This window comes from Schistocerca americana, chromosome 5, assembly GCF_021461395.2.
Source record: "Schistocerca americana isolate TAMUIC-IGC-003095 chromosome 5, iqSchAmer2.1, whole genome shotgun sequence".
Classification (NCBI taxonomy): domain Eukaryota; kingdom Metazoa; phylum Arthropoda; class Insecta; order Orthoptera; family Acrididae; genus Schistocerca; species Schistocerca americana.
The window spans coordinates 767516412-767588500 of NC_060123.1; the positions used below are offsets into that span (position 1 = coordinate 767516412).

General features: G+C 40.8%; 1 protein-coding gene across 1 annotated transcript; it reads left to right on the plus strand.

Annotated features, from left to right (window-relative positions):
- The first annotated feature begins 2516 nt into the window (after positions 1 to 2516).
- Positions 2517 to 44569, plus strand: LOC124615376 (molybdenum cofactor biosynthesis protein 1-like). Its single transcript, XM_047143202.1, has 4 exons — positions 2517 to 2726; positions 11928 to 12073; positions 22157 to 22242; positions 44514 to 44569. Exons 1-4 carry the CDS (start codon positions 2517 to 2519, stop codon positions 44567 to 44569), a joined length of 498 nt encoding a protein of 165 aa, XP_046999158.1.
- Positions 44570 to 72089: the final 27520 nt, after the last annotated feature.

Consider the following 72089-nt stretch of genomic DNA (forward strand, 5'->3'; position numbering starts at 1 on the left):
TGTGTGTGTTTTGTCCACTTTGGAAGAAGACTTTCTGATCGAAAGCTTACTTGTTTAGTAGTCTTTTTGTTGTGCTTGTCTGTGACCTAACATTTCCTGTATACAGTGAATAGCAATGTATCTTTTTTATAATATGGTCATTATTCCAGCCTAGATTTTCTATTGTTTGTTTCCTTTTAAGACCTTATAAAGACAGTTACTGACAATTTCTTTTTTTCTTGTTGGAGAAAAGTAAAACCATATGGGGGCCAGACGTAGATTGTAAATGAATATGGAATAGAGTATTTTTATTCTCCCTGTATGCAGTGTCAATAACGTCACCTCACACACTTCGTTTCTGGCAGCACCTCCTTCTCAACACATGACTGTCCCCCACCATCTCACCATAGTCTTCAAGTTATATCCTATAGCACTTCTGGGTGGACAAATAGATGAAGGATGTAGTTTAAAACAGTATAACTAAACTTAAAAGTCAAACTGCCATTTTATAGAGACTGCCATCATTATTTAAACATACTAAACAACATCAAAACAGTCAAAAGAAATTTTTTTTCAAAAGAGCAGAAAATTGTAGTGAAATTCATGAAAGGATTGTTTTAAATTGTTATATCTTAAATCAATAAGTATGTCAGCATTTCCCAGGATTTTCTGGCTTAATTAAGACTAGGTCATGCCACCACAGTGGTCAGACAGTGGACTTGCCTTCGAGAGAACAACGGACCCGAGACCCATCGGGCCACCAAAATTTGGGTTTCCCTTGATTTCCCTAATTGATTTAAGGCAAATGCTGGGATGGTTCCTTTGAAAAAGATGACATTCGGTTGAGGAAGCTAATTTCTGTGGCAGGTCTGATGACACAGTGCTGGTGGAAGCACGAGTATTTCAGAGCACACCAATCATTGCACATTGTTAAACATAGGGCTCTGCTGTAGACAACCCCTGTATGTTCCCATGTTGACAACACTGTTGAATTACAATTTCTGTGGCTCAGGAGCATTGAGATTGGGCAGTGAATCAATAGAAATGTGTCATCTGGTTGAATCATTCGTGTTTCGCATTACACCTGCTTGACGGTTTTGTGCACATACACTGTCAACAGAGTGAATTGGTGCTTGAAAGGTGCACTTTGCTACAGACTTAGGCCAGTGGGAGCAATATTATGCTATGGAGGACATTCACCTGGTCTTCTATGGGTCCTGTGGTAGTAACTGAAGGCTCCATAACAGCTTTGTTCTGTGTGAACATTATTGTGCACTGTCCGCACTCTGTCCCTAATGAAGGTGACATGTTTCAACAATATGACTTTCAGTGTCACGAGGCCAGAATCAAATTCACCCCTTCTGAATCTGATGGAATACATCTGCGATGATATCAGATACCAGTTCTGCACCCAGAAACCACTGATCTCCAATTTATGGGAATTACATGACCTGTGCTTAGACATGCGGTGCTGCATAATGCTGGGAACATACCTCACATAATGTTGGGAACATACCTGAAATTTATTGAACTTGTCCCACACAAAATCACTGCTGTATTGTGTTCCAACAGTGGACAAACACATTATCAAACAGGATGTCGTAGTGTTTTGTCTCATCAGTTTATATATTCAATGCTTGAATGAAAGGTGTGCTCTTTTCCTTTTTTCTGCCATTGCGTGTATGTGTAAAGCAGGATGTTCTACCATATGGGCTTGTTTATATGAAGGCTGTCAGTGTTACTACCTGCACAGATACTAAATGCTCCTTTTGTGAAGACCTTTTATCTTGAGAACACTTTTAACTTTGTTTCACAAATGGCAGCACAGTTTCAAGAAAGCTTCATAATTTAATGTAATAGTTAAAATAATACCTTCAGCAAAAGATGTGTGCGTTGGAGTGGGAAAAAGGATTGGAGACGTATGTAGTTTAATTTTCTTAAATTGTTAAGAAGGTTAACAGTTTGGCATGCTAAGATAAATTCCCACATTCTCTAAAAAGAGAGAAAAAGATTAATTTAACAGAATCAGTGAGGTATACAAATATAACAACAGACTTGTAGAACCATTATTTTGTAGGTTAGATTAGATTAGATTCAGCTTTTGTTCCAAGACCCAAAACATGAGATGATTCTCATGGGTGAGTAACATGCCAGAAAGTATAACATAAAAAAATATAAAACATTTGAATACCCTGATCATTTGTCAGGAGATTGTCAAACTAGGTGAATACAATACAAACTGTAACAGCTAATATTTTCAGAATTGATACGCTGTCAGACCGAAACATTGTTATGCACTATTCATAAATTTATCAAACAAAAAGTACATAATCTTGATTGTTATGACAAAGTGCTCTCAGAACTGAAATCTAACAGACATTCTTATTTAAGCTGGCCTAACAGCCACTGTTAAGATATTCATGTATAGAGTAGGATGAGTTGCCTATCAAAAAGTCTTTCAAACTCTGTTTAAACCATGCTTTATCTGATACCAAGTTTTTAATGGTGTCTTTCTTCCACAGATAATTTGTGTTGTAATGCAAGGTTTTAATGAAGATGAAGTGTGCAGTTTTGTGGAGTTAACAAAAGAGAAAAATGTTGATGTAAGATTTATCGAGTACATGCCTTTCAGCGGCAACAAATGGAATGATGGGAAGATGGTCTCCTTTAGTGAAATGCTCCAAATAATTAGAAAGCAGTGGCCTGATTTTGATCCTCTTCCCAATGGGCCCAATGATACCTCAAAGGTACGTGCAGTATTACATATGAACATACATTGAAAATAATTTAATGTTTATGACTTACTACCGATCACAAGAATACTTCACATCTGCTGGTGGTATGAGAGATGGACTGGTTTAGTTACATATTTCTCATCCCATTCAGTAAGTCTGTCCTGGCCTGGGTTTCTCTGCAGCTTCTTTGCAACTCTCCCCATTTCCTGAACCTTGACAATCCTTTTATTTCTTCCCTTTTCCTTCCCCTTCATTGTTTCTGCCAGAAGAAGAAGCCACTGACTCCAAAAGCTTGCACATTTCCATAACTTTAAGGGGAGTTAGAAGGGGAAAACATTCTTTTTCACTTTTTTGGGTTTTTATCTGATTATAAAATTTGCAATTCTCCAACTAAAATGATATGTATATTACTTATAAACTTGTGTGGGAAGTATTTTATTTTATTTTCTAAAATATAATCTACACCAGTTGAAAATGTTAAAATTTTTACATGCATTACGTCAAGACCTAATAAAATCGGTAATTTATTATATACAGGGTAGTCCATTGATTGTGACCGGGCCAAATATCTCACGAAATAAGTGTCAAACGAAAAAACTACAAAGAAAGAAATTTGTCTAGCTCGAAGGGGGAAACCAGCTGGCGCAATGGTTGGCCTGCTATAAGGCGCTGCCATAGCTCAAACTGATATCATCTGTGTTTTTTTAAATAGGAACCCCATTTTTTATTACATATTCGTGTAATACGTAAAGAAATATGAATGTTTTAGTTGGACCACTTTCTTCGCTTTGTGATAGATGTCGCTGTAATAGTCACAAACATATGTTTCATAATTTTAGACGAACAGTTGGTAACAGGTAGGTTTTTTAAATTAAAATACAGAATGTAGGTACATTTGAACATTTTATTTCGGTTGTTCCAATGTGATACATGTACCTTTGTGAACTTATCATTTCTGAGAATGCATGCTGTTATGGCGTGATTACCTGTGAATACCACATTAATGCAATAAATGCTCAAAATGATTTCTGTCAACCTCAATGCCTTTGGCAATACGTGTAATGACATTCCTCTCAACAGTGAGTAGCTTGCCTTCCGTAATGTTCGCACATGCATTGACAATGCACTGACGCATGTTGTCAGGCATTGTCGGTGGATCACGATATCAAATATCCTTCAACTTTCCCCACAGAAAGAAATCCGGGGATGTCAGATCCAGTGAACGTGCGGGCCATGGTATGGTGCTTTGACGACCAATCCACCTTTCATGAAATATGCTATTCAATACTGCTTCAACCGCACGCAAACTATGTGCCGGACATCCATCATGTTGGAAGTACATCGCCATTCTGTCATGCAGTGAAACATCTTGTAGTAACATTGGTAGAACGTTACGCAGAAAATCAGCATACATTGCACCACTTAGATTGCCATCGATAAAATGGGGGCCAATTATCCTTCCTCTCTTAATGCCACACCATACATTAACCTGCCAAGGTCGCTGCTGTTCCACTTGTCGCTGCCATCGTAGATTTTCTGTTGCCCAATAGTGCATATTATGGCGGTTTAGGTTACCGCTGTTGGTGAATGATGCTTCATCGCTAAATAGAACGCATGCAAAAAATCTCTCATCGTCCCGTAATTTCTCTTGTGCCCTGTGGCAGAACTGTACATGACGTTCAAAGTCATCATTATGCAATTCATAGTGCATAGAAATATGGTACGGGTGCAATCGATGTTGATGTAGCATTCTCAACACCAACATTTTTGAGATTCCCAATTCTCGCGCAATTTGTCTGCTACTGATGTGAGGATTAGCTGCCCCAGCAGCTAAGACATCTACTAGGGCATCATCATTTGTTGCAGGTTGTGGTTGGTGTTCCACATGTGGCTGGACACTTCCTGTTTCCTTAAATAATGTAACTATCCGGCGAATGGTTCGGACACTTCGATGATGTCGTCCAGGATACCGAGCAGCATACATAGCACACGCCCCTTGGGCATTTTGATCACAATAGCCATACATCAACATGATATCGACCTTTTCCGCAATTGGTAAACGGTCCATTTTAAAACGGGTAATGTATCATGAAGCAAATACCGTCCGCACTGGCGGAATGTTATGTGATACCACATACTTATATGTTTGTGACTATTACAGCAGCTGGCCGGAGTTGCCGAGCGGTGCTAGGTGCTACAGTCTGGAAACGTGCGACCGCTACGTTCGCAGGTTCGAATCCTGCCTCGGGCATGGATGTGTGTGATGTCCTTAGGTTAGTTAGGTTTAAGTAGTTCTAAGTTCTAGGGGACTGATGACCTCAGAAGTTAAGTCCCATAGTGCTCAGAGCCATTTGAACCATTTTTGACTATTACAGCCCCATCTATCACAAAGCGAAAAAAGTGGTCCAGCTAAAACATTCATATTTCTTTACGTACTACATGAGTATGTAATAAAAAATGGGGGTTCCTATTTTAAAAAAATGCAGTTGATATGAGTTTGACCTATGGCAGTGCCATCTAGCAGGCCAACCATAGCGCCATCTGGTTTCTCCCTTCAAGCTAGACGAATTTCATTCTTTGTAGTTTTTTCATTTGATGCTTATTTCGTGAGATATTTGGCCCGGTCACTATCAATGGACCACCCTGTAGAAAGCTGTGGATTACTGTGTTACAAATGTTAAATTATGTTTGTATTGGTAGCACTGTCAAAAATAGTATCGTATCTTTTCATAGTATAAACATGCTTTGTATATCGAAGTGCTAACGTTCTTCCGAGGAAAAGTGACGAATAGACTGGTAAATCTCTCAAAAAGTATGACTCCAAAATGAAGTGTTTTTAAGAAATGTGGGTTTCATGGTAATAAATTTTTGTATAAAGAGAAACTTTGCGTTCAGCATGTGGTGTGTGAAGTTACAGACAACGAAATACTGGCAAACTCATGAGTATCTAGCGAAACACCCATTAGTGCTTCGAAGATTAAAATGAAACATAGTGATAACACAGTTATCTCAAAACAAAACTCATGTAAACGGTAGGTTAGGTTATATTCTGATACTTTTACACAACCTAACAGGGGTGTTATGTGAATGTGCGTGCTGTATGTATGTGGAGGGCCAGTTAGTTTACATGAAGACATTGAGGTATCAAATGGACTAGCCAGGAAACGTATCATTAATTCTGCCAGTTGTAAATATACTCATTCATTTTGGAATTCTGATAAGTGTAAAGATAATTATTTTGAAATAAATGTTAGGTGGTTTTATGGATTGAGAGCTATTGGCAAAGGTTACACTGCAGCAGAAACAATGTGTGTCATGATGTATATGCCACGCCCACTTTGTAAAATGGACAAGTATGCAGGATTTATTGGAGCTGCTGTGAAATCTGCTGCATGTGAGTCAATTAAGTGTGCTGCAAATGAAGCTGCTGAAATAAACGATGGTATGATTGACATATCCGTAGCTTTTGGGGCACTTGGTAGAAGCGCAGCTGCATTTCTAAGAATTCTGTTGCTACAGTGACCAGTGTGGATACTGGAAAGCTAATAGATTTCCAGATTTTAACCAAACATTGTTATAAGTATAAAGCAGGGCATGAAGAAGGGCATATCTGTGACAGAAATTATGAAGGACAACTAGTCGTACGGAGGCCTGTGCAGCTGTTGAAATTTATAATCGATCTGTAAACTAAAGGCGAGTGTGTTACACTAAGTTCTTAGGTTATGCAGACTCAAATGCATATAACAGTGTAGTAGCCACTCAGCCTTATGGTGAGAAGCTTATCACAGAACTGGAATGTGTTGGTCATGTCCAGAAGAGGATGGGTACCAGATTGAGGAAGTTGAAACAAAGTTTGAGAGACAAGAAACTTTCAGGTGGTAAGACCATAAGAAGCAGGCTGACAGACAAAATGATTGATCAACTACAACAGTATTATGAGATTGCCATTAGAAATAATACTGAGGATTTGTTGAAATTGAAGCAGGCAGTACGGGCTACCTTCTTCCAGAGACTGTCAGCTGATGATAAACCAGTACACCATCTTTGCCCTCCTGGATCTGGTTCATGGTGCAATTACTGCAATGCCCAGTACTTAAACAGGTCATACAGCCATAAACATTCTATCCCAGCAGCAGTTGTGGATATCATAAAACCTGTTTACAGAGACCTGGCAATCTGGAATTATTGAAGAAGTGTCTGCATTGTCAGACTCAAAATCCCAATGAGTCGTTCAATAATCTTATAGTGTCAGTGTTGTCGTAACTGCCGTCTGCGTCATGTCTGCTGTGCAGCGAGCTACGCTAATTTAAGTATTAACTCTATTTTTCTTACTTGTCACTTCTTCTTCCATGTGTTTTTGCTTTTAGGAAGCTTTTTATTGTCGAGTGCTAGTAATAGTGTTCCATAGATTTTGTGTTTGTTTTGAATACAGTCAGAGAGAGTCCGTTTAGTAAGCCATAGTGCCAGTAGTGCTAGTGTTTGTTTTCAATACAGTCCAGAGACAGGTAGGGCTATTTTCATTGTTTTCTACAGGAAGTGTCTAGTAACCACAGTTTAGTCAACTATCAGCCACCTTTAGTGAATTAGCAGTCTAGTTATAAGTTGATTAACTCTCTACAGTAAATTGATTTCTTAGGATGGATAGGATGTGTGACTGCTGTGTATGGACACAGGTGGAGCTGGCCACTGTTCGCGAACAGCTGAACGTGTTGATGGCCGCGGTTACCCGTCTTCAGGCTGCTGCCTTGGAGTGTAGCGGCAGTGGGGAGTCTGGTGCTTTGCATGGTACACCCCAGGTGATACATGCTTCACCCACTGACCCTTCTGTCGACACATCTTTGCGGGTACCGGGCGCGGTTGGGCCACCCTCTTCCCAAGGGGAGTGGCGGGTTCAGCAGCATTCGCGGCGCACGAGGCGGAGGGTCAGTGTGGAGGCTGGCTGTGTGGCATCGCCCGTTCTGCCTGTGAGTGGACATGTGGCCACTCCTTCAGCAAGGTCTGAGCAGACACATGGGGGGAGGGGTTTATTAGTTATTGGGAGCTCCAACATTAGGCGGGTGATAGAGCACCTTAGGGAAATAGCGGAAAGGTCGGGGAAGAAGGACAGTGTTCACTCTGTCTGCTTGCCGGGGGTCTCATCCGAGATGTGGAGGAGGCCGTGCCGGCAGTGATAGAGAGCACTGGGTGCACCCGACTGCAAATTGTTGCTCATGTCGGCACCAATGACTCCTGCCGTCTGGGTTCAGAGGTCATCCTCAGTTCATACAGGCGGTTAGTGGAGTTGGTGAAGGCAGAAAGCCTCGCGGGGTGGAATCTGAGCTAGCTATTTGTAGTATCGTTCCGAGAACTGATAGTGGTCCTCTGGTTTGGAGCCGAGTGGAAGGCTTAAACCAGGGGCTCAGACGATTCTGCGGAGATCTGGGGTGCAAATTTCTCGACATCCGCTATCGGGTGGAGAAATGTAGGGTCCCCCTGAATAGGTCATGCGTGCACTACATGCAGGAAGTGGCTACAAGTGTAGCGGAGTATGTGTGGAGTGCACATGTGGGTTTTTTAGGTTAGAGAATTCCCTCCCTAGGCCCGACAAGACACCTCCTGAGATGCGGCAAGGTAGGAGTAGACAAAATGCAACAGGGAATAACAATATTAATGTGCTAATAGTAAACTGCAGGAGCGTCTATAGAAAGGTCCCAGAACTGCTCTCATTAATAAACGGTCACAATGCCCACATAGTACTAGGGACAGAAAGTTGGCTGAAACCCTATGTAAACAATAATAAATTCTAAACTCAGATTGGAATGTATACCGCAGAGACAGGCTGGAAAGTGAAGGGGGAGGCATGTTTAAAGTGATAAGAAGTGCAATAGTATCGAAGGAAGTTGACGGAGATCCGAAATGTGAAATAATTTAGGTGAAGGTCACGGTTAAACCAGGCTCAGACATAGTAATTGGATGTCTCTATAGGCCCCCTGGCTCAGCAGCTGTTGTAGCTGAGCACCTGAAGGATAATTTGGAAAATATTTCGATTAGATTTGCCCAACATGTTATAGTTCTGGGTGGAGATTTTAATTTGCCCGATATGGACTGGGAGACTCAAACTTTCATAATGGGTGGCAGGGACAAAGAATCCAGTGAAATTTTTTAAGAGCTTTATCTGAAAACTACCTTGAGCAGTTAAACAGAGAACTGATGCATGGCGATAACATATTAGTGACAAACAGACCCAAACTATTTGAAACGGTTAACGCAGAACAGGGAATCAGTGATCATAAAGCGGTTACTGCATCGATGATTTCAGCCATAAATAGAAATATTAAAAAAGGTACGAAAATCTTTCTGGTTAGCAAAAGTGACAAAAATCTGATTTCAGAGTACCTGATGGCTCAACACAAAAGTTTTGTTTTAAGTACAGATAGTGTTGAGGATCAGTGGACAAAGTTCAAAACCATCGTACAATATGCGTTAGATGAGTATGTGCCAATCAAGCTCATAAGAGATGGAAAAGAGCCAGCGTGGTACAACAACCGAGTTAGAAAACTGCTGAGGAAGCAAAGGGAACTTCACAGCAAACATAAACATAGCCAACACCTTGCAGACAAACAAAAATTACGCAAAGCGAAATGTAATGTGAGGAGGGCCATGCGAGAGGCGTTAAATGAATTCGAAAGTAAAGTTCTATGTACTGACTTGGCAGAAAATCCTAAGAAATTTTGCTCTTATGTCAAAGCGGTAGGTGGATCAAAACAAAATGTCCAGACACTCTGTGACCAAAAAGGTACTGAAACAGAGGATGGTTGACTAAAGCCGAAATACTAAATGTCTTTTTCCAAAGCTGTTTCACAGAGGAAGACTGCACTGTAGTTCCTTCTCTAGATTGTCGCACAGATGACAAAATGGTAGATATTGAAATTGAGGGATAGAGAAACAATTAAAATCACTCAAAAGAGGAAAGGCCGCTGGACCTGATGGGATACCAGTTCAGTTTTACACAGAGTATGTGAAGGAACTTGCCCCCCTTCTTGCAGTAATGTGCCGTAGGTCTCTACAAGAGTGTAGCGTTCCAAAGAATTGGAAAAGGGCACAGGTCATCCCCGTTTTCAAGAAGGGACGTCGAACAGATGTGCAGAACTGTAGACCTATATCTCTAACATCGATCAGTTGTAGAATTTTAGAACATGTATTATGTTTGAATATTATGACTTTTCTGTAAACTAGAAATCTACTCTGTAGGAATCAGCATGGGTTTCGAAAAAGACGATCGTGTGAAACCCAGCTCGCGCTATTCGTCCACGAGAATCAGAGGGCCATGGACACGGGTTCCCAGGTAGATGCTGTGTTTCTTGACTTCCACAAGGCGTTCGATACAGTTCTCCGCAATCGTTTAATGAACAAAATAAAAGCATATGGACTATCAGACCAATTATGTGATTGGATTGAAGAGTTGCTAGATAACAGAACGTAGCATGTCATTCTCAATGGAGAGAAGTCTTCCGAAGTAAGAGTGATTTCAGGTGTGCTGCAGGGGAGTGTCGTAGGACCGTTGCTATTCACAATATACATAAATGACCTTGTGAATGACATCGGAAGTTCACTGAGGCTTTTTGCGGATGATGCTGTGGTATATCGAGAGGTTGCAACAATGGAAAATGGTACTGAAATGCAGGATGATCTGCAGCGAATTGATGCATGGTTTAGGGAATGGCAATTGAATCTCAATGTAGACAAGTGTAATGTGCTGTGAATACATAGAAAGAAAGATCCCATATCATTTAGCTACAATATAGCAGGTCAGCAATTGGAAGCAGTTAATTCCATAAATTATCTGGGAGTATGCATTAGGAGTGATTTAAAATGGAATGATCATATAAAGTTGATCGTGGGTAAATCAGATGCCAGACTGAGATTCATTGGAAGAATCCTAAGGAAATGCAATCCGAAAACAAAGGAATTAGGTTACAGTACACTTGTTCGCCCACTGTTTGAATACTGCTCAGCAGTGTGGGATCCGTACCAGATAGGGTTGATAGAAGAGATAGAGAAGATCCAACAGAGAGCAGCATGCTTCGTTATAGGATCATTTAGTAATCGGGAAAGAGTTACAGAGGTGTTAGATAAACTCCAGTGGAAGACTCTGCAGGGGGGACGCTCAGTAGCTCGGTACGGGCTTTTGTTGAAGTTTCAAGAACATACTTTCACCGAGGAGTCAAGCAGTATATTGCTCCCTCCTACGTATATCTCGCAAAGAGACCATGAGGATAAAATGAGAGAGATTAGAGCCCGCACATAGGCATACCGACAATGCTTCTTTCCACGAACAATACGAGACTGGAATAGAAGGGAGAACCAATAGAGGTACTCAAGGTACCCTACACCATCAGGTGGCTTGAGGAGTATGGATGTAGATGTAGATGTAGACCAAAAAATGTTTTTCTTGTAATGAAGACACTAAAGTGGGGGTCAGTCATGCTGTTATTGCTTTTACTGATGGCAACATTGGTAGCGTGAAAGTGCTACAACATATGGGAATTAATTCTGGAGCAAACTGCATCAGAGAATTTGAATGGATGGACAAGGTTTGCACTGGTATAGCAGAGTATGCAGCACAGTTGGCCACTACAGAGTCCAGAAAGAAGAAATCAAGAAAAAACTTAAAAAAGATCAAGAGGATGATATACAGTATGGTGCAGGGTGCTTCTGAGTGACTAAAAATAAAATGTTAAGCATATATTGAGTTACAGTCTATTAAAACTTTAAAAACTCTTCCTGAAAATTTACATTTTGTCTTGCATTTTTCCCTAAATCTCAGTAACTAATTCGAATAGCGAATTCAAATTTTCAGTATGTATCCTGAGCCTTCTGAACTAAAAGAAGAACATAATGTTATGTATAAATAAAATTATTTAGAATAACATACAAAAAAGTACACAAAATTTTAACTGTGTAATTAAAAAATTGTATTTCCAAAAGCAGTGGCTGAAATGCAATTATTGTAAGACTCAGAACATATAGTTTAATGTCCTGTAAAAGTTTCTTGTCAATGGCTACAGTTGTTCCTGAAATACGGGGAAGTTAAGTCACTAAATTTAACATTGTCAGGATATGGCGTTCAAACTCCCCTTAATGCACATTTTCTCCTTCCTCCACTTGGTGAGCAACACATTTATAGTATTTTCACAACAGCAGTACCTATTTTCTTACAATTTCTTTTTGCAGGCATACCATGTGCCGGGCTTCAAGGGACATGTGGGATTTATTACCTCAATGAGTGAACACTTCTGTGGCACGTGCAACCGTTTACGGATAACAGCTGATGGCAATTTGAAGGTGTGTCTCTTTGGGAATTCAGAGATATCTCTCAGGTGAGTGATGAAACATAGAATAATCATGTCCAAGTGAAAATTCATGTGAGGAAACCATAAAATTACTAGAAGATTGACAGACTGATCAGTATTTTACCTCCAGGAGGTGAAATTCCAAAACTTCTTATAGACACATTTGTTCCTCTTGTCCTCACATTAGTCATGGAGTCCGAGTGACCTTTGAGACCTTCAGAAACTTATCCCTCTTTCCTCTCTCATTAAGGAACTGATAGTTCCAAATGCTGAGTATAGAATAATACTTTCAAACTGTTTGCCATGCACATTAGGTATGTGGTTGGTATATGGAAGAGATAAACTGCAGTTAAATCCAGCAGGTATGAAATGAGTAATCTTTTCTTGAAGTTTTCAGCTTGCACCCTCCTCCCTCCCAGACATACAAACCAGATACCTCTAGCTAAATAATTTGTGAGTATATATAATTTGCCTCTGTCAACATCATGTTACACTAACCTATTTGTGAGATTAAATTAAAGGAAAGTAATCAGAACTGGAAATTATGTAAAGACATTTTTAGTTATGTCCCTATGTTGTAATAAAGTTAACACAATATTTCTGTCCATGTGATGGTAACTATGATTCGTCAGCCACTGTTGCCGAGCGGTTCTAGGCGCTTCAGTCCAGAACTGCGCGACTGCTACGGTCGCAGGTTTGAATCCTGCCTTGGCTCAGATGTTAAGTCCTATAGTGCCCAGAGCCATTTGAACTGTGATTCATGATTATCAGAGTCTATATGTTCCAAATAAAAATTGGAACTTCATGTGTATAAATGTACAAATTATTAGACAATGGGACCAACAACTGACACTTTTAAATTGATGACTAGACTAAGAGATTAATAATAGGAAAAAAACTGCAAGATACTTGGCGATAAGTTTGCTTCAGGACAAGGTAAGGGGGGTGAGGGGTGGGAAGAATCAGCTCTCTCTTTGTGAGCATACCAGAAATCCTTTATCAACCGAAGGTAAAATAAGATATAAAAATACAGGGACAAACAATTAATTTAAGTATCTTAAAAACCAAATGACTAATAAAATTGGAAGCTAAGAAAAGTAAGTTCATAGTAAGTAGGGTGAAACACAAGGGGCTGCAACATATTGCCATTGTTGTTTGACTTGTCTATCAAAGAAAAAAGAAATGGATCAAAACAAAATAAAAGTGAGAATGGAAATGTATCAGAAGCAAATAGGAATAAGCAAGGAACATATTCTTTAATAAAAAAAAAAAATGACCTGTGAGGCAGATGTTCCTACAATTTTATGTTCATAGCACAGCAGTCTGTGAAAGCAAAATATTTATGACATTGAAAAAAGAAAATCAGTGGGTGAAAAGTGTGTGTAGGTGAATTGTGGTGAAAGACTGGATATTGGAACTTCTGTTAGGCTGCCCAGTATTAGTTAACTTGGTAGTAAAGGAGCAAGTTTGCAAGGGCAGATAACTGTTTGACTACGTAAAATAGAGTGGGAGTATGGAAAAGCTAGTCCAAGATAGGATGAAAAAGATAACAGCAACTTAAAAAATGAATTGATAAGTTACCATGAACCCCATTCCAATCTAGTGAATGCAGTGGTTGACAATATCTTGTGACATTCGCCTATAAGGCTCAAACAATAATTGCTAAATAAAAATACAAAATGTTGACAAGACTGTATCGAAGCTGTCACTCTCTTTTGAAACAAGGGTGTTTAAACCAACAAACACGCAGGAAAGCAGGGACAACTCGGACACTAGAGGAGGATAGGAAGTATCATTGAAGGAGTGAGCATAAACCGTGTGGAATATGTGTGGTACAAGTAAAAAAAAAAAAAAAAAAAAAAAAAAGAAGAAGAAGAAGAAGAAGAAGAAGAAGAAGAAGAAGAAGAAGAGGAAGTGGAAAAATCTTGATCTGGAAACAAGGGAATAAAAATTTGCCACGCGAAGAGACAATATGGTACTGTGCTGATGAGTGTGTACAAGTGGTGATATACAATATACATTGATAAAGGAACTCTGCATTGGGCCCAGAAGACCACGCAATGCCCTTCGAGAGATGTCCTCTACTATATACGCGTATCTATGGAGAGTTAGGGGGTCAGTATACAACTCTCCAGGCTGTTATCAACTTCCAGAAGTTGAAGACACTGCTTCTCACTTGAGTAGCTCCTCAGCTGGAACTACAAGCAGAGTGTACCCTATTCCAGTCCGTCCACCGAGCAGAATTTCCCGGCTCTACAAGGAATTGAACCTGATCCCTTTCTATGGCACCCCTGTGGCATACTGACTGCATAGCTGTGGCAAGAGTCATAATATACACTTGTGAACAATTGAGTTATAACTATTCTGTTTATTGGGGAGAGAGTATGTATATTGCACCGTGAGTGAAACAGTTTAGTGTATCGTAAATGGAATGTATTCAGACCTTGTACTTGTTGTGTGAGAGCGCGGTGTCTTAGACACTTGTAGTGTTTGTCTTAGCATGTACGGACCAGTGAGCCTTACTTTCTAGTATTTTTAATTATATATCATTACTGGTGCCTCTGGCACTTTTGTGCTGCAATAGCAATAGCTTGCAATAGCAAACATTGAGTGAACCATGGTTTTTGGATTAGAAGAAGAGGTCAACTGGGTTGACATTGGGAATAGAGTGATGGGAAGTGGACAATAAGCAGTTATATCGAAGGGTGCATTATTTGATATGTTAAGGTTAATTATAAAATGTGGATTGGAGAATTTTTCACGTTGAGCAGAAGTAAGTTTACAGGACCAGATGTCAAATTACACATGATCCGTGTGAATCCCTATAGTCAGCATGAACACTGGCACACAGAATAATATATAGGTAGCCTTGCTGTATATAAAAAATCAGATTTGTGCTGAACTGTCATGAACAAACTGTCACTTCTCTGGAATAAATAGACTCTGATTTGTTAATTACATCTGTGTAAATGAAAAATATAGGAAAACATACGAGGGTCGGTCAAAAAGTAATGCCTCCCATTTTTTTTCTACTTAAAGAAATTAAGTTAAGTGAAAAATTTGAATTTGGCGCCATTCCTCAAACCTTCTTCTGCAATCCACTGCAGTAGTAACTTTCTGTGTCAACAGGTGGCAGCACAGCAGAAGTTTGTAAGATGGCCGACATCGATGTTCGTTTGAGACAGCGTTGTGTGATTGAATTCTTGAATGCAGAAGGTGAAACGCCCATACGCATTCATGAAAGACTGAAGAAGGTGTATGGTGTTGTGACAGTGGATGTCAGCACTGTTAGACGATGGGTTCGTCGTTGTAAGGAAGCTGAAGGGCAAACACCGTTGACTGACGAAAAGCGGAGCGGCAGGCCGGTGAGTGCAGTGACTCCACACAACATTCAGCAAGTTGATGACATCATTCGTGGTGACCGTCGGGTGACTGCAGATGAAGTGTGTCGCATTATTTCTCTTAGTAAAGGCAGTGTGATCACGATTATTAAACAATTGGGGTACTCAAAAGTTTGTGCACGGTGGGTTCCAAGAATGTTAACCGATCAGAATAAAGAGGCAAGGAAAACAATAGCCTCCCAACACTTGCAGCGCTTCCGTTTGGAGGGAGATGAGTTTCTGAAAAAAATTGTGACCGGGGACGAAACATGGGTGCATTTTTTTGAGCCCGAATCAAAGAGGCAGTCAATGGAGTGGCGTCACACAAGCTCGCCGAGGAAGAAAAAATTCACAACTGTGCGATCGGCAGGGAAAGTTATGGCAACAGTTTTCTGGGATACAGAGGGTGTGATTCTGGTTGATTTTTTGGAGCAGGGATGCACAATAAATTCTGTTCAATACGTCACAACCCTCAACAAACTTAAAGCACGTCTTCAGCGAGTTCGCCCAACAAAATCAATGGCAGATGTTCTTCTTTTGCATGACAATGCAAGACCACACACCAGTCGTCACACCTCTGACGAGATTGTCAAAATTGGATGGGAAGTTTTGCCTCATCCCCCATACAGCCCTGACCTGGGACCATCAGACTTCCATCTGTTCGGGCCACTAAAAGAAGCTCATCGTGGGATTCATTTTGAAGATGAGGAGGCCGTCAAAACATCCGTGCGTCAATGGCTTAGGAAGCAGAGCTGTGATTTTTACCGTGCTGGGATACATGCCCTTGTTCAAAGATGGACCAAAACTGTAGAGATGGGCGGAGATTACATTGAAAAATGACAAAATGATCCTCAATGTTGTGGTTTTCAACCTATGTAATTGCATTTAAATTTCCTGACAATTAAACGTAGAAAAAAAAATAGGAGGCAGTACTTTTTGACTGACCCTCGTAGATTGCTGCTTACTGTAAAGGAGACATGTTACATTGTAGACAGGCACAATTAAAAAGGCACTTACACAAAGCTTTCGGTCACAGCCTTCATCAGCAAAAGAGATACAGAGAAACACACACATTCATACACACAGGCAAGCACATGTCACACACATATGACTGACAACTCCAGTAGCTTGCCCCTAGCTGCTGGACTTGGCAGTTTTTTTTTCTCTGTGTGTGTGTGCGTGCGTGCGCGCGTGGAGTGCTTGCTTGTGTGTTGTGCCTGTGTGCAACTTTGTTTTCTTTATGGTAAATAGTGATCTATCTTTCCCTGCACTGTTGATATTCCTACCTGGAATTTCCATTGTTTAATCAGTGTAAATAAGAAGGACACAGTTACATATATTCTGTCACTTGAAGACTAATACATGAAGTAAGTGGACATTATTTTTTATTGCAGAGGATCTTTGTCACCACTAATTATTAATTTTGTGTTCCAGTTAATTAGACATGGTTTCATCCTTTCGTGGATGTGCTCTTTTTGTTAAATCTTCCTGCAAAAGATCTGATTTACTTCAAATTAATAAACCTGAGTATTCTGAAAAAGGAGGTGCAGCTTACAGCTGCAGTGTGACAGTTGATCACAGGGTGATTTTATCACTGCCATATCGTGGGTAACCATGGCTCGAGACACTTATTCTATAAGGGTGTGTAGTCATTGGGCTTTCTTGTACCACAGTGTCAAAGGTGCACTGTGAGCAGATTTATTCAAGGAAAATACTACCACAATCAGCAGAGTGAACTGCTATGGGCAACAGGATATCATTGACAGGGGTTACCACTGACTAGCATGGCTTTAGCAGCGAACAGGTGGGCCACAATGTAGCAAATGACTCACCAACTCAGTGACAGTCAATAAACAGTAACCATTCATGCCACTGGGAACTGTCACCTCTTTGTGGGATACAAAGATGCAATCTGCACACTGCTCGTCACAGTTACAAAGATTAGCATTGGTTCGGAACAGCACCAGGGGATGCTCGAAGCATGCAGGAAGGTCGTCTGTCTGATGATTTGCGGTACATATTGCCAAGGTGGCAGGGTGCAAAATAAGGAGTGATCAAAAAACTTCCATTTGAAGGCTGCATAGTTCAGACCAGTATGCCACACACACACACACACACACACACACACACACACACACACACACACATATCCATCCGCACATATACCCTGCTTGTGTCTGTATATGTGCGGATGGATATATGTGTGTGTGTGTGTGTGTGTGTGTGCGAGTGTATACCTGTCCTTTTTCCCCCCTAAGGTAAGTCTTTCCACTCCCAGGGTTGGAATGACTCCTTACCCTCTCCCTTAAAACCCACATCCTTTCGTCTTTCCCTCTCCTTCCCTCTTTCCTGATGAAGCAACTGTGGGTTGCGAAAGCTTGAATTTTGTGTGTGTGTTTGTTTGTGTGTCTATCAACATACCAACGCTTTCGTTTGGTAAGTTACATCATCTTTGTTTTTAGATATATTTTTCCCATTTGGAATGTTTCCCTGTATTATATTATATATCAGTGCTTTCCTCTCCCACAACTATCCTGCAGACCTTGTCCACAAACAGATCTCCCAAACAATACATTCCTCCCCACCCAACAACAATGTTACTACCCCCAGACCACACAGAAGCATCCCCCTTGTCACAAAATATTATCCTGGCCTCGAATACATCAACTAATTACTCCGCCACGGATATGAGTTTCTCAAGTCAAGCCCTGAAGTGAGATCATCCCTTGACAATATTCTCCCCACACCACCCAGAGTTGCCTTTTGCCGACCCCCTAACCTCCGTAACATCCTTGTCAAACCCTACAATATTCCCAGACCACCTTCTCTACCCAGCGGTTCCTACCCCTGTAACCGACCCCGATGCAAAACCTGCCCCATGCATCCCCCCACAACCAACTACTCCAGCCCCGCTACTGGTATAACATACACAACTCAAGGCAGGGCCACATGTGAGACAGCACGTCATTTATCAGCTGACATGCCTGCACTGCACAGCCTTTTACATTGGTATGACGACAACTAAACTGGCTGAGCGCATGAATGGGCACAGACGAACTGTCCACCTAGGAGATGTCCAATACCCAGTAGCGGAGCATGCCCTCCAGCATAATTCTAGGGACCTAGGAACCTGCTACACCATATGTGCCATTTGGCTTCTCCCACCCAACACCAGTACCTCGGAACTGCAGAGATGGGAACTTGCACTCCAACACATCCTTTCATCCCGCCATCCCCCTGGACTGAACCTATGTTAACCAACCTCACTCCCATTTACTCTTTAGTCTTCTCCTCTTTCCCTTTCCTCTTTAGCCATTCACGCATCTTTTTATCCTACATAGTTGTGTTTATCTTTATACTATGTACCTCTTTACTTCTGTATTCATCCTCCTTGGTTTGAAGCTGGCACAGTAATTACAGTAGAATATCTTTGGCTTCCCTCTGACATCCATGCCTCCATCTTTGCTACCCTCCCTGTTTACCTTTTCCCTGTTGCTTCATAACCTGGGTTGTGAATAACTGAATCCACTTTCCCTTCTTCCCCTTTTTTCCCCTCTCTCCTCCCTGATGAAGGAACGAAGTTCCGAAAGCTAGGATACGTCAATTTTCTGTTCTGTTTTGTGTATCTATCGGCTGTACTGAGCTGAGGTAAGTACTCACCAGGCCCTCTATCTCTTTGTTAGTATTTGTTTCATATATATAAACACACACATACACACACATACTCACACACACACACACACACACACACACACACACACACACACACACACACACACAGGGTGATGCGTATTAACATTTAAAAACCTCCAAAGCACTGTAGATGACCCTGAGACAAGTAATTTAATACAAGACACAGTGGATCACAAATGTTGGATACGATACAAATGTTGGGAAATGTGTCAAAAGCGAATGACAAATGTCACCAGATGATGTACCTTGCCATGCTTGCAGTGGTTGAGCCTCTTGGTCTGTCACACTTGATCATCCCAACCCAAGTCAAGTATTCATATCGTTGTGGCTACGGATACATGTGTGCGACTTTAGTGATGGCGTTCAGGATTTGTGTCTTGCATCTGGCAGGCAGTATTTTTTCATTGTGTTAAACAATTATGTATTTATATTGAAGTTTATTATTTTATTTACCGGTCTTGCAGTTTCCTTGATTTCTTGCAAAGTACAGTACAATGAAAACCTACCATAAGTAGATGAGTGTAAACTTCAGAATAGCATCATCGCCATTAAATGACCTTTGTTTTCTTTACTAACTAATGTCTGTAAACAAAAAGAGAAGTGACAGAAGCAAAAAACACAAAATCAGAACTGCTTTTGCTTGATTACAGCAGGGACAGTAATTTTGTAACATCTACATTTACAACAGATCATATTTACAAAATGTTTTGAAATTTGCTCTGTTTTCTCAAATGAAAGTATTGCACTGCTCAATCATTCCTTTACACTCAACCCCGACTGCTGCACATGCTGTGGGGTATGTCATCTGGTTACGTCATATGTTCAGTGTTTCTCACCAATTTTTGGGGTATTTTGAAATTTACAAAAAAGCAAATGCAGAAAGTTATCACATTTTGCTGCACAATACCTGTGTCACAGAAAAATAATGTATACAAATCTTCTCAGATTGGCCACTGAATAACTTTGTGCAAGCCTCGCAATATTTCACCAACACAACTGTTCGTCATCTTCAGGTAGTGGTGGGTCCTGTCATCACTGCTGCAAGATGTGACTGGTGATATTCGCACAGCAGAATTGAAATTTGTCAGGCTAGAAGCAGGAGTACGAATGTGTGGACAGGCACTCCCAGTTGGATGGAAATGCCATTCATAGTAGCCTTCTGCTTATGTGTTGTGGGCAATGACTGCACTTCTGGACACTCGTGTGGTTAAAAGCTGAATTAACTCTCTGCAAGGTGCTGCATCAGGTCATACATCGAAGGATCTGGTTTCTACTGTTTTAATTTCATGGCAGTCAGTGCTGGATTCTGGGCAGTGCTTAGTCAAAATTCCATATTCCTGTTGGTAAGATTGCCCACCGTATGGCCTCTTGGGAAACGTGTGGTGCCCTGTATTCAGGCAGTGCTCTGCTACCACTAATTTACTGGGTGGCATTTTTGTCAGTGCTGTTGAACACAGTGTTCTTGCACAATGTGAGGTGTCTGCCCTATATAAGATTTCCCATAATGGCATCAGATCTTATATATGATCTATGTTTTCTAGGGTCAAGATTGTCTTTAACTTAACACAAACACTTCCTTAGTTTCGCTGGTAGACGAAAAACACACTTGATTCTGTTTCTCCTAGCGATTCTTTCTATTTTTGAAAACATGCCACTGAAATATGGTAAGAAAGCCATTTGCAGTGCTTGTCTAAGTATCTTCATTTACATCCCTACACTGAACTTGCTTTGCTCAGAACACATTGCAAATCTGTTTACAAGAATAAACGTTCTGCTGCAACACTGTTATTAGGTTTTACAGTTCACCAGGCAGACTGTTGGTATCTGAGATCACGTGTGCTCTATGTGCCAGGGAGTGTAAGACACTACCACATTGTGCAGGGTGATGGCAACTTTTGGACCGCAAATATAACTCTGCGTGTATCAGTTTGCAGTAGAGACTATGCCCCAGTGTTCTGTCAGCTTTTCTTCTAACTGTGACATCCAGGAATGGTAAGCTGCTATCTTTTTGTACTTCCACAGTGAACTGAATATTCAGATGGAGCGAGTGCAAATGCTGCAGGGACATAGGTAGTGTCTGTATTATGTGGGCCACACCACAAATGTCTCTTCAGCATTCTGCCAGAAGGAGGAATGTTGGATATTTACTAAGGGAAATAGAGGATCTCCCATGGGAACACTGTCCACTTGATTAAAGTAGTTGGTGTTACATAAGAAATAGGATGAGGTATGCACATGTTTAAACAGCACCACAATTTCTTTCTCAAACTTGATGTTAATAACCTCTAATGAGGGCTGCAGGGGCACTTTTGTAAGTAATGATATAACATTTGAGCTAACTAAAAGATCTGAAAGTTCTAGTTTAAGCATCTTCAGGTATTCTATGAAATCCTCTGAATTCTAAATATGATGGTCATAGTCATCCACATGATAAATTTCAAAGCTGTCATGTGGAAATTGCCAGTTGCATCTTGCAGCAGTGATGGTGGAAATCACCACCACCTGTAGATGCCAAAACGTTGTGTCACTTAAATATTGAGGGAGGGACTTGCATAATGTTATCTGGTGGGGAACCCAAAGTGTTTTTGCAACAGATCTATCAGGCAAGCATGAAAAGTCACATATACTCCAAGCAGTAAGTACCTGTCGTAAAATGATCACATTAGTGAGCTTGGCAATTAATTAAGAGTTTATCAATAAATTTGGCTTCATTTTGCAAGAAATTGTGCTGTGTTCCAGTACTCCCTCTTCAACAAAACTAATGTCAGTTTCTGCTCCACCTCTTCAGCCCAAGATCCTATGTACACTCTTGAGCATTTGTGTAAGATACCTGTTTATTTATAAAAATAAAAGTAACTTCTATCATGACTTTCCCATTCTTGTCCAGTGGGTTTGTTATCCTGCTGTTGCCTACTGCAGACTACAAGATTACTGTTGAAGATTTCTGCAAAGTTTTTCTTCCTTTTTAGTGTACCAACATTTCACTGTGTGGTAATTGCCTGGTACTGTTTAACGGGTGTTTTAACAGTTGTTTCAGAGATGCAATACGAAGCAAATTCAGTGAGGATGACTTGCTTGCCATGATTGGGGCAGCAGTGAGAAGAAGGAAGAAACAACATCGAGGTAAGATACATTACAGCAAATGTAACTCTATAGATAGAAAGAAAATTTCTGTTTAACAAGTCATAGCAAACATAAGAGCAAAATAGAACGAAAAACAACAGTGTTAGAACCTGTGTTTTTTGTGTAAACTTGGATTTAATTTTTATTTAGTATTCATTCTGATTAATGCCCATTGGTCAACAAGATATTTCAGCCCTAGAATTTGGTTCTGCAAGGTCCACCAGATAACCATATATGGCTGTTGTAACTCCTTTATTGGACTTCAGAAGTTTTCCAGCAACAAATCTTTTTTTTTTTCTTTCTTTCTTTCTTTTTTTTTTTTCTTTTTTTTAAAAAAAAGCTAAAATGCAGAAAACATCATAAAGCAAACACTCACAGAAAAGCATCAGTGTCCTTGAAACAATGGAAACTCCAGTAGGAATATCAACAATATTGGAAAAGGCAGATTACTACTTACTGGTGAAGGCTGTGGCTGAAAGCTTTATGTAAGTGTCTTTTAATTCTACCCATCTGCAGCCTAAGGTATCTTCTTTATGGTAAGTAACAGTCTGTCTTTTCCTTCATTATTCATTAGTGTTCCTTGTTTTTATTGCTGTTTAGCAAGCATCATGTGGTATATAAGGGATGCGAATAGCGTCAGATGAATCATCACTCTGGAGGATATGAAGGTGCTGCATATTGGTGTGAGACAGCATTATCTGATGAGAGTTTGAAAGAAACCTCATTGTGGATGTCCATTTGGTCGCCTGGTTAAACCTTGCAACATCTGTATTTTTGGAGTATTTGGATCTGACAGTGGCCTGATGTTGGAAAGTAAGGGCATACTCATCATCAATGTTCCAGTTGACTACATGAGACCACTACAAGGGAGCATCACTGTGTAGTGTACTGAGTACATTGTAACCTGTTCACATCTGTGACTGCCGTCTGAGAACAAGTACAGTAAACTCTCGTGCAGCTACACTTTTGGCTAGCTAGATTGACACTTGACAAGTTTCAGTTTGCGTGCACCTGGAGCCAAGCATTTGCTGGTGTTTTTTGGCAATCTACTGCTAATCAGTGCACTGGTGCGTGTCAAAAGTCCAAGTATCGTCAATTCGTGCGTGTGTTGGTTGAAGCTCTAGTGTGTTTCTTATTCGTATTGCATGGTTTCATGCCACTGCCATCTATTGGAACTCCTTGGTAGTACAGTACATACAGTATTGTTCTATGCAGCGCAACGTAGCCCTGTCAAAACCGACAATTAGAGTACGCCGCCTAACACTTTCCACTTGTTGTCGGTACATCAAAGCTGAGTGTGTAACAGTGAATGTACAACACCCTGTTGTGTTGCCACGTGGGCTTGGGTAGAACAGAGGAAATGGCATAGATGTATCGAATGCTTTCATTTGATGGCTGCCACAGCCTGGTTTCAAAAGTCAAAAGTTTGTCTAGTGCATCTCGAGTGTTGTCAAGTTGTGCATCTGTGTGTTTCTGATTTGAGGTTTCGTGCTCCCACTATGTGCCTTAAAGTGTCCAGAGATAAAAGGGGCCAAAAACCATAAAGGACTCAGTCGAGTGTCTGTAGAAAGAACACTGAACGTGACTACAGGCACGAAACATAAAATGAATGTGATCTTGTTGGAAAAAGAGCTTCACACTTTGCAGAGAATTGATGCTGGTGAGCCACCCACAAAAGTTGCTGCAGAGTAGGAGTACAATTACTGATCGGAAGACAAATTGATCAGAAATTTAAAAATTTTGTTCCATCCAAGCATTGGGCAGCGCAGTGAAATCTTGAAAAGCAATGAGAAAAGGTGCACATCCTCAGTTAGAAGAGGCATTATTTTTGTGGCACGAATAAATAAGAGCCAAAGGTGTGTCAGTTTCAGGTCCTCTACTTTGTCAAAATGAGCTGATTGAAGGAAAGAAGCAAGAATTGCTCGGAAGTAATGGCCAGCAGGATCGTTTCAAGAAGCAGCATGGCATTCATGAAATTGCCATCAGTGCCAAATCATTATCTGGGGATGAAGCTGCTACACTGATTTTAAGAAGAAACTGCACACAATCATTGACAAAGGAGGTTATACTGGCAATCAACTTTACAAATGTGATGAAACTGGGTTGAATTACAAAATGCTGCCAATGAAAACCCTTGCCTCTAAAGAAGAAGAAATGGCTTCAGGATACAAAAAAATCCAAGAAAGATTTACTGTCCTTGCTTGCAGTAATGCCACTGGCAATCATAAACTGTGTCTTACTTTAATTGGCAAATCCAAAACACCAAGAGCATTTAGACACCAACCAACCAGTTTGCCACTGAGGTACACGAGTCAGTCTTAAGGCATGTATGAACAGTGCCATCTTCAGAGAGTGGTTCCAGGCAGAGTTTGTTCCAACTGTAGTAAATTACATGGAAGGAAAAGGACTTCCTTGAAAAGTGCTACTTCTTGTGGACAATGCTCCTTCTCACCCAGGTGATCTGCAAGATGGGGATATCAAAGTTGTATTTCTCCCACAAAATGTCACATCTCTATGTCAACCAATGGACCAAGGTATTCTTGAGGCAATGGAAAAACATTACAGACGCAAGATGCTGGAATAATTAATAGGCGTGATTGATGCTGCAGATGATTTTGTGGAAGCTCTTAAAAAAATCGATGTTTTAAGTGTCATTCATTGATTGCTGAAGCTTGGAATCTAATTCCTCCAGTTCCTCTTGTTAGGTCTTGGAAAAAACTCTTAGATCGTAAGGCAACCTAAGTGGTGGGAAGGAGGAGGCAACACCGAAACTCAAGCTGACATAATTTTGGTGAATTTACTGGAGAAGCTGGTTGTAAAGACACACACTTCGAAGACATTGAAGAGTGGATAGAAAATGGCATTTTTTCATGTGACTGAGGATGAAATCGTCCAAATTGTGACCGATCATAAAGTGTCAGAAGACTATGTTTCTGATGATGAATCAGAGAAAAATATTCCTCACACATTCTGTTACGAAGTGATCCAAACTGCCCTGGAGTACATCAGCCAACAGGCGGAGACGATTTATCTTGAAATAGTTTGATTTCAACGTTGGAGATGTATTGTTGCAGCAATAGTTTCTCAAGCAAAAAAACAAAAAAAAAAAAGACGTTTGTGACTTCGTTACCAAAAAATAAACTCTAATGAAGCATCCTAGAACTTCTATGTCCATAACTTAAAAAGATTTTTTTTTTTTTTAATTTTCTTGAAAGTTTCTCTAGACAGACTTTTTGTTCCTTTGAGTAATCTCTAGATTTGTTTCATGATTTTGTTCAGTAGTTTATTTTTTACTCAAAAGAGTAGGTAATAAAATTAAAACTCCTGTTATTTCCTGCTGCCAAATAAGGGAGATTTTTTCTGTAAGAATGCAAAATAAACGAGCTTTGTTATACAGCACTTAAAAACTTTGAGTTTTCAATCATAGTTTGGTGCCTTTTTAACATGTCAACACAATTTTTTCAGTAAAAAAGTGCAGGGTTATTTGCAACCATATCAGTAACGTTTTACATACCCTACGCACGTTTTACGATCGTATTTCGCAATATTGATGCAATTTGGAGTGTTCACATGTGAAAACAGGGGGACTTTGATTTATCTGAAATTTTTGTTATCGGAACCGGCCACCGTCCCGATCATTTAGGATAAACAGGAGTTCACTGTAATAGACTCCTTGCAACATGCTGTGTCATACAGCTAGGAGCAGCCAGACTATGGAATTGCCGTCCTGCACATAGGCTGCCATTAACACCCAAGCAAATGACTGCATGTGAAGTGGTGCCATGATCGAGAAGTACGGACTGCTAATGAATGGTGTCACATTATGTTCACTAATGAGTCCCAGTCCTGCACTGCTCCAAATGACTATCGTGGAGAAGTTCGACAGTGACCCGGGGAGATGGGGAGAGGTCCCATTCTTCCACATTTTGGGGGGGGGGGGGGGTCACAAAGCAGTCCCATGGTGTGGGGAGCCATTGGGTATGACTTCAGGTCACGGCTTGTAATGGCCGAGGGAACTCTGATGGTACAGCAGTGGGTAATAGTATTGTGGTGCTATTTTTCAACAGGCCAGTGCTTGTCCACATGTAGTGTGTGTCTCTTTAAGTTGTCTGCGTGATGTTGATATACTCCTGTGGCCAGCAAAATCCCCATATCTGTCCCCGATAGAACATTATGGGACCAACATGGACGTCAACTCCATCCCACTGCCTGTATCCATGATTGCAATGTCCAGTTACAACAGTTGTGGATCACCTTTCTCAGGAGGGTATGCAGCAGCTTTACGACATCCTCCCGCACTGTCCAGGCCAGACAGGGTGCATTGCTGTGTTGATAAGTGGGCTCAAACTGATAAGTTCTGTGTAAATTTGACTCTGTTTTGTTATCACTGAAATAACATCACATACCCTCTAAATTAGCTATGTTTCAATTTGTTTTCTCCCCACCTTCTGAGTGTCTCACTTTTTTTCAAGCAGTGTAATTTAAGACAGACATAAGTATATGAAAATGGGATGGCATAACACATTGCTATTCAACTATGCCCCTAAGAAAATTTTAAGATAATGGAGAAGAGCAGGTGCACTATTACACTGACTAGAACGTAAACTTAAAGATAGAATTATATTGTGTAACCTATACCGATGATGTAATACTAATTGACAAAAACATCACTGATGTGCTAAAGCAAATTGAAATATTAAGGGAGCAATCTAGGAAAATTGGACTAATAATTTCACCTGGATAAAAAATTAATGGACGATACCAAAATGGCACTGGGTGAACTTATATAGGCAACAACATAGTATTCGGTGATAAAGAGTTTAAATAATTAGGTGAAAAAGACCACTGAACATCATAATGAAAAGAAGGCATAGAATCCAGACTTCAGAAAATACAAACTGTCTCTCAGTTAACTAAAAGTATTTTTCCTGGAACTCTAAAATCTAACATTGCACAACAGTGATCAAATTAGAATTTCTTTATGCATGAGAGAGACTCTTTGTCCAACACAAGACATGAAAACAGCAAACTGAATTAGAAGAATGTAAAATTGTAGTAAAAATCTTAGGTCCAAGAATAAAAGATGGAATACATCACACAGAACCCAGTGTGAAATCTCCAGGCAAATTCCTAAAAACTCTTGTTACAATGTGTCTCCAAAGAATCCAACTTGTGGGACATACAGAAAGAATGTATCCAAACAGGCAGCTCATTGGATTCCCACATACTTGAAAAATAAGATCCAACTGATGAAAACAAACAGGAAGAGACCTTACGAAATTGGAATCACCACATTTACAGTATTCTGATGTAGTGATGAGTCACACAGAGTGCAGTTTCACAGTAGCTTGATCGATGCTTGTACTTGTGTATGTAGTATATGCAAGTGTGTACAGCGTCTCTTCTGGTGTACTCACAATATGCTAATTTACGGCCGAGCAGTAAACCGGATCCCTACTCGGTTCCAGTGTGCTGTGCTAATTATTCTTCTTCACTATACATTTATGCTTGGAGCTGCAAGAGAGGCCATTTTCCAGATAGTGCCACAAAAACAACAAATTCTCAGATATCAGTTTAACTTAAACTCTTCAACATCATAGACAACATTTCACATTAATATGTTGCAGAACACTAGATTAGTGTTAAAATTGCCAGAGTAAACATTGTTCTCCATGTGACAGATTGTCACCCGATGTCCAAAATCGATAAATTTTATATCTCTGCACAGAGAAGCAGCTGGTTGCTCATTGTCATGTGTGGTGCTAATCAATGGGTCGAGCTCGTTGCTGGCACAGCACCACCACAGAGTAAGTGGCCCCTCATCCCAGCAGGTGGCGATGTTTTAACACCCGTATAGCTCCCCAGACTTACCACGTCTGTGGATAACTCCGTCTCTGCACAGAACTTCCCACATTTCCCACACAGTGGGCCCTCGTGTCTCTTACACACAATAAATCTTCAAACTTATTTCATTGGCTAAGTTAAATTTCGAGTGTGACGTGCTATTTCGTAAAAAATAGCAAACGGTAGACATGGATGTTATTGTGACACTTTCCTAAGGCAACATTTGTGTATTACACTTGTAGAAGTGCACTGCAACATAAAACAGTAGACCGTAAGTTCAAACAATGGAAACTACAGGTTGGAATATCAGCAGTGTAGGAAAAGATAGAGTGCTAATTACCATAAAGATGGCACGTTAAAATGCAGACAGGCACAGTTAAGACACTTACACATAAGCTTTTGGCCACAACCTTCATCAGAAAAAGAAATAGAAATACACACCATTCATTCACACAAGCAAGCACACCACACACACACATGACCACCAACTCAGACAGCTCAGGCCAGAATGCTAGCCTGTAAGTTTGCTACACAATAAAATAATTATTCTGAGCTACAAGAAAAATGGATTCAAAGAACTAAACTGCTTGAAGAAAAAAAAGGGAAGCTCCCTGAAGCAACGTAGTTTCACGAGTGTGCATACCAGTGGTAAATTATGAGAGTCGCAACTCTCTGAAATGGATAAAAAGGTCACCAGATTGCATTAGCTTTGTTTGTGTCTCGGATTGTTACCGTGAATGGTAGGAGCTATAAGAGATGTGAAGAGCGTAAGATGTTGAGTGATCCCTGTTAAGGACACAGATGCCCTGTACTTCTGTGAGTCAGCATTATCAGCACGTAACAAAATTTGAAGGGGCCTAATTGTGTGTCTCCATTTGCCAGGCTGATTGAATTATGCAGTATGCAGATTTGTGAGACATTCAGATGTGGTAGTGTCCCCATGTTGGACTGCTTGGGTACGTAAGGGCAGTTTGCTTGTCAGCAAGCTTCCGGTTGACCGTGTCTGACGAGCCCATGGGAGAATTGCTGCAAGTACGCCGAGCACATTGTAACCCTTTCACACCTGCACCTGTCATGTGATCAGCAGTGAGTCACATTCTACAAGACCCGCAATGACAGTTGTCAGTGAGTATGACAACGACATAGGGAGAGGGCGTTTGGGGCAGCATCGGATATGACTTCAGGTCACTCTGACAGCACAGCAGTATGTCATGGACATCCTACATCCTCATTTGCTACCTCCATGTCCAACAGAGTTACAAGAGACAGAGCAGTGAAAACATATCCAGTTGTTGACTCACAAAGCGGTTTTGAGCTGTGACGCATGTAGTCTTAAGTGAATCATTCATACAAAAAGAAAAGAAGAGGAAGCTAAAGTCAGAATGTGAAAAAATTGGAGAATGGAATAGTTATTTGAAGACTTCACACTTGAAACTCCCAGTTTTCCTATTGTGAAAGTGCCTTTGTGACCATATGCATTTCACTGATGATAAACTTTTTTTTCCCCCTGGGTCTTGGCTCCATATTTTTTCATCCGGTTGAGTCAGAATACTTGCATAGTATTTGTGAGGTATTGTTTCAGTCTTGCAAGCTAATCTAAAATACAATCCCTTTTGCATCCTAGAAAACAATGACCACTCTTTCTCTCCGATTAAGTCACCTTGGCTATTTTTGTGCAACTGCTGTTTCATTTCATCATCGGGAACAGATTGGTGCATAGAATCAGTTGTGTGTCAGATTGTCCCAAATTGTTTTTCATATTAGGTTGTAGTCAGGCTTCAACAGACATGCCACTCACTTTCTGGTATGGCCACGGCATCAACTGTTTTGCACATCTTTTTAATTACTGATCTTGCAATATCACACTGTGTTCTTTCTCAGCATTTTCATATTTGATTGTAATTCTAGGAAGTAGTTCATGAGTCATCTTACAGAGACATATGCCACATATGAATTCAGCCACCCATTCCTTAACTGTTGACTATGAAGGAACTCCCCCCATGAACCATGGACCTTACCGTTGGTGGGGAGGCTTGCGTGCCTCAGCGATAGAGATGGCCGTACCGTAGGTGCAACCACAACGGAGGGGTTTCTGTTGAGAGGCCAGATAAACATGTGGTTCCTGAAGAGGGGCAGCAGCCTTTTCAGTAGTTGCAGGGGCAACAGTCTGGATGATTGACTGATCTGGCCATGTAACATTAACCAAAACACCTTGCTGTGCTGGTACTGCGAACGGCTGAAAGCAAGGGGAAACTACAGCCATAATTTTTCCCGAGGACATGCAGCTCTTCAACTTGACTAGAAGAAGAGATCGGTTGGTAGGACATGTTTTGAGGCATCAAGGGATCACAAATTTAGCATTGGAGGGCAGCGTGGAGGGTAAAAATCGTAGAGGGAGACCAAGAGATGAATACACTAAGCAGATTCAGAAGGATGTAGGTTGCAGTAGGTACTGGGAGATGAAGAAGCTTGCACAGGATAGAGTAGCATGGAGAGCTGCATCAAACCAGTCTCAGGACTGAAGACCACAACAACAACAACAACATGAAGGAACTGACTCCTAATAAGTAAGATGATGCCTGTAGAAAAGTACAACAAAACAGTAATCTCGAAAAAGGACAGGATAGACAGTACATTCTGTAGGACATATTAAAAGTGATTGGTAAAAGAGACTTGGTGTGTTAAATGCAGCTTTTGTTTACATGATAACTGAATTGGATAGATAAACAACCTACTTGCTAAGTGGCGGCAGAACACACACATAAAAGAAGATTATAATTAGGCGAGCTTCAGAGCCAGTAGCTCATTCTTCAGGCAGAAGGGTTGAAGTGGAAGGAAGAGGGGTGAAGGATAGGTCTAGGAAAAAGGGTAGATTTTGAGAAAGTTACCCAGAACTGCAGATCAAGGGCTGACTTTCCAGATGGGATGTGATTCCACATCTACATACATACTCCACTAGCCACCATATGGTGCATGGCAGAAGGTACCCTGTCTCACTACAATAGTCTAAATAAAATTACTTGATAGTTGACATCAATCACTTGCTGCAACAATGTTGCCACATTGGCTACCAGCTACCGTTTGGTTACAGGTGACAACAAACAAGCAGCTCACTTCACAAATTATGTTAAATGTTTAACACAGAGCAATTTTTCTAGTGGCTGGTGCAAGGTATGTCAGAATTGTTGGATACTCTGTCGACTATTGATTTAAAGTGACCAGTGACTGAACTGGGGCAGACGACCCGTTTTGTATCCCTGACTGTAAACTTGTGTCCTAACCCAGCCGAGAAAATTGTGGTCAACAGTCTGCAGCAGTACTAATATCATGATCGCTTTGTTCATGGCAATTAAACCTAACCCTTAAGGGTAAACTCACGACAACAAAAACTCAATTTCAGGGCTGAAAGCAAATTGAAATTTCTCCATGTCATTTGTTACCTGTAACTATCCTTACACTAGCTGCACATGCTGCCATGTTAGAAACCAGTGAACAGTCCATGTGGGCACTTGGTCGTGGATTATAGATGACTGAGGCAGATTCCAAATGAAGAAATAATGACAGGAAGAAAAATTAGACCAAATAGAACAGTCAAAACAATGATGAAAAATGATGCAGCAAATTATTAAAAATAGAAAAAAATATATTTAAACCAATTAATTGAATGAAAATAATAATCACACTCTTTTGGTTAGATTTAAAAATAAAAATTTTGCTACATTGATGAGATTCAAACCTACAACATGCTACATATTAGATTAATCTGCCAACCATTGTGCTATGCCACAGCACTGCATGAAGTATTTATATATGTGAATGTAGTGACCCAGTTGCAACTATGAATTGCAACCTTAAAAATTTCAGTTTCACGCAGTGTAGTGAAAAGCTTATCTAATGTAAGATGATCTCTGTGAATATGATAACTATATGTATGATACAGAATCACACCTTGTGCTGAGTTATTCAGTAGTGTTTGGTTAGTGCTATGAATGAAATGTGTGTCTTTCATTAGCATTGTTAATGTGTGTTGTTTTTGGTGTAGCTATCGCGTGTCATGAAATACATAATAAAAGTGTCGGGCTCGTAATTCGGGATACAAATACATCAAGAAAGAATGCTGAACCAGGAATTGGAAGTGACTGGCCAATTTTGGTGGAGTTTGGCAACAGCAGACAGTTCAAGTGTGACGCTGACTACTCTTATTGGCGTTTGAAGTGCCAACTATCAAGTAATTTTATTTCAACTGTAGTCAGTTCCTTTCCCGTTCCATCTGCCAATTGAGTGAGGAAAAAGTGAATGTCTATATGCCTCTCTATGAGTCCTAATTTGTTGTCTCTTATCTTTGTGGTCCTTACGCATAATGTATGTTGGTGCAAGCAGAATTGTTCTGCAGTCAGCACAGTGTTCCTCAAAATCCCTCCAGGGATTCCCATTTGAGTTCCAGAAACATCTCCATAATACTTGTATGTTGTTGTTTCAACCTACTGTTAACAAATCTAGTATCCTGCCTCTGAATTACCTCAATGTCTGCTTTAATTCGACCCCTTGCGGATACCAGACACTCAAACTGTACTCAAGAAGAGATCACACTAGCATCCTATATGTGATGTCCATCACAGCTGAGCCACACTGTAGTAAAATCCACCCAACAAACAAAAGATGATTATTCGCCTTCCCTACCATGACCCTCACACGTTTGTTCCATTTCATATCACATTGCAATGTTACGTCCAGATATTGAAACAATGTGACTTCTTCATTCATGACACTACTAATGCTGGATTCTGGCATTATGGATTTGTTTTTCCAACTCCTCTGCAGTAACTTATATTTTTCTACATTTAGGGTTAGCTGTCATTTATCACACCAACTGGGAACTTAGTCCAGGTCATCTTTTATCCTCCTAAATCACTCAACGATGACACCTTCCATACACCACAATATCATCAGCAAACAACCACAGATTACTGTCCACTTTGTCCATCAAATCAGTTATGCACATAGAAAATATGAGTAATAGTGCTCCTATCACACATCCCTGGAACGATCCTAATGATACCCCAGTCACTGATGGACACTCACCGTCGGGATAATGTAGTGGGTTCTATTACTTCAGAAGTCTTTGAGCCACTCACATGTCTGGGAATGTATTCCATGTGCTTGTACCTTTGTTAAAAGTCTGCATTGAGTCATTATGTCAAATGCTTCTCGGAAATCAAGAAATATGGAATCTGGGTTTGTGAATTTTGTGATGGCAAAGTTAGAGGAGCAATGCATCTGCATTAAATTTTGTGTGAAACTCAAGAAAACCTTTACAGAGACACACCAAATGATGCTGGGAGCCTATAGCGATGAGTACTTAAGCCATACTCGGTGTTACATATTATTCACACGTTTTAAAAATGGCTTTACAAAAGTCAAACATGATCCTTGTTCAGGACGCTCTTAGATGTCCACTGATGATGCTTGTGTCAGGAACGTCAACGAAATTGTGTGTGCCAGTCGAAGATTCACTGTCCGAGAGATTGTAGAAGAATGTAACATTTCAATTGGATCATATTATGAAATGACACAGCATCTTGGAATGCATTGTGTTGCCGTCAAGTTCATTCCACGCTCATGAGTCAAGACCAAAAAAACTTTTTGGATCTTACAAATGAGACTGAGATGTTCCTTGTGAGAATAGTATGACCCCTGCAGACTTCTTTTTATTTCCAAAGGTGAAAAGGATGAAGTTTTGCAATGGTAGATGAGATAAAAGAAAATTCGCAGACGGCACTTTATGCGACCCAGCAAGATGTGTGTCAAGACTGCTCCTGGAAGTGGAAATGATATTGGGAGCAGTGTATCAATTTTGGAGTAGAGTATTTTGAAGGAGACAATCCATAGTAACTAAAAGATAAGCATAGAAAATTTTGTGGACAAAGTTCTGGAATTTTTTGAACAGACATTGTATGACAAAAGGGCATGCTGAGTTGCCCATGAGTGATGCTTTGTACTGATTTGTGGACATAAACTTATTGGTCTCTATGAAACTGATTAGATTCAAACCCAGAATATGTTCAAGAATTCTGCAGCAAACTGATGTTACGGGTATTGGTCTGTAATTTCGCGGGTCTGTTCTTTCGCCCTTCGTATATACAGGAGACGCCTCTGTATTTTTTCCCCAGTTGCTTAGGTCTTTCTGCTGGGTGAGAGATTCACAATAAATACAAGCTAAGTAAGGGTCTAGTGCCATATAGCACTCTTTGTAAAACCAAATTGAGATTCCATCTGCAACTGGTGACTTATTTGTTTTTAATTATTTCAGGTGTCAGGGATGCTTACGAGGGTGGTTTGAAAAGTTCTTGAAACAGAATAGAAAAAAAGTACTTATGTCACTGAAACTTTTTTGTTTTTCAATGTACCCTGCTTGTAGATTAATTCACTTGGTCCAACAGTGTTCCAATACCTTGATCCCATCTCGACAATGATTTTCCTCCAGGCCTACAAAATAGTTGTCAACTCAGGCTATCAATTCTTAATTTAAGTGAATCTTCATCCACAAAGAAAAATTTTCAGTTTAGGGAAGAGGCACGTGTGGCAACAATTCATACCTTAGTTTGTGTAATTTTACCATGGCGATGGCACATGCGTGCGAGCGTGCATTGGCTTGATGCTAGATGACTTTCTTCCTTATTAAACCTGGCCTTTTTCTCATATCTTTTGTTGCAATTTGTCCAGAAGGTTAGCATAGTATTCTCCAGTAATTGTTTGCCCAGTGGGGAGATAAAGTACAAACAGAATCCCCTTCTCATCCCAGAACCCTGATGCCATGATCTTCCCCGCTGAAGGAATTTGGTGGCGCATCCCAGACCACTGACGCCATGTCCTTCCCCGCTGAAGGAGTTTGGCGGCGAAGATTCAGCATGTTTCCAATGCTTTGATTGTTGCTTTGTCTCTGGGGTATAGTAGTAAACCAAAGTTTCCTCGTGGTCACAAACCAGCACAAAAGTTCTTGTTTGTTTCTCCTAAAACAGGCCAAACATTGTTGTGATATGTCCATTCTCATGTGTTTTTGACCCAGCATCAAGAGTCGCGGCACCCATCTTGTGAATACCTTTCAGATGACATCTGGCAAGCGTGAGCAATTTCATGCACTCTAAATTGGTGATCCTCCTTGATCATTATGCGCACTTTTGCGATGATTTCTAGAGTAGTGACACATCTTGGCTGACCTATTCATGGATGATCATCATCTAAGCCCTCCTGACCAAATTTAAATTCATTTATCCACTTGGCAACAGTTGAAGACAAAGGAGCAGAGCCCCTGGTGTATTCTGGAAATCGGCATGAATGTCCTTCGCTTTCATACCTATCTTTATGAAGTACTTCATCACTGCTTGAATCTCTACCCGTCCCCCCCCCCCCCCCCCCCCCCCCCCCCCCCCCCCCCGTCTTTGCAGATCACTACACAGGAACAACAACAGAGCCGTGTCACTGCCACAGCTCTCTTCCAAGAGCACTGACATGGCACATGTTTACAGGTGATTGTTGTTAGGTGTCTTTGTGCTATTGTCAAATGACGGTATGTTTATATGATTCTCTTGCATGAATGATTTCTTAAATGCAAAATTTAAAACATTTATCTCCTACTGCCACACCAGACTGGTCAAGTGACTTGATGGAATTCTTTGACTCACTTAGTGATTTTACATAGGACAATAAATTCCCCTGCTTCTCAGCCAGATCTTTTGCTGAGGTATGACAGTGGTAGTAACCTTTCCTTGTTGCCATTTGGCATTCTCTTTTGAACCAAGAGTGCAGTAGCTTTTCCTTCCTCAGTATTTTCCAAATTTCATTGTTAAACCGCAGTGGCTCTTTTGCATCCTTAATTCGTTTACTAGGTACAGACTTGTTGAGAGTGCAATTCACGATCTGTTTAAGCTTTGACCATAATCTCTCTACGTCCATCTTAATGGAACTAAGTGATGTCAGTTCTGTCTAAGTAAGATGCTAACATCTGCTTATCTGCTCTTTCTGGCATGAACATTTTCCTAGCCTTCTTGACTGATTTATTAATTTTTGTAACCTTAGTTGTTATTATGTTATCATGATTATTAATCCCCATCTCTATGCTGAAGTCATTGATGATATCTGGCCTGTTTGTAACTACAAGGTCTAAGATATTTCCATTGCATGTGGCATGGCAAACTAGGTGCTCAAGACAATTTTCGAAAACCACATTCAAAAGTGCTTCACAAGATTGACTGCACCCCCTGCAATGAAGCCATAGGCTACCATCTATACTCAGTAGGCTAAATTCACCTCCAACTAGTATTGCATGATCTAGGTATTTATGTGCTACTGTCTGTAGACTTTCTGTGAATGGCTCCAAAACTGTCATAGCAGAACTGGGTGGCTGATTATCCATTAATTAACGTGATTTCACCTAGACTTGTTATACGCAACCAGATAACTTCACTGTCACAATCAGCTTTGACCTCAATAGAGACAATGGACACTCCCTCTCCTACAGTGTCTAACCTGCCTTTCTGATATATATTCCATTAATCACTAAATATGTCAGAGCTTTCTGCTCTCGGTTTCAGCCATCTCTCAGTCTCTGAGAATAATTTGAGTGCGATACTTTCCTGGATGGCAGTAAATTCGGAAACTGTGTTACAAGTACATTGACAACTGATAAAATTTTGACAATCTACACTGGAGTGAATTCAAAAGATAAACCTCAACCAACATTGAATGTATCTTGGTGATAAAGAGCCCAAATAAATAAATTGATGATTTTATTCCATTTCATCTGATTGAATGAAACACACACAGCATAACTACTCAGAAAACAACTATAGTGCTGATTACATTTACTATCATACATGTAGCACTCTGAGAACATTTCACCTTGTCATAGTAGTCCTGTGTTTTGGAACTAGGCAGTGCTTCATTTCACAAAGCGAAAGGAATAGCTTGTGTAAAAAACAAAAGAAGGGGAAATAGTGGTTGCTGGTGTTTTTAACACTATCATTCAATTTAGTTCCTATTGTGAACTTTGCAGCTAGGATATGTAAATGCTCTGAGACTGCTATTGATAATATCTTTATGAACAAATCTAGGGGAAAAACATCATATCACAAAACCAATAGTAAATGGACTATCTGATCACGACGTGCAGCATCTTGTGTTAAATGTTGAAACTTGTCAGGATAAAAAAATATTAAATCTGAGTACAGGAGGATAATAAATAAGCCAGAAATTGAGGAATTCAGGAAATTGCTCAAAGACATGAACTGGAGAGATGTTTACCTGACTCAAATGGAAAATGCAAAGCATTTATTAATAAAGTTACCTCCTCTTTTGAAAATTGTTTTCCCCTAAAGGTAACTCAGATCACACAGAAGTCAAAAGATAAACCATGGATTATACAAGGAATAAAGATATCATGTGGGGCAAAAAGGAGACTGTATCTACTATCTAGGAATGTTTCTGATATTAGAATTGTAATGCATTACAAAGAATACTGCAAAATATTGAATCAAGTAATCCAGAAATCGAAGTAGCTTTATTAAGAGAAAATGATAATTGTATCGGGCAACAAAATAAGAACTGTTTCAGATATAGTGAAGACAGAGAGAAGTGGGGCCAAAAAGGAAGTGGAACAGATAGCTCTAAAAGTAAATGAGACTTTGGTAACAAGTGCATGTAGTGTTGTAAATCTCTTAAGCAAGACTTAATTTTTGTTACTGACGGCTCGGGGTTATCAGGTTCGGTGAATGGTGCAATGGAGTATCTGGGACCAGTCTTTGAAGAACATCGTGTAGAACCTATTCGAGGAACTTTGAATTCCAACCATTGCTTCTCAGTATACTTACTCCTTAATGAAATTTGTTGCAAGTTATATATCTATATTTCCAACAAGTAGCTCAATACATATTATCAATACTAGGAATAAGAAAAATCTACATAAAGACCTAACATCACTTATGTTGGTCCAAAAGGGGGTCCAATATTCAGGAACACACATTTTCAATAAATTACCAGCAACCATTAAAAACTTGGTTTCAGATAAAGCACAGTTTAAACAGAGTTTGAATGACTTTTTGATAGGCAATGCCTTCTACTCTATAGATGAATATCCTAACAGAGACTGTTAGGCCAGCTTAAGTAAAAATATGTTAGATATAAGTTTTGACAGCACTTGGTTGCAACAGTCAAAATTAGGTATTTTGTGTATGATAAATTTATTAATAGTGCATAACAATGTTTCATTCTGACAGCGTATTAAGTCTGTAAATATTAGCTTTTCCAGTTTATTGTATTGTATTCACCTATTTTGACAATCTCATGACAAATGATCAGGGTAGTATTCATTATATTAAAATGTTTTGTGTTATACATTCTGACATGTTCCACACCCTCGAGAATCATCTCATTTTTTCGGTGTATGTAATGAAAACTGAATCAAATCAAATCCAATCACCATCTCTCATCATGTAATAACTTCACTTCTTCTTCTTCCCTTGTCGTCTCCTGTTTTTCCAGTACTCGTCCATCTCCTCCTCATGTTTTTCCCCCTTTATTCTATTCGTGTTGTTCTCAATCCCCTATTTCTTCTGCATTGAAAGCCTTTTATTTTTATTTACTTATTTTTTTTATTGAGGTGAGTCTCTACGGACTGCGTGGTAACAACCGACTTCACTCTAGTGTCCAGGTCTTGTTCTTGCTCCAGCTTTGACTTCCTGCCGGTATCTTCTGAGCCCCTGCAAGAAGTGCCTTTTTATGCTCTTCAGATAATGGTCCTCACTGTCTTTCGGATGTTGATGCCATGTTAAAACCTTGGTAGTTGGTCACCAATCTTCTAAATTTGTTCCTTTCAGGAATTTCTCTCTGAGATACCAATCTGCTTAAGATCTTTTTCACATTCTTTGAACCATCTCGGCCTCGTTTTCTTAGATAGGATGAAACTCCGTATTCTTTTTGTTAGTCAATCACCGTCCATTTTCATGAGATGACCATAAAATAACAATCATTTCTTTGTAATGGATGCTGTGATAGGTTCTGTCTCACTGCACGTGTCCTCATTTGCTCTCATTCGTCATTGTCCATCGACCCATCTATTACCTTAGGATTTTCCTTAATATCCTACACTCACGCTTTTCCAGCCACTCAGCTTGACCTTGTCTATTCGTGGTCAAAGTTTTGGATGCTTATAAGCCCTCAGGTTGTACAACTGTATTATAATGTTGGAACTTGGCCCATATACTCATAGACTTTTTGTTATAAGTATTCTTTGTCAGTTGGTATGCTTGGTCTAACTTCCTCATCCCGACAATTGCTTCTTCTTTTAATCCATTCTCCTGGTGGATGACTTCACCGAGATACCTGAAATTCTTAACTCATCCGATTTTTTCCCAGGTTGGTTATCTTCCATTCAGGTCCGTCACAGATGTTCGTCATATATTTTGTCTTTTGAATAGAGATCTGGAGTCTAACTTTTTTCATCAATTTCTGACAGCCTATTTATCTTGTTGATTGCTGACTCTATGTTGTTAGCAAAAATGGCCAGGTCAGCCGCAAAATCTAAGCAGTCAATGCACACCCCTTTGTTCTTAGGACCAAGTCTGAACCACTCTTCATTTGTTTCTTCTTGGGCTAATAACTTTCTCCACTCTCGAATGACATTTTCCAAGACACAATTGAAAAGGAGAGGGATAGTCCATCTCCTCGTCTTATGTCCGTTCTGATTGTAAAGGGTTCAGATACCTCACCCATAAGTTTAATTTTCGACACTGTGTTAGCAAGAGTTTGTTTGATCAGCTTTCTTGATGTATTATCCACCCCAAACTTTTCCAAAATATTCATTAATGCATGTCAGTCGATGGAGTCATATACTTTCTGAAAATCAACAAACATGACCACATAGTTATTTCTTCCAATTCTTTTTTGTACCTCATGATGTTCTTCAGGTTAAAGATCTGTTCTGCGCAAGAATCACCCTTTTGGAAACCAGCTTGATAGTCCCCAATCAGTTGGTTACAATGATCTTCTATTCTATTCTGTATCACTTTCGAGAGAATCTTATATGGAACAGATACTAAAGAGGTACCCCTATAGTTATTGACATTCTATTTATCACCTTTTTTGTGTAGACGATGGATTAAAGCTGACTGCCATTCAGTTGGTATCATCCTAGCTCTCCAGATCTCCTCAAAAAGTTGGACTAGTATATCTAGAGTTTCATTATTTGGCAGCTTCAGTAGTTCCACCACTATTGAATCCTCTCCAGCTGCCTTATTATTCTTAAAGTTGTTGATGATCTCTTTGGTCTCCTCTTTACTAGATGGAGATGAGGGGTAGTTTGTGGATTGGGGCACATACAGGGAATCTTTCTTTCGGTTCATCACAATTAAGTAGGTTTTCAAAGTAACGAGACATTATCTTGCAGTTTTTTTGTTGGTCAGGCCGAGTGTGGTGTGTGTACTGTAAGACCTTCAGTGCACACACCATCAGATTATTTGACTTGTTGCTCTAACAAAGTAAGCGAGTGTCAGCAATATGTCTCGTGGTCTTATCATGGCGTATTTATCTTCTGCCATTAGGTCAGACGATAGAAATGCCACTTGCACGCTGAGAGTAGCAGATTGACGGTGACCAACTTTAAACAGAACTTGATTAATTTTCACATACATTTATTAAAATAATAACAAATAGAAAAATTACTTAACTTGGTTCTGGATGCTATTTACAATTGACAATCTGATGTTCCTTTGGTATTGATACATTAATCTTATTCTCACATATATCTCGGGTACTTGACGAAAGTGTCTATACATTTATCTTCATGGCAATGTACAGGAATATGGTAATCTTATTAGGCGCAGACTGAATCTTGACTATGGACTGGTACAGACAATTGTAGAACTCGTACAGACTGGTACAGACTATGCAGACTGGTACAGACTAATGCAGACTGGTGCAGACAAATGCAGACTGACTGGTTGAAGGTCTTTACACTCGCTATAATACCTCGCACGTTCATGTATCACTGCGCGAGTGTGATGCGCGAGGAGAAAGTGTTCTATCTTAGCAGCAATCTCATTGGCTGTGTTACATATTAATACGCGGATCGGCGGAAGCAGAATTTGGTCCGTCTCTGTGGCAGCGCCATCTCGTAGTGCAGAGATGGACGAGTGCTGCGCCTGCGCTGTTGTGCTTAGCGGGGCTCACTCTAGTGGGAAATTTGTGTATGCGCTGAATATGCGGAACTATGTACACAACACTGAGCTTTCCATTTTCGTCTCTAAAACAAAAACTAGGGGCTTGGTATCCTTTCAAATTCGATTTGAACGTCTGATAGAAGTCTCTGACATTGTTTATCTGGAAACGCTGATCGATCTGTTATAACTGCTGTTTCTCATGCAACTGCTTAGCCCTTCGTAGAGTTCTGGCTGCATATTTTCGAACTTCATGGAATACATCAAAATCATCAGGTCTCCTGGTAGAGTTCCACTTTTTCCATGCACTTGCTGTTTGGCCCACCACCTCACCACAAACCTCATTCCACCATGTATGATTCCTCTTTTTAGCTGTCAGGATTTTAGTATTAGCTGCTTGTTGGATCATGGAGTCAATGTCTGCCCATTTATGGGATTCAACTGTCAGTTACTGGTGGCATTGTTCCAATATGTTTTGATTGATTTTGAGCTTCGCAATATCATATTTATGAATTTTATTTCCGGTTTTCACGGTCTTATTGAGAGGGATGAAATTAATTTTGATCTTGGAGAGGTGATGATCCTTTTAAATTCAGTATTTTATCTGTAAAAAGGTTTCTTTCTATTATTTCTGATTGTTTGATGTTGTTTCTTTCTTATTTCTGTAATCCATGCTATCATTGATTCCTTCTTCCAGAACTACTCATTCAGTAGAGGTCTCTAAAAAAGATTAATCTTCTTTTAGCCATTACTTCTGATATTTTCTCAAAATTTTTGTAGATCTCCTCATTACTTCTCATTTTCCAGCCATCTGTAGCTTGTATTGCAACCATTATTTTCTAATAATGCTCCTTTGAGGAACCTCTGTTCTGTCCAGCTTATAGTTCATCATTAGGCATCCTCAACCATATAAACATCCTGGTCATACCACTGTGGGATAGTGTCTTAGTTTTGTTTTTTTAGTTGTACATTTCTTGTTGTAAATATCCTTTGTCAAACGATTTGCTCTCTCCAGTTTTCTGACTCTTGCATCTACTGTTAATTCTTCTAGTCCATTTTGTTGTACAGTTTGTCCAATATATTTAAATTTACTTCCTAATGCTATTTTACATTTTTGTTTTTCTAAGAGTGTTGATGCATTGTTTGAAATTGTCATCAATGTTGTTTTTTCAGCTGAAATTTTGGGACCAGCTCCCTTTGCTATTTCTTCCAAAAGATTTCTTTCAATAACTTTCTGCCAGATTTTTTGAAAGTATATCAGAATCATCTGCAGAAGCCAGGCAGTTTACCTTAATTCCATTTGTTTTTCATCCTAAAATTATTGGTTGAATTTTGTGATTTTTTTTTCTCCAAATTCCAGATACTTTCTATTTTTTCTAGAATGCAGTGTACAGTAAAGGTGATAAACTGTCCCTTTGTCTAACATCAGTTTTTATTTCAAATGGTTGAGATACTTCTCCCATAAATTTAGCTTCTGCCATCCTATTTGCTAGTGTTTTGAGGATTATGTTTGCTTTAACACAAAATTCTTTGATGATTTTACCTATAATTTCTCTGCCTACCAAATCAAATGTTTTCTTGAAACCAATACATGATACTATTATAGGTTTGGTGATTAACAGTATGTGGAGAATTATCGATTTTCTAATAAACATCTGTTCTGTGCAGGGTATTCCCTTTCTAGAGCTCCTTGAGATTCTCCCAGTTATTTGTCTAAAGTTTCTACAACTCTGTCCAGAGAATTTTTGATAATATTTTGTATACCACTGGCAGAAGTGAGGCATCTCTGCAATTGTTGACATTTTGTGTGTCCCCTTTTTTTCATAGCTGTGAATTAATGCTTTCCATAATCTCTTCAGCTTTCCAAATGTTCTCAAACAGCAGTCGTAGATCAGTTGTGTCTTCTGACTATTTCAATAATTTTTCTGTAGTGGAGTCTTCATTTGTTGCTTTGAAGTGTTGGAATGATTTGATGGCTTCATGAATTTATTGTTCTGTTAGTGGAAAATCTTCCTCCAGATGTTGTGGGACTGCTATTATATATTGCTACAATGTGCTGTTATTATTATTGTTGTTGTTGTTGTGGTTGTTTGGTTGCCTGTTCTTCAGCACTATCTTTCTGTTTCGTTTATCTATTTGCCGCCATTTTAGCCCATTTACCGGTATTTTCAGCTAGTTTTTCACTTATTTGACCTTTTGGTGGCTCCTCTTGAAGAGATCTTATTTCTCAGCATTTAAAATTACATCATCTGCTGCTCTTTCGCAACTCAATTTCATCATGTCCAGTCTAGTTTTTTCATTCATTTAACCATCCATCTTCCTTGACTCAAGATCCTGAATTTTCATCCGTAATTCTTGAACAGTCTCATTTCTCTTTTTACATTTTCCAGATGAAGAAACTTTTGGTCCTCAAAGCTAAGATTAGTATCAGTTTTTTTATTTGTTTCTGCCTATGGCTGCTATATCTCTTTAGTTAGAATATTTTCTCTCTCTGTATTTGATTATAGTCTAAGTCTGAATATTTTTATAAGTACATTTATTGCTGTAGCAATGAGTAAAATAAATTGTATTGCACTGCCTGTAGCATGTAGCACCATTTTGACTGTTAGTCCTCTTGCTGTACAAAAAGTAGCTTTGATGATTACTTAATGCAAGTATTTTGTAAGAGCTGTGGAATGGTTAGTATCTGTTTATATTTTTCTGATTAATTCAAGCTCGTCAATGCACATCCTGTGTTAAGGAAATATTTGAACTGAATTTACTGTGTGTTAAATATAAGCAGTGGATCCATTGGGGTAGTCTTTTTGGTAGAAATATGTCAAGGTGAACAAAACAGGAGATGAAACTTCCTGGCAGATTAAAACTGTTTGCCCGACCGAGACTCGAACTCGGGACCTTTGCCTTTCGCAGGCAAGTGCTCTACCAAAGCACGACTCACGTCCGGTACTCACAGCTTTACTTCTGCCAGTACCTCGTTTCCGCTGCAGAGTGAAAATCTCATTCTGAAAACAGGAGATGGTGAAGGAAGAGAGGGAAAAGATCAACATTTGCTTCTCATCAGCAATATAACTGGGTTGCAACATTCAGTGAAAATTATCTGTGACAGGAAGTTGTCAGAAATACATTTTTTGAAGAAACTTTATGTTTGTATAAGCATTTATTAAATTTAAAAAGTTGGATTTCATCTGTTAATACAAAAGATAATGTTTTGCATTGCAGGCATGCTAAACCTGTCAAAGATGAAGAATCGGCCAATGATTCTTATTGGAGGATAACTGTATGTATAACTTAAACTTGAGATTCTTGAAAATAAAGCTAGTCAGTATTTCTTAACAGTACTGATTTAAATACATCTAAAGATCGCTGTTACCTAAATGAAAGTTGACGAGCAAAGTCTTAGTGGTCATTTGTATAAAATTGTCATAGGTGTTATTTACAAGAAGAGTAAATAGTTTCAATAGGAATGTGGTGAGACATTTAACAAATGTCATGACCACACATTAATAGGACCTTATAACGCTACCATTATGATATTAGCATGCTTTTACATAAATAACAGAAACCCTGTCTCTATGTTGCCACGTATAACCCTCTTACTAAAATTTAATTTAGTTTCCAAATAAAATACACTATGGAAGGATAGTCCTGTTTATAGGAAAAGATAATCAATAGAGTTATCCTTCTTACAGGATTTACCGTGTGTTGCATCTAATGGATAAGTAAATTGGACTATTCACTTCTTTTCCTAAGATCTTACCCAGTGGCTAGATAGAAACACAGTATGAATAATAATATACTGAAGCTAGGACAACTCATTTCCAAGTTCATTTAGTGGTATGAAACATGTACTTAATGGTCACCAACCTATCCTGGCAATGGAATAGTGAAGTATTGGAGAAGCAGAAATGTGAATTTTGCCTACTTTCTTGCTACTGTTTAGTTTGGCTCTTCAAATAAATTACCCCACTTAAACAATTTTGGGCTACATCTTTATGCATTATGTTTTTAAAAAAGAAAAGGCCCAGTAGATAACTTCGAGGAAGGTAAAAAAAATTAGCCGGGGTGGGGGGGACAACCTTTAGAAAAGCACTTTCCATAATCAAGAAACTTAAATACTTAGACACTAAAGCACACACTTTTTAACTGAACATTTCACTTAAAGAAAACCTCTTTCTTGGTGGAATTAACTTTCAAAAGCTATTATTCTTTGAACTAATTCTGTATAGCCATCTAACAGGTTTTAGTAACTTGGCTTCACTCTGATTGAATTTTATGTAACCAAACTACAACACTTTGCAATAGTTAAGAAAACATTTTTATTATTTACACTAAAGCTATTTAAATGGTGCCTCTTTATATTAACTTGGAACTTCATAAGTCTGTAAAACAGGACACTCGGATTAATCAAACACCAGGAAGGAACCCTATACAGATGTATGATTAAGATGAAATAACAGGGTGAACCAGTTTCCGTAAAGTTCAAGAATGATTATTAAAACACAGTTTAAATTAATGGTTCATGCCCTACAAAGGTAAAAATAGAAAAAAATCTTATCTGTGGGCTGTAGGCTTGGGTGTGGCGAACAGTTATGACGGCTAAACTACACACACTACAGCCTGCAAGTTTCTTGCTGTATGGGCTCAATTTCTCTACTTGGCTTCATTCAGTTCTACATACAGTAGCTCAACAACTCGCAGCTATGCTGCAAGCTGTTTGCAGTCTTCAACCGAGGGATTTTTATGAAAATTTGCAGGCAAAGCTTCTGCTCCACAAAGGAGTTACTTCAATCACTACTGCCTACAGACTGTGTGACTTACTTCCCGCACTTGCTCAAGGTATCACGCCAATTCGCCTTTCGAACCTTTTCCACTCTCCATAGCCATTTTCGTTTCAAACAAAAGCACACTGGCTTTTACATAACGCCTATTTCTTATATTGTTCCTAAGCATGACCATTTCTTAAAATGTCAAATTTACATCAACATGAACAATTTATACACACAAATATTTTTAAATACAAAATGTTATCAAAAAATTATTTAGACCCTTGGTATCCTTTGTAGAGGACTTGGGCAGGTTTGACATATCCTAGTACACATTATTCTGTTACTTCCCTTCAGATATTCCATTTAGCTACATCTACAATTATTCCCAATGTTCAGCCTTTTGAGGTGTCCAGTGCAGGTTCCTCTCCACTTCCTGGGTGTATTGTAACGAGTTAGCTCCCAGGAGCCTCTCAAACCACAAACTCTTAGAAGATTCACTCTTCTTGTACTTAAGTCAGCATTGTCACTTTTGTATTCAATCCCAATGCAATTTCTGTGTTTCATAGTCAATGTGAAGGTCCAAGGGATACAGAAAACCTGCACTGGTGCATCAGAATCCAATACTGGTCTCCCAGGAGCCACTGAAAGCACAAACTGTAAGAAGATTCACTCTTCTTGTACTTAAGGCTACATTGTCTCATTTGTATTCAATCCCGATGCAATTACTGTGTTTCATGGTCAATGTGAAGGTCCAAGTAATACAGTAAACCAGCACTGGTGCATCGGAATCTAATACTGGTCTCATAGGAGCCGCTGAAAGCACAAACTCTTAGAAGATTCAATCTTCTTGTATGTAAGTCAGCATTGTGCATTAAGTATTCAATCCCGATGCGATTTCTATGTTTCATGGTCAATGTGAAGGTCAAAGGGATACATTTAACGTTCACTGGTGCATCGGAATCTAATACAGGTCTCCCAGGAGCCGCTCAAACCACAAACGCTTAGAAGATTCACTCTTCTTTTACTTAATTGGCATTGTGCCTTTTGTATTCAATCCCGATGCAATTTCTATGTTTCATGGTCAATGTGATGGACCAAGGGATACAGTAAACCTGCACTGGTGCATCGGAAACTAATACTGGTCTCCCAGGAGCCGCTCAAACCACAAACTCTTAGAAAATTCACTCTTCTTGTACTTAAGTCGGCATTGTTCCTTTTGTATTCAATCCCGATGCAATTTCTGCGTTTCATGGTCAATGTGAAGGTCAAAGGGATACATTTAACGTGCACTGGTGCATCAGAATCTAATACTGGTCTCCCAGGAGCCGCTCAAACCACAAACTCTTAGAAGATTCACTCTCCTTGCACTTAAGTTGGCATTGTGCCTTTTGTACACAATCCCGATGCAATATCTGTGTTTCATGGTCAATGTGAAGATCCAAGGGATACAGTAAACTTGCACTGGTGCATCGGAATGTAGTACCGGCCTCCCAGGAGCCGCTCAAAGCACAAACTCTTAGACGATCACTCTTCTTGTACTTAAGTCGTCATTGTGCCTTTTGTATTCAATCCCGTTGCGATTTCTGTGATTCATGGTCAATGAGAAGGTCCAAGGGATACAGTAAACCTGCGCTGGTGCATCCGAATCCAATACTGGTCTCCCAGGAGCCGCTGAAAGCACAAACTCCTAGAGGATTCACTCTTCTTGTACTTAAGTCATCATTGTCCTATTTGCATTCAATCCCGATGCAATATCTGTATTTCATGGTCAATGTGAAGGTCCAAATGATAGAGTCAACCTGCACTGGTGAATGGGAATGTAATACTGGTTTCCCAGGAGCCGCTCAAAGCACAAACTCTTAGAAGATTAACTCTTCTTGTACTTAAGTTGGCATTGTGCATTTGATTTCAATCGCGATGCAATTTCTGTGTTTCATGATCATTGAGAAGTTCCAAGGGATACAGTAAACCTGCACTGGTTCATCAGAATCCAATACTGGTCTCCCATGAGCCGCTCAAACCACAAACTCTTAGAAGATTCACTCTTCTTGTACTTAAGTCGGCACTGTGCATTTAGTATTCAATCCCGATGCGATTTCTGTGTTTCATGGTCAATGTGAAGGTCCAAAGGATACAGTAAACCTGCACTGGTGCATTGGAATATATTACTCGTCTCCCAGGAGCCTCTCAAACCAGAAACTCTTAGAAGATTCACTCTTCTTGTACTTAAGTCGGCATTGTTCATTTTGTATTCAATCCCGATGCAATTTCGGCGTTTCATGGTCAATGTGAAGGTCCAAGGGATGCAGTAAACCTGCACTGGTGCATCGGAAACTAATACTGGTCTCCCAGGGGCCACCCAGAACACAAACTCTTAGATGATTAACTCTTCTTGTACTTAAGTCGGCAGTCCCTTTTGTATTCAATCCCGGTGCAATTTTTGTGTTTCATGGTAATGTGGAGATCCAAGGGATACAGTAAACCCGCACTGCTGCATTGGAATTTGATACTGGTCTCCCAAGCGCGGCTCAAAGCACTAACTCTTAGAAGATTCACTCTTCTTGTACTTAAGTCGGCATTGTCCCTCTTGTATTCGATCCCGATGCAATTTCTGTGTTTCATGGTCAATGTGAAGGTCCAGGGGATACAGTAAACCTGCACTGGTGAATCGGAATCTAATACTGGTCTCCCAGGAGCCGCTCAAAACACAAACAGTTAGAAGATTCACTCTTCTTGTACTTAAGTCGGCATTGTCCCTTTTGTATTCAATCCCGATGAAATTTCTGTGTTTCATGGGCAATGTAAAGGTCCAAGAGATACAGTAAACCAGTACTGGTGCATCTGAATACAAAACTGGTCTCCATGGAGCTGCTCAACCCACAACCGCTTAGAAAATTCACTCTTCTTGTACTTAAGTCGGCTTTGTCCCGTTTCTATTCAATCTCGATGCAATTTCTGTGTTTCATCTTCAATGTGAAGGTCGAAGGGATACAGTGAACCTGCGCTGGTACATCGGAATCTAATACTGGTCTCCCAGGAGCCGCTCAAAGCACAAACTCTTAGAAGATTCAATCTTCTTGTACGTAAGTCAGCATTGTGCATTAAGTATTCAATCCCGATGCGATTTCTGTGTTTCATGGTCAATGTGAAGGTCAAAGGGATACATTTAACGTTCACTGGTGCATCAGAATCTAATACTGGTCTCCCAGGAGCCGCTCAAACCACAAACGCTTAGAAGATTCACTCTTCTTTTACTTAATTGGCATTGTGCCTTTTGTATTCAATCCCGATGCAATTTCTATGTTTCATGGTCAATGTGAAGGACCAAGGGATACAGTAAACCTGCACTGGTGCATCGGAAACTAATACTGGTCTCCCAGGAGCCGCACAAACCACAAACTTTTAGAAAATTCACTCTTCTTGTACTTAAGTCGGCATTGTTACTTTTGTATGCAATCCCGATGCAATTTCTGTGTTTCATGGTCAATGTGAAGATCCAAGGGATACAGTAAACTTGCACTGGTGCATCGGAATGTAGTACCGGCCTCCCAGGAGCCGCTCAAAGCACAAACTCTTAGACGATCACTCTTCTTGTACTTAAGTCGTCATTGTGCCTTTTGTATTCAATCCCGTTGCGATTTCTGTGATTCATGGTCAATGAGAAGGTCCAAGGGATACAGTAAACCTGCGCTGGTGCATCCGAATCCAATACTGGTCTCCCAGGAGCCGCTGAAAGCACAAACTCCTAGAGGATTCACTCTTCTTGTACTTAAGTCATCATTGTCCTATTTGCATTCAATCCCGATGCAATATCTGTATTTCATGGTCAATGTGAAGGTCCAAATGATAGAGTCAACCTGCACTGGTGAATGGGAATGTAATACTGGTTTCCCAGGAGCCGCTCAAAGCACAAACTCTTAGAAGATTAACTCTTCTTGTACTTAAGTTGGCATTGTGCATTTGATTTCAATCGCGATGCAATTTCTGTGTTTCATGATCATTGAGAAGTTCCAAGGGATACAGTAAACCTGCACTGGTTCATCAGAATCCAATACTGGTCTCCCATGAGCCGCTCAAACCACAAACTCTTAGAAGATTCACTCTTCTTGTACTTAAGTCGGCACTGTGCATTTAGTATTCAATCCCGATGCGATTTCTGTGTTTCATGGTCAATGTGAAGGTCCAAAGGATACAGTAAACCTGCACTGGTGCATTGGAATATATTACTCGTCTCCCAGGAGCCTCTCAAACCAGAAACTCTTAGAAGATTCACTCTTCTTGTACTTAAGTCGGCATTGTTCATTTTGTATTCAATCCCGATGCAATTTCGGCGTTTCATGGTCAATGTGAAGGTCCAAGGGATGCAGTAAACCTGCACTGGTGCATCGGAAACTAATACTGGTCTCCCAGGGGCCACCCAGAACACAAACTCTTAGATGATTAACTCTTCTTGTACTTAAGTCGGCAGTCCCTTTTGTATTCAATCCCGGTGCAATTTTTGTGTTTCATGGTAATGTGGAGATCCAAGGGATACAGTAAACCCGCACTGCTGCATTGGAATTTGATACTGGTCTCCCAAGCGCGGCTCAAAGCACTAACTCTTAGAAGATTCACTCTTCTTGTACTTAAGTCGGCATTGTCCCTCTTGTATTCGATCCCGATGCAATTTCTGTGTTTCATGGTCAATGTGAAGGTCCAGGGGATACAGTAAACCTGCACTGGGGAATCGGAATCTAATACTGGTCTCCCAGGAGCCGCTCAAAACACAAACAGTTAGAAGATTCACTCTTCTTGTACTTAAGTCGGCATTGTCCCTTTTGTATTCAATCCCGATGAAATTTCTGTGTTTCATGGGCAATGTAAAGGTCCAAGAGATACAGTAAACCAGTACTGGTGCATCTGAATACAAAACTGGTCTCCATGGAGCTGCTCAACCCACAACCGCTTAGAAAATTCACTCTTCTTGTACTTAAGTCGGCTTTGTCCCGTTTCTATTCAATCTCGATGCAATTTCTGTGTTTCATCTTCAATGTGAAGGTCGAAGGGATACAGTGAACCTGCGCTGGTACATCGGAATCTAATACTGGTCTCCCAGGAGCCGCTCAAAGCACAAACTCTTAGAAGATTCAATCTTCTTGTACGTAAGTCAGCATTGTGCATTAAGTATTCAATCCCGATGCGATTTCTGTGTTTCATGGTCAATGTGAAGGTCAAAGGGATACATTTAACGTTCACTGGTGCATCAGAATCTAATACTGGTCTCCCAGGAGCCGCTCAAACTACAAACGCTTAGAAGATTCACTCTTCTTTTACTTAATTGGCATTGTGCCTTTTGTATTCAATCCCGATGCAATTTCTATGTTTCATGGTCAATGTGAAGGACCAAGGGATACAGTAAACCTGCACTGGTGCATCGGAAACTAATACTGGTCTCCCAGGAGCCGCACAAACCACAAACTTTTAGAAAATTCACTCTTCTTGTACTTAAGTCGGCATTGTTACTTTTGTATGCAATCCCGATGCAATTTCTGTGTTTCATGGTCAATGTTACGGTCAAAGGGATACATTTAACGTGCACTGGTGCATCAGAATCTAATACTGGTCTACCAGGAGCCGCTCAAACCACAAACTCTTAGAAGATTCACTCTCCTTGTACTTAAGTTAGCATTGTGCCTTTTGTACACAATCCCGATGCAATTTCTGTGTTTCATGGTCAATGTGGAGATCCAAGGGATACAGTAAACTTGCACTGGTGCATCGGAATCTAAAACTATTCTCCCAGGAGCCGCTGAAAGCACAAATTCCTAGAAGATTCATTCTTCTTGTACTTAAATTGGCATTGTCCATTTTGTATTTAATCCCGATGCAATTACTGTGTTTCATGGTCAATGTGAAGGTCCAAATGATAGAGTCAACCTGCACTGGTGAATGGGAATGTAATACTGGTTTCCCAGGAGCCGCTCAAAGCACAAACTCTTAGAAGATTCACTCTTCTTGTACTTAAGTTGGCATTGTGCATTTGATTTCAATCGCGATGCAATTTCTGTGTTTCATGGTCATTGAGAAGTTCCAAGGGATACAGTAAACCTGCACTGGTTCATCGGAATCCAATACTGGTCTCCCATGAGCCGCTCAAACCACAAACTCTTAGAAGATTCACTCTTCTTGTACTTAAGTCGGCATTGTGCATTTAGTATTCAATCCCGATGCGATTTCTGTGTTTCATGGTCAATGTGAAGGTCCAAGGGATACAGTAAACCTGCACTGGTGCATTGGAATATATTACTCATCTCCCAGGAGCCTCTCAAACCAGAAACTCTTAGAAGATTCACTCTTCTTGTAATTAAGTCGGCATTGTGCATTTTGTATTCAATCCCGATGCAATTTCTGTGTTTCATGGTCAATGTGAAGGTCCAAGAGATACAGTAAACCTGCACTGGTGAATCGGAATCTAATACTGGTCTTCCAGGAGCCGCTCAAATAACAAACTCTTAGAAGATTTACTCTTCTTGTACGTAAGTCGGCATTGTGCATTTGGTATTCAATCCCGATCCAATTTCTGCCTTTCATGGTCAATGTGAAGGTCCAAGGGATACAGTACACCTGCACTGGAGCATCAGAATCCAATACTGGTCTCCAAGGAGCCGCTCAAAACAATTTCTTAGATGATTAACTCTTCTTGTACTTAAGTTGGTAGTCCCTTTTCTATTCAATCCCAATGCAATTTCTGTGTTTTATGGTCAATGTGAATGTCCAAGGGATACAGTAAACCTGCACTGGTGCATTGGAATCTAATACTGGTCTCCCAGGGGCCGCTCAAAGCACAAACTCTTTGAAGATTCACTTTTCTTGTACTTAAGTCGGCATTGTGGTTTTTGTTTTCAATCCCGATGCAATTTCTGTGTTTGATGGTCCATGTGAAGGTCCCATGGATACAGGTAACCCGCATTGGGTCATCGGGATCTAATACTGGTCTCCCAGGAGCCGCTCATACCACAAACTCTTTAAGATTCACTCTTCTTGTACTTAATTTGGCTTTGTGCCTTTTGTATTAAATCCCGATGAAATTTCTGTGTTTCATGGTCAATGTGAAGGTCCAAGGGATACAGTGTACCTGCACTGGTGCATCGGAATCGCATACTGGCCCCCAGGTGCCGTTCAAAACACAAACTCTTAGACGATCACTCTTCTTGTACTTAAGTCGTCATTGTGCCTTTTGAATTCAATCCCGATGCCAATTCTGTATTTCATGATCAATGTGAAGCTCCAAGGGATACAGTAAACCTGCACTGGTGAATTGGAATCTAATACTGGTCTCCCAGGAGCCGCTCAAAGCACATACTCTTAAAAGACTCACTCTTCTTGTACTTAAGTTGGCATTGTGCATTTGTATTCAATGCCGATGCAATTTCTGTGTATCATGGTCATTGAGAAGTTCCAAGGGATACAGTAAACCTGCACTGGTTCATCGGAATCTAATACTGGTCTCCCATGAGCCGCTCAAATCACAAACTCTTAGAAGATTCGCTCTTCTTGTACTTAAGTCGGCATTGTGCATTTAGTATTCAATCCCAATGCTATTTCTGTGTTTCATGGTCAATGTGAAGGTCCAAGGGATACAGTAAACCTTCACTGGTGCATCGGAATCTAATACTGGTCTCGCAGGAGCCGCTCAAACCACAATCTCTTAGAAAACTCACTCTTCTTATACTTAAGTCGGCATTGTCCCTTTTGTATTCAATCCCCATGCAATATCTGTGTTTCATGGTCAATGTGAAGGTCAAAAGGGATACAGTAAACGTGCACTGGTGCATCGGAATCTAATACTGGTCTCCCAGGAGGCGCTCAAATCACAAACTCTTCGAAGATCCACTCTTCTTGAACTAAAGATGGCATTGTGAGTTTTGTATTCACCCCGATGCAATTTCTGTGGTTCATGGTCAATGTGAAGGTTCAAGGAATACAGAAAACCTGCACCGGTGCATCGGAATCTAATACTGGTCTCCCAGGAGCAGCTCAAACCGCAAAATCTTAGGAAATTCTCTCATCTTGTACTTCAGTCGGCATTGTCCATTTTGTATTCAATCCCGATGAAATTTCTGTGTTTCATGGTCAATATGATCGTCCAAGGGATACAGTAAACCGGCACTGGTTCATCGGAATCTAATACTGGTCTCCCATGAGCCGCTCAAACCACAAACTCTTAGAAGATTCACTCTTCTTGTACTTAAGTCGGCATTGTTCATTTAGTATTCAATCCCGATGCGATTTCTGTGTTTCATGTTCAATGTGAAGGTCCAAGGGATACAGCAAACCTGCACTGGTGCATCGGACTCTAATACTGGTCTCGCAGGAGCCGCTCAAACCACAATATCTTAGAAAATTCACTCTTCTTATACTTAAGTCGGCATTGTCCCTTTTGTATTCAATCCCCATGCAATTTCTGTGTTTCATGGTCAATGTGAAGGTCAAAAGGGATACAGTAAACCTGCACAGGTGCATCGGAATCTAATACTGATCTCCCAGGAGCCGCTTAAATTCTTAGAAGATTCGCACTTCTGGTACTTAAGTCGGCATTGTACCGTTTGTATCCAATCCCGATGCGATTTCTGCGTTTCATGGTCAATGTGAATGTCCAAGGGATACAGTAAACCTGCACTGGTGCATCGGATTCTAATACTGGTCTCGCAGGTGCCGCTCAAACCACAATCTCTTAGAAAACTCACTGTTCTTGTACTTTAGTCGGAAATGTCCTTTTTGTATACAATGTCGATGCAATTTCTGTGTTTCCGGGTCAATGTGAAGGTCCAAGGAATACAGCAAACCTACACTGGGGCATCGGAATCTCACACTGGCCCCCAGGTGCCGTTCAAAGCACAAACTCTTAGATGAATCACTCTTCTTGTACTTAGGTCGACATTGTCCCTTTTGTATTCAATCCCGAAGCAATATCTCTGTTTCATGCTCAATGTGAAAGTCTAAGGGTTACAGTAAACCATCGCTGGTGAATCGGAAACTAATTCAGGACTTTCTGAAGCCGTTCAAAGTACAAACTCTTAGAAGATTCACTCCTCTTGTTCTTAAGTCGGCATTGTGCCTCTTGTATTCAATGCCGATGCGATTTCTGTGTTTCATGGTCAATGTGATGGTCCATGGGATACAGTAAACCTGCACTGGTGCATGGAATCTGATACTGGTCTCCCAGCAGCCGCCCAAACCACAAACTCTTAGAAAATTCACCTTCTTGTACTTAAGTCGGCATTGTCCCTTTTGTATTCAATCCCGATGCAATTTCTGTGTTTCATGGTCAATGTGAAGGTCAAAGGGATACAGTAAACGTGCACTGGTGCATCGGAATCTCATACAGGTCTCCCAGGAGACGCTCAAGGCACAAATTCTTAGAAGATTCACTCTTCTTGTACTTAAGTCAGCATTGTTCCCTTTGTATTCAATCCCGATTCGATTTCTGTGTTTCATGGTCAATGTGGATGTCCAAGGGATACAGTAAACCTGCACTGGTGCATCGGACTTCAATACTGGTCTCCCAGGAGCCACTCAATTCACAAATTACTAGAAGATTCACTCTTCTTGTACTTAAGTCGACATTGTATCTTTTGTATTCAATCCCGATGAAATTTCTGTGTTTCATGGGCAATGTAAAGGTCCAAGGGATACAGTAAACCTGTACTGGTGCATCCCAATCTAATACTGGTCTCCCATGAGCCGCTGAAAGCACAACTCTTAGAAGATTCACTCTTCTTGTACTCAAGTCGGCATTGTTCATTTTTTATTCAATCCCGATGTGATTTCTGTGTTTCATGGTCAATGTGAAGGTCAAGGGATACAATAAACCTGCACTGGTTCAACGGAATCTACTACTGGTCTCACAGGAGCAGCTCAAACCACAAACGCTTGGAAAATTCTCTCATCCTGTACTTATGTCGGCATTGTCCCATTTGAATTCAATCCCGATGCAATTTCTGTGTTTCATGGTCAATGTGAATGTCGAAGGGATACAGTAAACCTGCACTGGTGCATCGGAATCTAATACTGGTCTCCCATGAGCCGCTCAAAGCACTAACTCTTAGATGATTTACTCTTCTTGTACGTAAGTCGGCATTGTGCATTTTGTATTCAATCCCGATGCAATTTCTGCGTTTCATGGTCAATGTGAAGGTCCAAGGGATACGGTACACCTGCACTGGAGCATCGGAATCTAATACTGGTCTCCCAGGAGCCGCTCAAAGCACAAACTCTTAGATGATTAACTTTTCTTGTACTCAAGTCGGCATTGTCCCTTTTGTATTCAATCCCGATGCAATTTCTGTGTTTCATGGTCAATGTGAAGGTTCAAGGGATACAGTAGACCTTCACTGGTGTTTCGGAATCTAATACTGGTCTCCCAGGACCCGCTCAAAGCACAAACTCTTACAAGATTCACTCTTCTTATACTTAAGTGGGCATTGTGCATTTTGTTTTCAATCCCGATGCAATATCTGTGTTTGATGGTCCATGTGAGGGTCCAAGGGATACAACAAATCAGCACAGGTGCATCGGAATCTAATACAGGTCTCCTAGGAGCCGCTCAAAGCACAATATCTTAGAAGATTCACTCTTCTTGTACTAAAGACGGCATTGTGCCTATTGTATTTAATCCCGATGCAAATTCTGTGTTTCATGGTCTATGTGAAGGTCCAAGGGATACAGTAAACCTACACTGGAGCATCGGAATCTGATACTGGTCTCCCTGGCGCCGCTGAAAGCACAAACTGTTAGAAGATTAACTCCTCTTGTACTTAAGGCGGAATTGTGCCTTTTGTATTCTATCCCGATGCAATATCTGAGTTTGATGGTCATTGTGAAGGTCTGAGGGATACAGTAAACCTGCACTGGTGCATCGGAATCTAATACTGGTCTCCCAGGAGCCGCGGAAATCACAAACTCTTAGAGGATTCACTCTTCTAGTACTTAAGACGGCATTGTTCCCCTTGTATTCATTCCTGATTCGAATTCTGAATTTCATGGTGAATGTGGCGGTCCAAGGGATACAGTAAAAGTTCACTGGTGCATTGGAATTTAATACTAGTCTCCCAGGAGCCGCCCAAATCACAAACTATTACAAGATTCACTCTTCTTGAACTTATCGGCATTGTGCATTTTGTATTCAATCCCGATGCAATTTCTGTGTTACATGGTCAATGTTGAGGGCCAAGGGATGCAGTAAACCTGCACTGGTGCATCGGAATCTAATACTGGTCTCCCAAGAGCCGCTCAAAGTACAAACTCTTAGATGAATAACTCTTCTTGTACTTAAGTCGGCAGTCCCTTTTGTATTAAATCCCGATGCAATTTCTGTGTTTCATGGTCAATGTGAAGTTCCAAGGGATACAGTAAACCTGCACAGGTGCATCGGAATCTAATACTGATCTCCCAGGAGCCGCTTAAATTCTTAGAAGATTCGCACTTCTGGTACTTAAGTCGGCATTGTACCGTTTGTATCCAATCCCGATGCGATTTCTGCGTTTCATGGTCAATGTGAATGTCCAAGGGATACAGTAAACCTGCACTGGTGCATCGGATTCTAATACTGGTCTCGCAGGTGCCGCTCAAACCACAATCTCTTAGAAAACTCACTGTTCTTGTACTTTAGTCGGAAATGTCCTTTTTGTATACAATGTCGATGCAATTTCTGTGTTTCCGGGTCAATGTGAAGGTCCAAGGGATACAGTAAACCTGCACTGGTGCATTGGAATCTAGTACTGTTCCCCCAGGAGTTGCTCAAAGCACAAAATCTTAGAAGATTCGCTCTTCTGGTACTTAAGTCGGCATTGTGCCTTTTGTATTCAATCCCGATGCGATATCTGTCTTTCATGGTCAATGTGGAAGTCCAAGGGTATACAGTAATCCTGCACTAGTGCATCAGAATCTAACACTAGACTCCCAGGAGCCGCTCAAAGCACAAACTGTTAGAAGATTATCTCTTCTTGTACTTAAGTTCGGTTTGTCCCTTTGTATTCAATCCCGATGTAATTTCTATGTTTCATGGTCAATGTGAAGGTCCAAGGGATACAGTAAACCCACACTGGTGCGTTGGAATCTCATACTTGTCTCCCAGGAGCCACTCAAAGCACTAACTCTTAGAAGATTCACTCTTCTTGTACTTAATTTGGCATTGTGCCGTATGTATTCAATCCCGATGCAATTTCTGTGTTTCATGGTCAATGTGAAGATCCAAGGAATACAGCAAACCTACACTGGGGCATCGGAATCTCACACTGGCCCCCAGGTGCCGTTCAAAGCACAAACTCTTAGATGAATCACTCTTCTTGTACTTAGGTCGACATTGTCCCTTTTGTATTCAATCCCGAAGCAATATCTCTGTTTCATGCTCAATGTGAAGGTCTAAGGGTTATTGTAAACCATCGCTGGTGAATCGGAAACTAATTCAGGACTTTCTGAAGCCGTTCAAAGTACAAACCCTTAGAAGATTCACTCCTCTTGTTCTTAAATCGGCATTGTGCCTCTTGTATTCAATGCCGATGCGATTTCTGTGTTTCATGGTCAATGTGATGGTCCATGCGATACAGTAAACCTGCACTGGTGCATGGAATCTGATACTGGTCTCCCAGCAGCCGCCCAAACCACAAACTCTTAGAAAATTCACCTTCTTGTACTTAAGTCGGCATTGTTCCTTTTGTATTCAATCCTGATGCAATTTCTGTGTTTCATGGTCAATGTGAAGGTCAAAGGGATACAGTAAACGTGCACTGGTGCATCGGAATCTCATACAGGTCTCCCAGGAGACGCTCAAGGCACAAATTCTTAGAAGATTCACTCTTCTTGTACTTAAGTCAGCATTGTTCCCTTTGTATTCAATCCCGATTCGATTTCTGTGTTTCATGGTCAATGTGGATGTCCAAGGGATACAGTAAACCTGCACTGGTGCATCGGACTTCAATACTGGTCTCCCAGGAGCCACTCAATTCACAAATTACTAGAAGATTCACTCTTCTTGTACTTAAGTCGACATTGTCCCTTTTGTATTCAATCCCGATGAAATTCCTGTGTTTCATGGGCAATGTAAAGGTCCAAGGGATACAGTAAACCTGTACTGGTGCATCCCAATCTAATACTGGTCTCCCATGAGCCGCTGAAAGCACAACTCTTAGAAGATTCACTCTTCTTGTACTCAAGTCGGCATTGTTCATTTTTTATTCAATCCCGATGTGATTTCTGTGTTTCATGGTCAATGTGAAGGTCAAGGGATACAATAAACCTGCACTGGTTCAACGGAATCTACTACTGGTCACCCAGGAGCAGCTCAAACCACAAACGCTTGGAAAATTCTCTCATCCTGTACTTATGTCGGCATTGTCCCATTTGAATTCAATCCCGATGCAATTTCTGTGTTTCATGGTCAATGTGAATGTCGAAGGGATACAGTAAACCTGCACTGGTGCATCGGAATCTAATACTGGTCTCCCATGAGCCGCTCAAAGCACTAACTCTTAGATGATTTACTCTTCTTGTACGTAAGTCGGCATTGTGCATTTTGTATTCAATCCCGATGCAATTTCTGCGTTTCATGGTCAATGTGAAGGTCCAAGGGATACGGTACACCTGCACTGGAGCATCGGAATCTAATACTGGTCTCCCAGGAGCCGCTCAAAGCACAAACTCTTAGATGATTAACTTTTCTTGTACTCAAGTCGGCATTGTCCCTTTTGTATTCAATCCCGATGCAATTTCTGTGTTTCATGGTCAATGTGAAGGTTCAAGGGATACAGTAGACCTTCACTGGTGTTTCGGAATCTAATACTGGTCTCCCAGGACCCGCTCAAAGCACAAACTCTTACAAGATTCACTCTTCTTATACTTAAGTGGGCATTGTGCATTTTGTTTTCAATCCCGATGCAATATCTGTGTTTGATGGTCCATGTGAGGGTCCAAGGGATACAACAAATCAGCACAGGTGCATCGGAATCTAATACAGGTCTCCTAGGAGCCGCTCAAAGCACAATATCTTAGAAGATTCACTCTTCTTGTACTAAAGACGGCATTGTGCCTATTGTATTTAATCCCGATGCAAATTCTGTGTTTCATGGTCTATGTGAAGGTCCAAGGGATACAGTAAACCTACACTGGAGCATCGGAATCTGATACTGGTCTCCCAGGCGCCGCTGAAAGCACAAACTGTTAGAAGATTAACTCCTCTTGTACTTAAGGCGGAATTGTGCCTTTTGTATTCTATCCCGATGCAATATCTGAGTTTGATGGTCATTGTGAAGGTCTGAGGGATACAGTAAACCTGCACTGGTGCATCGGAATCTAATACTGGTCTCCCAGGAGCCGCGGAAATCACAAACTCTTAGAGGATTCACTCTTCTAGTACTTAAGACGGCATTGTTCCCCTTGTATTCATTCCTGATTCGAATTCTGAATTTCATGGTGAATGTGGCGGTCCAAGGGATACAGTAAAAGTTCACTGGTGCATTGGAATTTAATACTAGTCTCCCAGGAGCCGCCCAAATCACAAACTATTACAAGATTCACTCTTCTTGAACTTATCGGCATTGTGCATTTTGTATTCAATCCCGATGCAATTTCTGTGTTACATGGTCAATGTTGAGGGCCAAGGGATGCAGTAAACCTGCACTGGTGCATCGGAATCTAATACTGGTATCCCAGGGGCCGCTCAAAGCACAAACTCTGAAGTGATTCACTCTTCTTGAACTTACGTCGGCATTGTCCCTTTTGTATTCAATCCCGATGCAATATCTGTGTTTCATCGTCAATGTGAAGGACCAAGGGATACGGTAAAACCTCACCGGTGCTTCGGAACCTAATACTGGTCCCACAGGAGCCGCTCAAAGCACAAACTGTTAGAAGATTCAGGCTTCTTGTGCTTAAGTCGGCATTGTCTCTTTTGTATTCAATCCTGATGCAATTTCTGTGTTTCATGGTCAATGTGGAGGTCCAAGGACTACAGTTAACTAGTACTTGTGCATCGGAATTTTATACTCGTCTCCCAGGAGCCGCTCAAAGCACAATCTCTTATAAGAATCACCCATCTTGTACTTAAGTCGGCATTGTCCCTTTTGTATTCAATCCCGATGCAATTTCTGTGTTTCATGGTCAATGTGAAGGTCCAAGGGATACAGTAAACCTGCACTGGTGCTGTGGAATCTATCACTGGCCCAACACGAGCCGCTCAAACCACAAACTCTTAGAAAAAAACTCTTATTGTACTTAGGTCGGCATTGTCCCTTTTGTATTCATCCCCCAATGCAGTTTCTGTGTTTCATGGTCAATGTGAAGGTCCAAGGGATAGAGGAAACCTGCACTGGTGCAACGGAATCTAATACTGGTCTTCCAGGGGCCGCTCAGAGCAGAAACTCTTAGAAGATTCACTCTTCTTGTACTTAAAACGGCACTGTGCCTTATGTTCTAATCCTGATGCAATTTCTGTGTTTCATGGTCAATGTGAAGGGCCAAGGGATACAGTTTACCAGTACTGGTGCATCGGAATCTTATACTGGTCTCCCAGGAGCCACTCAAAGCACAAACTATTAGAAGATTCAGTCTTCTTGTACTTAAGTCGACATTGTATCTTTTGTATTGGTCCGAATGCAATTTGTGTGTTTCATGGTCAATGTGAATGTCCAAGGGATACAGTAAACCTGTACTGGTGCATCGGAATCTAAGACTGGTCTCCCAGGAGCCGCTGAAAGCACAAACTCCTAGAAGATTCACTCTTCTTGTACCCAAGTCGGCATTGTGCATTTTGTATTCAATCCCGATGCGATTTCCGTGTATTCTTGGTCAATGTGAAGGTCCAAGGGATACAATAAACCTACACTGGTTCATCGGAATCTAATACTGGTCTCCCAGGAGCAGCTCAAACCACAAACTCTTAGAAAACTCTCTCATCTTGTACTTATGTCGGCATTGTCCAATTTGTATGCAATCCCGACGAAGTTTCTGTGTTTCATGGTCAATGTGAAGGTCCAAGGGATAGAGTAAACCTGCACTGTTGCATCGGAATCAAGTACTGGTCTCTCAGGAGCCGCTCAGAGCACAAACTCTTAGATGATTAACTCTTCTTGTACTTAAGTCGGTAGTCCCTTTTGCATTTAATGCCGATACAATTCCTGTGTTTCATGGTCATTGTGAAGGTCCAAGGGATACAGTACACCTGCACTGGTGCTTCGGAATTTAATACTGGTCTCCCAGGAGCCGCCCAAAGCACAAACTCTTAAAAATTCACCCTTCTTCTACTTGAGTCGTCATTGTCCCTTATGTATTCCCTCCCGAAGCAATTTCGGTGTTTCATGGTCAATGTGAAGGTCCAAGGGATACGGTAAACCTGCACTGGAGCATCGGAATCTATTACTGGTCTCTGAGGAGCCTCGCAAATCACAAACTTTTAGAAAATTCACTCATTTTGCACTTAAGTTGGCATTGTGCATTTTGTATTCAATCCCGATGCAATTTCTGTGTTTCATGGTCAATGTGAAGGTCCAAGGGATACAGTACCGATACACTGGTACATCGGAATGTAATACTGGTCTCCCAGGAGCCGCTCAATGCACAAACCCTTAGAAGATTCACTCTTCTTGTACTTATGTAGCAATTGTCCCTTTTGTATTCAATCCCGATGCAATTTCTGTGTTTCATGGTCAATGTGAAGGTCCAAGGGATACAGTAAACCTGCACAGGTGCATCGAGATCTAATACTGGACACCCAGGAGCCGCTCAAAGCTTAAACTCTTGTAAGATTTACTCTTGTTGTACTTAAGTTGGCATTGTCCCTTTTGAATTCAATCCCGATGCAATTTCTGTGTTTTATGGTCAATGTGAAGGTTGAGGGGATGCAGTAAACCTGCTCTGGTGCATCGGAATCAAATACTGGTCTCCCATGAGCCGCTCAAAGCACAAACTCTTACAAGATTTACTCTTCTTGTACATAAGTCGGCATTGTGCATTTTGTATTCAATCCCGATGCAATTTCTGCGTTTCATGGTCAATGTGAAGGTCGAAAGGATACAGTACACCTGCACTGGAGCATCGGATTCAAATAGTGGCCTCCCAGGAGCCGCTCAAAGCACAAACTCTGAGAAGATTCATTTTTCTTGTACTTAAGTCGGCATTGTGCATTTTGTATTTAATGCCGATGCAATTTCTGCGATTCATGGTCAATGTGAAGGGCCAAGGTATGCAGTAAACCTGCACTGGTGCATCGGAATCCAATACTGGTCTCCCAGGGGCCACTCAAAATACAAACTCTTAGATGATTAACTGTTCTTGTACTTACGTCGGCAGTCCCTTTTGTATTCAATCCCGATGCAATATCTGTGTTTCATGGTCAATGTGAAGTTCCAAGGGATACAGTAAACGTGCGCTGGAGCATCGGAATCTAATACTGGTCTCCCAGGCGCCGCTCAAATCACAAACTGTTTGAAGATTAACTCTTCTTGTACTTATGACGGCATTGTGCCTTTTGTATTCAATCCCGATGCAATATCTGTGTTTCATGGTCAATGTGAAGGTCTGAGGGTTACAGTAAACCTGCACTGGTGCATCAGAATCTAATACTGGTCTTCCAGGAGCCGCTCAAAGCACAAAGTCTTAGAAGATTCACTATTCTTGTACTTCAGACGGCTTTGTTCCCTTTGTATTCAATCCCGATTCGATTTCTGAATTTCATGGTGAATGTGGCGGTCCGAGGGATACAGTAAACTTGCAATGGTGCTTTGGAATTCAATACTGGTCTCCCAGGAGCCGCTCAAATCACAAACTATTAGAAGATACACTCTTCTTGTACTTAAGTCGACATTGTATCTTTTGTATTGGTCCCAGTGCAATATCTGTGTTTCATGCTCAATGTTAAGGTCCAAGGTATACAGCAAACCTGCACTGGTGCATCGGAATCTAATACTGGTCTCCCAGGAGCCGCTGAAAGCACAAACTCCTAGAGGAATCATTCTTCTTGTACTTAAGTCAGCATTGTCCCTTTTGTATTCAATCCCAATGCAATTTCTGTGTTTCGTGGTCAATGTGAAGGTCCAAATCATACAGTCAACCAGCACTGGTGCATCGGAATCTAATACTGGTCTCCTAGGAGCCGCTCAAAGCACAAATTCTTAGAAGATTCACTCTTCTTGAACGTAAGTCGGTATTGTGCGTTTTGTAATCTATCCCGAAGCAAACTGTATTTTGCATGGTCAATGAGAAAGTCCAAGGGATACAGAAAACCTGCACTGGTTCATCGGAATCGAATACTGGCCTCCCTTGTCCAGCTCAAACCACAAACTCTTAGAAGATTCACTCTTCTTGTACTTAAGTCGGCATTGTGCCTCTTGTATTCAATCCCGATGCGATTTCTGTGTTTCATGGCCAATGTGATGGTCCAAGGGATACAGAAAACCTGCATTGGTGCAACGGAATCTAATACTGGTCTCCCAGCAGCCGCGCAAACCACAAACTCTTAGAAAATTCAACTACTTGTACGTAAGTCGGCATTGTCCCTTTTGTATTCAATCCTGTTGCAATTTCTGTGTTTCATTGTCAATGTGAAGGTCAAAGGGATACAGTAATCGTGCACTGGTGCTTCGGAATCTAATACAGGTCTCCCACGAGGCGTTCAATGCACAAACTCTTCGAAGATTCACTCATCTTGTATTTAAGTTGGCATTGTGTGTTTTGTATCAGATCCCGATGCAATTTCTGTTTATCATAGTCAAATTGAAGGTCCAAGGGATACAGTAAACCTGCACTGGTGCATCGGAATTTAATACTGGTCTCCAAGGAGCCACTCAAATCACAAACTATTGGAAGATTCACTCTTCTAGACTTAAGTCGACATTGTTTCTTTTGTATTGGTCCCCATGCAATATCTGTGTTTCATGGTCAATGTGAATGTCCAAGGGATACAGTAAACCTGTACTGGTGCATCGGAATCTAAAACTGGTCTCCCAGGAGCCGCTCAAAGCACAAACCCTTAGAAGATTCGGTATTCTTGTACTCAAGTCGGCATTGTGCCTTTTGTATTCAATCCCGATGCGATTTCTGTGTTTCATGGTCAATGTGAAGGTCCAAGGGATACAGTAGACATGCAGTGGTGCATCGGAATCTAATACTGGTCTCCCAGGAGACGCTCAAAGCACAAACTCTTAGAAGATTCACTCTTCTTGTACTTACGTCGGCATTGTGCCTTTTGTATTCAATCCCAATGCAATATCTGTGTTACATGGTCAATGTGAAGTTCCAAGGGATACAGTTAACCTGCACTGGTGCATCGGGATCTAATACTGGTCTCCCATGAGCCGCTCAAAGCACAAACTCTTAGAAGAATTACTCTACTTGTACGTAAGTCGGCATTGTGCGTTTTGTATTCAATCCCATTGCAATTTCTTCGTTTCATGGTCAATGGGAAGGTCCAAAGGATACAGTAAGCCTCCACTGGAGCATCGGAATGTAATACTGGTCTCTCAGGGGCCACTCAAAGCACAAACTCTTAGATTATTAACTCTTCTTGTACTTAAGTCAGCAGTCCCTTTTGTATTCAATCCCAATGCAATTTCTGTGATTCATTGTCAATGTGAAGGCCCGAGGGATACAGTAAATCTGCACTGGAGCATCGGAATCTAATACTGGTCTCCCAGGGGCCACTCAAAACACAACCTCTTAGATGATTAACTCTTCTTGTACTTAAGTCAGCAGTCCCTTTTGAATTCAATCCCGATGCAATTTCTGTGTTTCATTGTCAATGTGAAGGTCCAAGGGATACAGTAAACGTGCACTGGAGCATCGGAATCTAATACTGGTCTCCCAGGCGCCGCTCAAAGCACAAACTGTTAGAAGATAACTCTTCTTGTACTTATGACGGCATTGTGCCTTTTGTATTCAATCCCGATGCAATATCTGTGTTTCATGGTCAATGTGAAGGTCTGAGGGTTACAGTAAACCTGCACTGGTGCATCAGAATCTAATACTGGTCTCCCAGGAGCCGCTCAAAGCACAAAGTCTTAGAAGATTCACTATTCTTGTACTTAAGACGGCATTGTTCCCTTTGTATTCAATCCCAATTCTATTTCTGAATTTCATGGTGAATGTGGCGGTCCATGGGATACAGTAAACCTGCAATGGTGCATTGGAATTTAATAGTGGTCTCCCAGGTGCCGCTCAAATCACAAACTATTAGAATATTCACTCTTCTTGTACTTAAGTCGACATTGTATCTTTTGTATTGGTCCCCATGCAATATCTGTGTTTCATGGTCAATGTTAAGGTCCAAGGGATACAGTAAACCTGCCCTGGTGCATCGGAATCTAATACTGGTCTCCCAGGAGCCGCTCATAGCACAAATTCTTAGAAGATTCACTCTTCTTGAACTTAAGTCGGTATTGTGCGTTTTGTAATCAATACCGAAGCAAACTCTATGTTGCATGGTCAATGAGAATGTCCAAGGGATACAGAAAACCTGCTCTGGTTCATCGGAATCGAATACTGGCCTCCCTTGTCCCGCTCAAACCACAAACTCTTAGAAGATTCACTCTTCTTGTACTTAAGTCGGCATTGTGCCTCTTGTATTCAATCCCGATGCGATTTCTGTGTTTCATGGCCAATGTGATGGTCCAAGGGATACAGAAAACCTGCATTGGTGCATCGGAATCTAATACTGGTCTCCCAGCAGCCGCGCAAACCACAAACTCTTAGAAAAATCAACTTCTTGTACTTAAGTCGGCATTGTCCCTTTTGTATTCAATCCTGATGCAATTTCTGTGTTTCATTGTCAATGTGAAGGTCAAAGGGATACAGTATTCGTGCACTGGTGCTTCGGAATCTAATACAGGTCTCCCACGAGATGCTCAAAGCACAAACTCTTCGAAGATTCACTCATCTTGTACTGAAGTTGGCATTGTGTGTTTTGTATCCAATCCCGATGCAATTTCTGTTTGTCATAGTCAAATTGAAGATCCAAGGGATACAGTAAACCTGCACTGGTGCATCGGAATTTAATACTGGTCTCCCAGGAGCCTCTCAAATCACAAACTATTAGAAGATTCACTCTTCTAGACTTAAGTCGACATTGTTTCTTTTGTATTGGTCCCCATGCAATATCTGTGTTTCATGGTCAATGTGAATGTCCAAGGGTTTCAGTAAACCTGTACTGGTGCATCGGAATCTAATACTGGTCTCCCAGGAGCCGCTCAAAGCACAAACCCATAGAAGATTCGGTCTTCTTGTACTCAAGTCGGCATTGTGCCGTTTGTATTCAATCCCGATGCGATTTCTGTGTTTCATGGTCAATGCGAAGGTCCAAGGGATACAATAAACCTCCACTGGTTCATCGGAATCTAATACTGGTGTCCCAGGAGCAGCTCAAACCACAAACTCTTAGAAAACTCTCTCTACTTGTACTTATGTCGGCATTATCAATTTTGTATTCAATCCCGATGAAATTTCTGTGATTCAAGGTCAATGTGAAGGTCCAAGGGATACAGTAGACATGCAGTGGTGCATCGGGATCTAATACTGGTCTCCCAGGAGCCGCTCAAAGCACAAACTCTTAGAAGATTCACTCTTCTTGTACTTACGTCGGCATTGTGCCTTTTGTATTCAATCCCAATGCAATATCTGTGTTACATGGTCAATGTGAAGTTCCAAGGGATACAGTAAACATTCACTGGTGCGTCGGGATCTAATACTGGTCTCCCATGAGCCGCTCAAAGCACAAACTTTTAGAAGAATTACTTTACTTGTACGTAAGTCAGCAGTCCCTTTTGTATTCAATCCCAATGCAATTTCTGTGTTTCATTATCAATGTGAAGGCCCAAGGGATACAGTAAATCTGCACTGGAGCATCGTAATCTAATACTGGTCTCCCAGGGGCCACTCAAAGCACAACCTCTTAGATGATTAACTCTTCTTGTACTTAAGTTGGCAGTCCCTTTTGAATTCAATCCCGTTGCAATTTCTGTGTTTCATGGTCAATGTGAAGGTCCAAGAGATACAGTAAATCTGCACTGGAGCATCGTAATCTAATACTGGTCTCCCAGGGGCCACTCAAAGCACAACCTCTTAGATGATTAACTCTTCTTGTACTTAAGTCGGCAGTCCCTTTTGAATTCAATCCCGTTGCAATTTCTGTGTTTCATGGTCAATGTGAAGGTCCAAGGGATACAGTAAACCTGCACTGGAGCATCGGAATCTAATACTGGTCTCCCAGGAGCCGCTCAAAGCACAAACTCTTAGATGATTAACTCCTCTTACACTTAAGTCGGCAGTCCCTTTTGAATTCAATCCCGATGCAATTTCTGTGTTTCATGGGCAATGATAAAGTCCAAGGGATACAGTAAACCCACGCCGCTGCATTGGAATCTAATACTGGTCCCATAGGAGCCGCTCAAATCACAAACTCTTAGATGTTTAACTCTTCTTGTACTTAAATCGGAAGTCTCTTTTGCAATCAATCCCTGTGCAATTTCTGCGTTTCATGGTCAATGTGAAGGTCCAACGGATACAGTACACCTGCACTGGAGCATCGGAATCTAATACTGGTCTCTCAGGAGCCGCTCAAAGCACAAACTCTTAGATGATTAACTCTTCTACTACTTAAGTCGGTAGTCCCTGTAGTCAATCCCGATGTAATTTCTGTGTTTCATGGTCAATGAGAAGGGCCAAGGGATACAGTAAACTTGCACTGGTGCATCAGAATCTAATACTGGTCTCCCAGGAGACGCTTAAAGCACAAACTCTTAGAAGATTCACTCTTCTGTTACTTAAGTCGGCATTGTCCTTTTGTATTCAATCCCGATGCGGTTTCTGTGTTTAATGGTCAATTTGAGGGTCCAAGGTATAGAGTAAACCTGCACTGGTGCATCGGTATCTAATGCTGGTCTCCCAGGAACCGCTCAAAGCACAATCACGAAGAAGATTCACTCTTCTTGTACTTAAGATGGCATTGCGCCTTTTGTATTCAATCCCGATGCAATTTCTGTGATTCATGGTCATTGTGAAGGTCCAAGGGATACAGTAAACCTGCACAGGTGCATCGGAATCTAATACTGGTATCCCAGGAGCCGCTCACAGCACAAACTCTGAAGTGATTCACTATTCTTGTACTTTAGTCGGCATTGTTCTTTTTGAATTCAATCCCGATGCAATATCTGTGTTTCATGGTCAATGTGAAGGACCAAGGGATACAGTAAACCTGCACTGGTGCATCGGAATCTAATACTGGTCTCCCATGAGCCGCTCAAAGCTCAAACTCTTAGAAGTTTTACTCTTCTTGTACGTAAGTCGGCATTGTGCATTTTGTATTCAATCCCGTTGCAATTTCTGCGTTTCACGGTCAATGTGAAGGTGCAAGGGATACAGTAAACCTGCACTGGAGCATCGGAATGTAATACTGGTCTCTCAGGGGCCACTCAAAACACGAACTCTTAGATGATTAACTCTCCTTGTACTTAACTCGGCAGTCCCATTTGTATTCAATCCCGATGCAATTTCTGTAGTTTCATGGTGAATGTGAAGGGCTAAGGGATACAGTAAAATTGCACTGGAGCATCGGAATCTAATACCGGTCTCCCAGGAGCCGCTCAAAGCACAAACACTTAGATGATTAACTCTTCACTGTACTTAGGTCGGCATTGACCCTCTTGTATTCAATCCCGATGCAATTTCTGTATTTCATGGTCAATGTGAAAGTCCAAGGGATACAGTAAACCTGCACTGGTGTATCGGAATCTAATACTGGTCTCCCAGGAGCCGCTCAAAGCACAAACTGTTAGAAGATTCACCCTTCTTGTACTTAAGTCGGCATTGTCCCTTTTGTATTCAATCCCGATGACATTTCTGTGTTTCATGGTCAATGTGAAGGTCCAAGGGATACAGTAAATCTGCACAGGTGCATCGAAATTTAATGCTGGACACCCAGGAGCCACTTAAAGCTCAAACTCTTGTAAGATTACCCCTTCTTGTACTTAAGTCGGCTTTGTCCCATTTGTATTTAATCCCGATGCAATTTCTGTGTTTCATGATCAATGTGAAGGTCGAAGGGATACAGTAAACCATCACTGGTGCATTGGAATGTAATACTGGTCTCCCATGAGCCGCTCAAAGCACAAACTCTTAGCAGATTTACTCTTCTTGTACGTACGTCGGCATTGTGCATTTTGTATTCAATCCCGATGCAAATTCTGCGTTTCTTGGTCAATGGGAGGGTCCAAGGGATACGGTACACCTGCACTGGAGCATCGGAATCTAATACTGGTTTCCCAGGAGCCGCTCAAAGCACAAACACTTAGAAGATTAACTCTTCTTGTACTTAAGTCGGCACCCCCATTTGTATTCAACCCCGATGCAATTTCTGTGTTTCATGGTCAATGTGAAGGTCCAAGGGATACAGTAAACCTGCACTGGTGCATCGGAATCTAATAGAGGTCTCCCAGGAGCCGCTCAAAGCACAATATCTAAGAGGATTCATTCTTCTTGTACTAAAGACGGCATTGTGCATTTTGCATTTTATTCCGATGCAATTTATGTGTTTCAAGGTCATTGTGAAGGTCCAAGGGATACAGTAAACCTGCACAGGTGCATTGGAATCTGATACTGATATCCCAGGAGCCGCTCAAAACACAAACTCTGAAGAGATTCACTCTTCTTGTACTTAAGTTGGCATTGTCCCTTTTGTATTCAATCTCGACGCAATATCCGTGTTTCATGGCCAATGTGAAGGACCACGGGATACAGTTAACCTGTACTGGTGCATCAGAACCTAATACTGGTCTCCCAGGAGCAGTTCAAAGCACAAACTCTTAAAAGATTCACTCTTCTTGTACTTAAGTCGGCATTGTGCATGTTGTATTTAATCCCAATGCAATTTCTGCGTTTCATGGTCAATGTGAGGGGCCAAGGGATACAGTAAACCTGCACTGGTGCATCGGAATCTAATACTGGTCTCCCAGGGGCCACTCAAAAAACAAACTCTTAGATGATTAACTCTTCTTGTACTTAAGTCGGCAGTCCCTTTTGTATTCAATCCCGATGCAATTTCTGTGTTTCATGGTCAATGTGAATGTCCGAGGGGTACAGTAAACCTGCACTGGTGCATCGGAATGTAATACTGGTCTCCCAGGGGCCGCTCAAAGCACAACCTCTTAGAAGATTCACTATTCTTGTACTTAAGGCGGCATTGTTCCCTTTGTATTCTATCCCGATTCGATATCTGAATTTCATGGTGAATTTGGCGGTCCAAGGGATACAGCAAACCTGCACTGGTGCATTGGAATTTAATACAGGTCTCCCAGGAGCCGCTCAAATCACAAACTATTAGAAGATTCACTCTTCTTGTACTTAAGTCGACATTGTATATTTTGTATTGGTCCCCATGCAATATCTGCGTTTCATGGTCAATGTGAATGTCCAAGGGATACAGTAAACCTACACTGGTGCATCGGAATGTAATACTGGTCTCCCAGGAGCCGCTCAAACCAGAAACTCTATATGATTCACTCATCTTGTACTTAATTTGGTATTGTGCCTTTTGTATTCAATCCCGATGCAATTTCTGTGTTTCATGGTCAATGTGAAGGGCAAGGGATACAGTAAAAATGCACTGGTGCATCGGAATCGCACATTTGCCCCCAGGTGCCGTTCAAAGCACAAACTCTTAGATGAATCACTCTTCTTGTACTTAAGTCGGCATTGTGCATTTGGTATTCAATCCCGATGCAATTTCTGTGCTTCATGGACAATGTGAAGGTCAAGGGATACAGTAAACCTCCTTTGGTGCATCGGAATCTAATACTGGTCTCCAAGGATCCGCTGAAAGCACAAACTCCTAGAAGAATCATTCCTCTTGTACTTATGTCAGCATTGTCCATTTTGTATTCAATCCCGATGCAATTTCTATGTTTCATGGACAATGTGAACTTCCAAATGATACAGTCAACCAGCACTGGTGCATCGGAATCTAATACTGGTCTCCCAGGAGCCGCTCAAAGCACAAATTCTTAGAAGATTC

What these genes read in the sequence shown, in the direction of transcription:
- LOC124615376 (XM_047143202.1), top strand. Translation starts at nt 2,517, where the DNA reads ATGCAAGGTTTTAATGAAGATGAAGTGTGCAGTTTTGTGGAGTTAACA. An exon ending in GGCCCAATGATACCTCAAAG is followed by an intron (nt 2,727 to 11,927) that starts GTACGTGCAGTA and finishes TTCTTTTTGCAG; the next exon opens with GCATACCATGTGCCGGGCTT. An exon ending in AATTCAGAGATATCTCTCAG is followed by an intron (nt 12,074 to 22,156) that starts GTGAGTGATGAA and finishes CAGTTGTTTCAG; the next exon opens with AGATGCAATACGAAGCAAAT.